Source organism: Lichenostomus cassidix, chromosome 4 (assembly GCF_008360975.1).
Source record: "Lichenostomus cassidix isolate B80296 chromosome 4, HeHo_3.0, whole genome shotgun sequence".
In the NCBI taxonomy this organism is placed as follows: domain Eukaryota; kingdom Metazoa; phylum Chordata; class Aves; order Passeriformes; family Meliphagidae; genus Lichenostomus; species Lichenostomus cassidix.
Window position 1 is genome coordinate 40,916,449 of NC_139484.1, and position 72,089 is coordinate 40,988,537.

At 36.2% G+C, this 72,089-nt stretch overlaps 2 long non-coding RNA genes across 3 annotated transcripts; both read right to left on the bottom strand.

The window, feature by feature from the left end:
• Positions 1 to 13,596: 13,596 nt before the first annotated feature.
• On the bottom strand, positions 13,597 to 37,896 carry LOC146438319 (uncharacterized). 2 transcript variants are annotated; one of them, XR_014852057.1, is made up of 4 exons: positions 37,722 to 37,896; positions 37,140 to 37,195; positions 18,126 to 18,265; positions 13,597 to 13,683 (listed from the first exon to the last, which is right to left on the bottom strand). It is a non-coding gene; the product is annotated as an uncharacterized LOC146438319 (long non-coding RNA). The 2 variants fall into 2 exon arrangements; XR_014852058.1 differs by lacking the exon at positions 37,140 to 37,195.
• A 6,623-nt stretch (positions 37,897 to 44,519) lies between these two features.
• Positions 44,520 to 49,864, bottom strand: LOC146438320 (uncharacterized). The gene is made up of 2 exons (XR_014852059.1): positions 49,693 to 49,864; positions 44,520 to 44,569 (listed from the first exon to the last, which is right to left on the bottom strand). It is a non-coding gene; the product is annotated as an uncharacterized LOC146438320 (long non-coding RNA).
• Between the last annotated feature and the right edge of the window lie 22,225 nt (positions 49,865 to 72,089).

Sequence of the window (72,089 nt, forward strand, 5' to 3'; positions counted from 1 at the left end):
CACTGAGCCCAACACTGAGCCCTTGGGAACCCCATTTGTGTTGAGCTGCCAGCTGGACATAACTCCATTCACCCACACTCTGGGGCTGGCCATCCAGTCTTTTACCCAGTCAAGTTTCACACCATTCCACACAGCACAGAAAGTCAGTTTCTAGGATGTTGTGGAAAAATGTGTGAAAGGCTTTTCTAAAGTCTTGGCTGATGACATACACAGCCTTTCCCTCATCCACTAAGCAAGTAATTTTTTCATAGAAGGAGATCAGTTGTTTTTGGGTTTTTGTTTGCTCACTGGGCTTTTCCCCAATGTTTTATTACTTACTTATATTTTGTAGAAATCTGGTAAATTTTTATGTTAGAGAAAATTAGGTTGTACATTGCCATTGGATCCAGATATCTCTGGTGATCCTTACTTCCTATGGGAATTCACTGTGCTTTATTGTGCTAATCACTGGGAAATTGCCTCTATCATCAGGAGTTATAGTATAGTATGGTTATAAAATATGATGTTCTTCCTGTACTGAAGTTTAAGTTGTTTTATGTCAGGGCTGTCACTGAGAGTGAATGCAAGCAATTATGACCAACACTATGTATGATAAGGGTTAAGTTTCCTTTTTTTTTTTACTTTATGTTTTTAAGGTAGAGGTATAATATTCTATAAGATAGTTAAAAGACCATATTGTGAGAAGACAGACTAGGTCAACTATATCAAAAAGATGTCCATATTTTGTCAGAAGGACTGGCAAAATTTGTTTCAAAAAGCTATCAAAGAGCAACATATAGATGTTTACTTTGTACATCACAGTCTCTTTCCACCTTCACTGTAGGAGTATTTTTTAAGAGAAAAGCCTTTTGATGAAGAGGATAACAGTTAAAATTACAGCTGTTACAGGCCCACATGATAATTCATAAGGTGTGTCAAACCTTCAAAGCATTCTAAAAATACAAAACAGAAATTATACACTATTAGGCTTGTTTAAAACTAAGATGTTTGTTTCCAAAATGTGTAATAGAAGGCAAATTCTCCCACTCTTGTTGAAAATATTTCCTTGTTTCCTAATTTGCAACTATAAAGTTATCCAAAGTTATTTCAGACAGTTAGCTGCATCTCTGTAACATCCTAAGTAATCCTTTACAATTCCTTCAATGTACAAAATTCACATCAAGTCATATTTTGTTCAGACTCATATTCCACAAATCACTTTAACTTCTTGCCATGTATTAAAAGAATTAACTTTCATTTGGATAGGTAAAGAGTATTCTGTATATGTGAATACTTTAAACTTTAGAAGAAAAAGGAAATTGAACTGATGTCATGCTGCTCCTGTCAAAATCCCATATGGTCTCTGCATGTTGAGGAGTTTGGTAGTGGGGGCTTTATGCCAGCACATTCCCAAAGTTGCAGGATGGAAAACCTCTGAGCTCAATCCAGCTAATACTCAGAGCACATCTCTTTTTTCAGTATATATCTTTTCTTTAGAATCTGTTCTCCTCTCCTTCATACAGTCCAATTTATAAGGCTGGAGACAAGAGGCTTTCAGACCTTGTCTTGGGAAAATATGTAAGAGCTTATTGCAAAACATTTTTACTTTTACTATTTGATTTGATACTATTTTATCAATCAAAGATTGTTAGCTACAGTGTATGAATAAAAAAATAATACCTTTTGTTATGATAGGACTGTGTTTGACTCAAAACCATCTATTTACCTTTTTAAAAAAATGTTCTCTTCTAAAGATAAAGAAATGAATAAACCAGCCTCTCTTGTATGACATAATGCAAAATACACGCAAAATATTCTCAGCGTTTCAATATCTGATGTTAAGAACCTCTTCAAAATTAGATTTTGGATTTTTAAGACATAATTTTCAGTGTAATTTTTCATCAGCAGATATTTATCAATAAAACTATCCCTAGTTTTCTTCCAGCTTTGCCAGCATCCACAAAAAGGATGATTTTTAGTCAATTTCTATCCACGCAATACAAACATGCAGGAACAGTAGTAAATTAAGATCACTCTTCTCACCAAGAATTTGAGCTGACTTGTAGTGATACTATCTATAGCACAGATCTTTGTCCTTTAAACTAAGCTTAAGCCTTATATGTTCAGCTGTGTTATGCTGAAAAAGCAATTACTGATGAAAAATTTCTCTGTTGGTTAAACTGCTGATATTTCACCCTAGTTTTTTGCCCAATTCCTTCTTTTGTTACTTTCTTGGATTTGGTGGGGTTTTTACTATTTTTGGGGTTCAATTCCCCATTTTTAAATTTAATTATCATTGAAGCTGATTGAAAAATGCATGTTAAATGGGGGTAGAGGAGAAAGCTCATTTGAGTTTTGTTTATCTCACAACTTCCAGGAAAAAAAGTATTCCTATCTGAACCACTTCTTAAACCTTCCTAGGGGTCTGTTTCTTTCAACAGAAAGAAAATGAAAGCCTTGCTTCTTTGTATGTCTATTTGAAATCATGCTTTTAACTTTATCTTTCTCTAGGCATAAAAATGTAATTGAAAAGAACCGTACAGAGAGGAAACCATCATTCTGACTTTTATGAAGTAGAAAAAGAGAGAAAACATCTTAATCGCTCTTTTCCCTCTACCAATTCTGGCTCTCTGAAGTAACACAAGATGAAATTGTCTGCCACTCCATGCTAACCTGTTCACAGACACATGACATAAGTTAGGCTGGGTGTGGCTAGCACAGGTCTTTCCCATGAGAACTGTCTCCTGTGTTTTATAAACAAAGATAAAGTTTGGATGTTTTTAAAACAGTGTGTCGAGATTTGGACAGTTCAGGCCTGGCCAATCAGGCCTAGAGAGAAGTTTCTAACTGACCAATCTGGGTGACCTCTGAAAAGTCTATATAAGTTGAAATAAAAATAATAAAGCTCTCTTTTCTATGCCATGCTGAGAATATGGGTCTTTTTCTCTCCTAGCAGCTCAACAGCAACAGCTGGGTATGTCTTGAAGCCACCTAAGCAGCCTCTTATTTTTTTCAGCAGAGTTGCTTCGCCAACTTCGTTGAGTCCCCAGCTTGCACCGTTGCATTAGCTTGTTTGATCCCACATGCAAGGTTTTGCATTTGACTTTTTTGAAATGTCTGAAGTTCCTTGTAGCCAATTGCTACAGCTTGGGGTCTCTCTGACATATCCCTTGTAAGGTAGGAGTAGACCATTTCACATCCACACCATTGAAGGAAATGTTCCATAGCACTGAATGCTGAGGAGTATAATGTACAGCTGATCCAATGTTACTCATTAGACAAGGGATTCATTCTGAAATTCTTCCTAAGGTCAATATTAACAAGATTCATTGCTCTTCTCTTGCTCGCAGGACTTTTCATTTCTTCATAGAAGGCAATGAGTGTAGTCAAGAACCATTTACCTTTGGTAAGGCCAAAATGGTTGCTCCCAATAACCTTCCTCTTCTGGTTTCCAAAATGTTTCAGGAAGACTTGCTTCACAGTTTTCCTGAGTACTGACATTAGGCCTACCAATTTGCAGTTTCCTAAATCTTCCTCCTTTCTTTTTTTGAAGATGTGTTCAGGTAATATTTTCTTTTTTTCATTTATTTTTTCATGACACTTTAAAGACATTAATGAGCAGCATCTCAATATAACCCAACTCCTTCAGGATTCACAGAGGATTTCCAGCTGCTTGCTTATGTCCACTTCACTTAAGCAATGTCTAACTCAACTCACCTCTGCTGTGGGTAGTGCTTTCCCAGAACCTGTCACTAGGTCCAAAGAGCTGGGATTCCTGAGAGCAGACCTTGCCAGATCAAGGGCCAGGAGGCAAAAATTTTCTTAATCTTTGCCTTGCTTCTTTTGTATTGCCTATAATTTCCTTGAATGAGCAAAAATGCATTATTGTTAGAACTTAAGGACTTGATTGCAGTCGTGTGTTTTCTCACTTTGCCCAGGATCTTAAACTGTACCGCTTCAATGTCAGTCAGATTAGGGTTGGCAATCACTGTCACATCCTTGATTAGGTCTTTCCTATTTATGTGTAGCAGCAGAGTCCCTCTTATGATTGTTCCATCCAGTCTTTGTGGCAAATAATTTTCCCCAATGCTGTGGGATTGCTTGTACCCACTGCATTGCCCATCCAGCAGCAAGTATTAAAACTACTTCTTGAGTCTGCTAAAGGAAGAGAAAGAAGAAATTTAAGTCAGCAATGTTCATCTTAACATTAGCATACCATTCAAAGGAAGAGACCAAGAAAATTTGGTGTTTGTCCAATGCACACTTTGAATATTCTTATCAGTGAGAAGCCCAGTGTATACAAAACATGAGAGCTGAAATGTCCTCTGTGTAGCTTCACATTCTCTCCTTTAATGTAACTGTTAGCAGCAGCAGCAGGAGAAACTCAGACAGCTGTGTTTAAAATTTTGTGTGAGAGTACTATGCAGAGTACTCTGAGCGTTCAGTCCTCAAAGTTTATAAAAGGGAAACTTAAAGCAGGGAGTGTCTGTGTTTTTCCCTGCCTCCAAGTTTTCACTGGAAATACTCTCTAGAAGGGATAGCAGCCTGACCTTCCTCACATTACTGCAATTAAGCCATGATTGGGGCAGATACAAAGAAAAGGGATGTCAGCTTACAGTATATCTTACAGTATAGCTTTGGTATTCTTGACAGTGTACTATGAAAGTATGAAAGAAGCAGCCATCCTTCAAAAGCAGTGTAAATTGCAGGGGAAAGCAAACACAGACACAGATACCCCTCTTAAAGGGGGGAAAAAAAAATCCCAAACTAAAAAAAACCCACCTAAAAACAAAGAACCCCTAACCAAACAAACAACCCCCCCCAAAACCGAAAACAAACAAAAAAAAAAAAAAAAGAAAGAAAGAAAGCAGAAAATAACTTGATTTCCCACTTCAGAGAGATGGAATGGTGAAAAAAACTCATTCAGTACTGCACTGTCTTTTCCAGAGAGAAAAACTATCACAGGACTAAATGTCTTCCAGTTTGAGGTTTGCTTTAAATTCAGTTAAAAAAAAAGTCAATCCTTTTCAATAAAAAATAGTAGATTATATTAATATCAATAAATTAAAGTTGTGTTTTATTATTAAAATATTTAAATAAGATATATAAAAATTATATTTAACCCTTTACAAATATAAATCAGAAAGTTTAGCAAGTATTTTTGTTTTTCCCAAGAGGCTTCTCAGAGCATCAATACCAGCAAAGTTGAACTGAGAAAATATCTTTTCTTTTTGAAATTTGTAAGAAAAATAAATTATTCACTGGTTTAAACTATATGTTAAAATTTAATTTTCCTTTTAATTGCTTCTTATTTTCACCATTTGCACCATTTGTATATGTCTCTTTTGGATTTTTTTATATTGTTTCATTGTATATAAATAATTTATTTTTGTAATTAATTTTTTTTCAAAAGGAGTAAAAGCAATTCTTGAAGAAAGAGAAATTTCCACCAGAGGAAATCATCAGTAGACATTCCATTCAGGCAACTGCCAAAATATGAAGTTCAAACTCCATATAGATGTAAAATTACCATATATTAATATATCTCCTTTGGAATAGAAGATATTTTCTTTTCATGGTGACTCTTTACTGAATAATAGTAATAGTTATTCCATTCTTTGGAAGGCAAGAAGAAATCCTAAACCAACCAAGTTAATTTTTCTCATCTGCACTTGTATCAAGTGACATAAATGTCAAGGAATAAATATGCATGAAAATGCTTCGATAAAGGATATTTGTGGGTGTGTTTGACTTTATTTATATAGTGGAACTAACAAAACAGCCCTATTGAATGGACCAGCTATTGAGTCTGGTCTGATAGAAAAGTTCTGTGAAGCAAAGTTATGATGATTTACCCGTGAATAAAAAAAGTTACCAATTCACTGTCCTTTTAAACAATGAAGAGTTCATTTCTCAGGCAAAAATCTACAACAAAAGAATATCAGAGTTTTAAGGTAGGAATTCCAGTGGTGGCAGTTAATATACTCATTTATGTACAATCTCATGACACCCAGAGCTGGTATTACGCTTGTACTGATCTAATATATCTAATATTAAGTTGTGGAAATTCAAAGATGAAGTATTCAAAGAATTGCACCACTACAGTTCAGTGATATGCAGTAACAGTATTCTTCTGGTTAGAAGAAAAGCAAGTAATTGCCTTTTGTCCAGATCACATTGATTTTAAAGAAAAATCCCTACTTTGCCTGTCTATAATACAGTTCCAGAGGTGACAGAGTTCAGTTTGCCTTAAAAAGTAAAGCTATTTTATTCAAGAGGAAATCTCAGATAGAAGACCATGCTTAAGACCATGCTTAGGGACTTGCAGTGATCAAATAGCTAACAAAATATTTTGGGGTATTTTCTGGGGTTTAGGGGTTTTTTTGGTTGGTTGATTGGTTGGTCTTGGTTTTGGTTTTGCTTTGGTTTTGTTCAGCATTCCAGCTACAGCATTTTTAAAATAACTTTACTGCAGTTTTTCTATCTTGGAGGCAAAGACTTTTCAATCACACCTGTGTCTCTTGGCAGAGATCAGCAGAGTAATTTTCCCTAACTATGAAGATGAGCAAGCTTTAAGTTCTTTAATTTTTTAATAGAAAGCTAGACAGAACATTTTGATAGAAAATTGAAATGAGCAGTTTGAGAGAGAAGGTTTACTTTGGTATTTAAGATAACAAGTTTTTCCTGGTTCAGTATTTAAATACAAGCATTTCTGTTTTTAACACAAAATTTACAACATTATGTAGAGTAAAATCTCTATTTATTAACACTAGTTTATAAATTTCTACCTTAAAACTCCTTATTCCAGCCTTTTCTGCTGAAATTAAGATTGTTCTTTGTGGCCAGCAGTGTAACAGCAAAATAACCAAGTGGCTTACAAACAAAGAAAATAAGCAAATCCTTTTGAATTTTGGATCCCTTGGTTGAGTCTGTGCTTGCAGTCATTCCCTCTGACTAGAATAGGTGGATGCTATGACTTGCTTAGTTAAAAAAAAATCAAACAGCATAGATATTGTTGAACACCTTTCTTCTTTTTTGCAATGACTGGTCCCATTCCATTTTCAATGCTGTCTGTATCCAGTGCATTTGTACAGTTACTTTAATCTGCTTTGATTAAACTGACATACACTAAGGCATTGCCGGTTGGAAATAAGCATGCCCATGTGTGTGGTCAACATAAACTCATAAGTGAAAGGATTCAAAAGTGCAATTGATTAAAATCAGTGATAAAATTCAGAAAAAAATATAACCAACGGAATACAAAACCACACAGGAACAAACACTTCTGGCCCTCCTCTGTAGCAATGTGGATTTTCAGATCTCCATGTGGCTTTCCTTTGTTCCTCTGCTCTGTATGTTGGTTCTTTTTGAAATATGCACCCTGCTGTGTCCAAAACCTATTGGTGTGTACCCCTTGCCTGTCTTCCCTTCAGACCTCTTGGGACTGGCTCTGGGAGAGCTAGTCCTGCCCCAGTCCTTTCCCTTATATGCCGATGCCTGTGTCACTTTGGGGTCTCCATCTTCGAGCTGCCAGTCCCTCTGACCTATCCCCGCTTTCCTTCCCCTCTTTCCTCCCCTGCAACCCTCACCTAAGGACCCCAGATAAACTTCCCTGGCAGAACGGAGATGGGTCCAGTTCGTTCTTTCGTCTTACTTAATTTCCTGCTGAGTTTGTGTGGCTGGAGACTCACACCATGCTGAGCGCACCCCGGGAGCCGCCCACCCCGAACTCGGTGGAGATACGCGCCCCAGGGACCTCGATTCGGGGGGCTGCCGGGTCCTGCTGTCCCCCCGCAGGGAGAAACATCACTCCTCCCCTCACACAATTCCCTTTTAAGGTGTTCTAAAAGCAGCCATTTCTTAAACAAAAACTGATCCTCTCCTGGCAATTTGACTTCTCCTAAGTTCTTCAGCAATCAGCATCAAAAATACTGTAACATTGTTTTCCAACATAGAAAAATTTCTGATTTTAGAATCCTCCCCTTATTATCCTGCAGTAGTTATTTGACTTCACCATATAGATGTGCTCTTACTTGAAGAAATGGAGATGTGCTCCTCAGCCACTGCAAACATCAGATACATCAAGGTTCTTCATAAAAGCAAATGTAAGAAGAAAGGTTTAGCAACTGTTGTCCTCAAAAGTACATGCACTTAGGAGAGCTACTCCAGCACACACGTGTACTGTGTAGGAAGCTTGAGTAAATTGCCAGAGAGTAAAATTGAGATAACATCAGCATGAAAAGAGCTCTAACAACATAGAGTCCATTTTGCTCAGGCTCAGAGTATATACATGGGCAGATGCTCTAGATTGTCTAATGAATTACTATGCATTTGTGCTTCAGAGCCCAGCAAAAATTAGAAACCTTATGAACACTCTTCAAAATGGCTATTGAGTTTATTCAAGCAAAATTAGTCTGAATTTTCAAAGCAGCAAAGCACAAAAATTATTCTATATAGTTTCATTGTAAACAGCTTGATTGCTTACTTTATGCCATATGTCAGTGTACCAAATAGATTTTACCATAATTATTTAATCATATATTTTCCATTCAGATCACAAAGATAAATCACTTCCTCCTTTGCACAACTATTAGTTTTATTTTTTCATTATAGTGCTCATTTGTCCCTTATTTATGACTGCGTGGTATCCCTGTAGCAAAAGGTAATATTGCTTACGTGGAAAAATAATAACAGAAATGTATTTAAAATATCTAGCTAAAGTTAGCTGTTGGCCCCTAGAGTCAAGCAGCTGGAAATAAAAAATAGACTCTCTTATTTTCAATCTGAGCCAAGGTCTTTGAATCAAACATACGGATTCTCATTAACTTTAGTTGGCTTTTTAGGTCTGTGCTCCATATGTATGCCAGTTTGAAAACTAAAAGTATTCCGTGAACATATCTTATATTTGCTTAGTTTAACTTGCATTACAATTTTATGCACATATTCTGAAATTTCATATATAAATGTGTATGAAGTATATGTTTTCATTGTAGACTGAATTAGAAATTTAGAAACAAAATAAGTCATGATACAGGTCATGAAGTGTTCCAGTAGGATGCATATAAAGATTACAAAAAGATCCAAATACTATTGATGAAAGCTGAGAGAGACTAGATATTAATGAAGCAGATAGTGCATATGTTAGATACAGATGTAGAATGTGTCTGGTATATACTTGCCTGTTTGACACTGAAGTGATAGTATATATATTATATATATACTATATCTAGTATATGTATATATATTATATATATACACGATATATACACATATACACATATACATACAGTTTTTTCTTAAACACCTCCAGGGATGGTGCATACACCACCTCCCTGGGCAGCTTCTTCCAACACTTAGCAACCCTTCCTGTGAAGACATTTCCCCATAATGTCCAGCCTGAACCTCCCCTGATTCATCTTGAAGCTCTGTCCTCTTGTCCTGTCACTTGTTGCCTGTGAGAAGAGACAGACCTCACCTGGCTACAACCTCCTTTTCAGGGAGTTGTAGAGAGTTATAAGGTCTCCCCTGAGCCTTCTTTTCTCCAGGCTAAACAACTCCAGCTCCCTCAACAGCTCCTCACAGGACTTACTCTCTAGACCCTTCAACAGCTTTGTTTTCTTCCTCTGGACTTGCTCCAGCACCTCAATGTCCTTCCTGAATTAAGTGGCCCAGATCTGGACACAGAACTCGAGGGGTGGACTCACCAGAGATGACTACAGGGGAAAAATTGATTCCCTGGTCCTGCTGGCCACACTGTTCCTGACACTAGCCAAGATGCCATTGGCCACCTTGATTGCCTGGGCACACTGCTAGCTCCTGCTCAGGCCCTCTGCCCCAAGCCTGCAGCATTAAATGGGGTTGTTGGGAACCACCATCCTCATTATTGTTTGATTTCACTTGCAGAGCTTTGTAGCTCACATGCAAGGGCACCTGGGAAGGTGAAATAATCAAAGAGATGTGCTGGCTGACCAGCAGGTGCTTGTCATTATTGCCACCTGTCCCTTAAGTCACTATGTTTAGCCAGCCAGAGAGAGGATTTGGAATCCTCAATACCATGCATGTGAGCAAGGTGTTGGGCCTGTCCCAAGAAAGGCAGACTGTGATTCCAGTTTTCTGTATGTCTCTCATACTAGCTGATACTCCTCAACCTACCTACTGTCTCCCAGAGCTCTGTCACAGGGCACAGGCGCTGCTGTACCTGGGCAGAGCTCCCCCAGGGTGCTCACTGCTGCAGTCCCGTGCTGACCTGAGAGCAGGGCAGCCTGAAGCTCACACCAGGGCAGCAGCGTCCCCACTGGAGCTCTCTCTGGGCACTGTGTCAGCTGTGGTGGGGGCAGAGCTCACAGGGACCATGGCTTTCTGCTGGGTGGATACCATTTCTGCCTGGCTGGGCTGGCAGGGCAGCAGCACCCTTCCTGTGGGAATTGCCAAACAAAGTGCTGGAAAACAGTCCAGCGGGAAAGGACCTTGGAGGGCTAGTTGACAGCAGGCTGAGCGTGAGCCAGCTGTGTGTCCACGTGTCCAAGAGAGCCAATGGCAACCTGGCCTGTGCAAAAAGTGGCGTGGACAGCAGGACTAGGGAAATTATTTTCTCTCTGCACTTGGTGCTGATGAGGATACACCTCAAATAATTTTGGGCCCCGCACTGCAAGAAAGACATTGAGGTGCTGGAGTGGATCCAGGGAAGGGCAATGGATTTGGTGAAGGGGCAGGAGCACAAGCCTTTTGAGGAGCAGCTGAAGGAATGAGTGTTTAGCCTGGAGAAAAGGAGGCCCAAGCAAACTTTATAAATCTGCGTCTACCTAGAAAGAGGTTGTAGTGAGGTGGGGGTGAGTCTCATTTCCAAGGCAAGAAGCAATAGGACAAAAACCCTCAAGTTGTGCTAGAGGAGATTTGGATAGTATATTAGGAAAAATCTCCTCACAGAAAGTGTTGCCAAGCACTGGAACAGGCTGCCCAGGGGAGAGGTCAAGTCAACAACCCTGATAGTATTTAAAAGATCTATAGGTGTGGTACTAGAGGTATGGTTTAGTGGTAGACTCAGCACTGCTGGGTTAACATTAGGTTAGCAGTTGGACTTGATGATCCTAAAGTTGTTTTCCAAACTAAATGATTCTTTGATTCTAATAGTACTTATATTTAAAAAATGCTGTGGGTGAAATAACATATATTGTTCCATTAACAATTTAATATTTTCATGCATGATTTTAGTATTTGAATTCCTTTTAAAATTATTAAAAAAAAAACCAAAGAGAAATGTGCATTAGTGGGTTAAGAGAATTAAAAACACCATATGGGTAAAGGAAGAGGGGCAAAACTAACATCCTTTTCAAGGTCTTCAGTTCAGTTGCGTAACAAATCTGCCACCTCATACAGAATTGTTTTCTTTTTCAAGGTTTCACAATTTACATAGTCTACTTGAACACATTATAGCTGATACTGAATATGGAGAAGCTATATTCGCAGTGTAATTGAATTTGCAGATTTATCTGGTACCATGTTTCATGGCCAAAGCAGTATTTTTAGTCAAAAATCTTCAATCCACTCTGTAGCTCTTTTTCATCACCAATTAATTTGCTCAGTGCAATATGGAGAATATGTCATGCTGACAAATACTCACAGCACTTTAGAGCTGTGTGGTATCATCAAGACAGTTCTATCATTTTGGAGAATTGCACAACTGGTAGAATTATAACATCCTGAGTACAAGATGTAAAAGTAGAAACAGCAAGGAGCATAAATTCTCACAAGCAATGTAAGAAACAAGAAACTTTGAAAAGAAAAAAATGTGTGTAAACCCTTGTACCAGTTGATCAGAAGGGATTTTCTTTGTGATTCAAATCATCTAGTAAACGTAACTTCAGTTTTATAGCCTTATCAACTCCCAGTGTTATAACCAACCACTTTACAGTGTCCAGACTGGGAGTTAACTTCTTTATGGCAAAAAACATCAGAAAATGGGCTGCCATTGAGTAAGTTCATAAGTAGCCTTCTCTGAACTGTTAATCAAAGTGATTGGCACCTGGATTTGACCCCTCCAGGTTAATCCAGCTCACTAAGCCACTATGTTATCAATATTTCTCCAGAGTCCTGTATATTTATTGTACTTTTAATAGAAGTGCATTACCTTATATATCTGTTATAATCTCTGTAATTTAAAGGTATAGAACAGTGTGGTTATTCCTGCATTATCAATGTTAGATATTCCTTACATATTTGTGTTCAAACAACAGAGCTGGCTTCAGACACAAGCACAGTAGTTCTCTAGGATGTCACATTCATGAGAGACTTGCAGTCATGGCTTAATCTGCAGGGAAAGGAAGAATCCTCCAGGTTTCATGGCAGCAGCCCCTGCATTTTGCTCAGCTTGTGGAGGTTTACTTAAGTAGCAAAATATCTTTTCCAAATATTCATCTTAGGGTGATGAGGAGAGGCAAACTGTTTTCTGTCAGGAGGAAAGCCATGGCTCTGCTACTGACAACTACTTCCCTTTGGTATCTGTTTCTTCTCTTGGACCGCTTCTGCTAAGAGAGCCAGCACAAGCAGTACTGCACAAGTACTGGCAATGGGATTATACTGAGGAGCAAAATGTTTTGAAGCTGGCTGGTCTTCACTGTTTTCTCTGACACTCAGTAGAAAGATCTGGTGGGGGGGATATGTTCTTTTCAATCCTTGAAACGGGAATCACGGCAATGGAGCCTGGTGAGGTGTGCTGTCAGAAAGGCTGTGCAGCAATGCCAGACCGAAAACATCTGGATTTGCTCTCTATTTTTCAAACTCTGGCACAAAATGTATTTCTTCAGGAGATGTTCAGTCACATCCATATCTTGTTGACAAAGATACCTGAGGTAATTTTTCAAGCATTTTATGTGAGGTATGAAAGGCCTGATTTTACCATTCTTTCTCAGATGTGTTACTGAATTGTCTCTTCACTTTTGGCATGTTGAAAAATGAAGTCTAGAAAACTCCTTAGGAAAATATATTTTTAACCTTTTCAGTGGTGTCTTATCTGACATGCAGCTTATCCATAGCAAATAATTCACTTTGTTAATATAACATTTTTTAATTTTTTAGGTAAACTTGAAACTTTAAACTCATACAACTATTTCCAGTGATATTTCCTCAACGAAATAAATGTCTGTGTTCATTAAATGGTCTTGGTTGTATTTATAACAAAAGAAAATACTCTAATATATGTTGCTTTCTATACAGGTACTGATAAATTATCTTTTTTCTTCTTTGTTAGACTTTACTCTTTAAGATGAGTAACTTTATTAAGTAAAAAACACTTTTCCTTGTTTTTGTAGTGAATTAGGGTTATTACTTACATGAATTTATCATCTATGTATTTGCTCCCTTTTATTTGCTATGTTTTAAAACTATGTCCTAAAATACAGTTTAAGTTTGTCATTCTTTATGCCACAACTAAAAATCAGTCAAAATATTGTAATGATGACAAAATTTTTATTATCTGTAATAAATATTAGTACACCTCAATTTATTTAGAACAAGAGTTCCTGATTCATGGGAAAAAAACCAACTCTTTCTGATATATTTTGAAAGAATCTTTTCATTAATTTTCTAAATTTTTATGTAAGAGAATTAATTTCTTCAATTCTTTACTTCTTTACTTTCCTCCAGGATGCAGTCTTGATGAAAAACAGATTGTCCTAAACATATATGACTACTTTGCATCTTTCCTTCCTATCAATAAAAGTAAAAAAAAGAAAAAAAAGTTTTAATTGGTTTAACAATAGGTAATGTTGTTCTTTTACATTATGAAAATGTTTATTGCAATAGTGTCATGCATAATTGAATTCCAAGGAAATAGGTGTGAAAGGCCTTAATTAGTTGAATTAGTTGTCATTTCAGCTGCATGTATTAGCAGTCCAAAAATGTCCTTTTTTCTGCAGGAACATCAAGCATTATTCTACGTAGATTAATCAAAAAAGGAAAGTAAACTAAAATGCAATTCAGACATCAAAGAAATAAACTTCAGTGAAGAATGTTATATGGCTCACAGATAAAATGTATTAAGAGAACTGATAATTTCACTTGAAGTAACGTAATTTTACTCCTCTAGAGCAAATAATTTGTTCTAGAATTGAAGCTTTACCTCTTTGATTCAACTCAGAAAGCTTCTACTCTCTGATTATTGCAAGCTACTAAATTTTTTAATTTGATGAGGACATTTGGAGAACAGTTACCTAGCTCTCATCTCCAGGGTTATTTCATGCTGAATTCCCCTATTTGGATATTGCTTTCATCTATTTGCAATGAAAATAAAATTATATAAGAGAAAAAGGTATCTTCCTTAGGACTATGAAAGAAGCACATATTATCTTTTTTTTTCCCAAAAATAGTATTGAAAGCACGTTTGTTCAACGGGAAAAAAAGTCTTGTGCTGCAATTTCTGAAATGAATGGTCAGCTTTCCAAGACTGAAAACTCTTGTATTTCTACTTTACTTTGAATTAGAGACATTTTTTAGTATCACTGCCGACTGTGATGAAGTGAAACGAACACTGTTCAACATGCCTTGAAAATGAAAAGCTTGCAATTTACACAAATACTATCTGTCATCTATTTTACTTATTAGACCTTTCAGCTATCCATATTTCTTCAAAATGTGACCTTTCTTTTACCCCAGCTCTCTGCAACTGTTTGGAAAATCAATGGCAAGTTTACAATAACCAGCATGAAGCTTTACACACTGTGGAGAAGAAAACATTTTGATAAGCAAATGGATTTCAATGTCAGCCTTCTAAGCAGTTGCTACAGACAAATGATTTGAAAGATTATTGAAAATATACTGTCTTTTTGGAAAGATACTTTTCTTCCCATGCAAGGCACAGGAAATTGAATCAGCTGCAGTACTGAATCGACTTTGCTGTCATTGCAATGTGTGACCCTGTAGTAAAATAAAATCAGTGTCCAGCTGTCCAACATGTCTAGACCTTGGTGAACTTCTCAACCAAAACAATTATATTTCTCTTTTTCTATTCTATTCTTTGTTTTGCAGCATAAAACTTTGTGACCTTTTCTGTCTGAGCAATGCATTGGAAATGGCAGTATGAAAAGTGCTTGGGCAATACAGAACCTTCAGACCAAAACTATAATAAATCTTGTCCTTTTCTTCTTATTTCCTAAGTTAAATCTCTGCTTTTTTTTTTTTTTTTTTTTTTTTTTTTTTTTGCCTGGTGAAACAAAGATTCATCAATGATCAACAGCTGTGCCACTGTGCATAGAGAGAAATGTTAGGATGGCATAAATATATTTTTCCTCAGCTTAATAATTTTGGATTCTGTTTGAAGGTTACATGACAATTCAAAATCTATCATTGTATGTTATGATTACACCACTTTTGGGTTCTCCTGGTGGCACAGGATATATTAGGTAGAAGCAATTGCAGGGAGTAAAGTCAGTAATTAACCACATAAATTTTAAAGCATTAGTGTTTAGCTGTATTAATTTCAAAAGCTGTAGGGGCTGCTGAGGTGGGTTTCATAAGAAACAGCAAATACATATCTGAAATCCCTTTGATCAAGTGTTGTAATCTAACTATTAAACATACAGGCACAAATATCTTACTACTGGATGCAACAATGGATGCAAATGCTAAATATATAGGTCCATAGTTTGCTTACTGGAGAAGGTAATAACCACTTGGTAAATTTATGGAATATCAATCCCACTTATAATGCAAGGGCCCTTTTCTTACAGGACAGTTTTGTTTGATGGAGATCTCTGATAACACAAACCAAAATTCTCAGGCTCCTTCTTCTTGCCTTTTGCTCTTCCATCATGCTTGAGTCTCATTACCAACCTTCTCCAGCTACTCCAATTGTTTATATAGTATGAATTTCCCCTTTGTCTTGGCATTCAGGGATTTTTTCATGTTACATTCTCATAAGAAAATGATTCAGGGAAGAGAAGAACACAGACTTGGACAAGAAATATATTACTTACAGAGAGACTGCAGTGTTTAGAAAATCCTTCTGTGGGTCTATGTTGTTCATTCAAAATCCTCAGGAAAGAATTTTCAAGCATTTCCACAGATTTTTGTTTTACATGTTCATCTTTTTGCAGAATTAATGCCCAGTTAATTTGTGAAGGTGGAAGACTGAAAGTTTTGTTAGTTCATTATCTTCTGATTTCTAACACTGAAGAAGACTCCTTTGATTATCGTCAAAGAGGTTCTCCTGTTGTTCATATTTACATTTACATTATAAATTTGTAAATGTCTGATTTGCATACAGGAGGCCAGGAGAAATCAGCCTAAAAAAAAACACCATGCTGTATAAAAGTTTTATGGCAGCTTTATTTTCCTAGACCTTGTTTTGCTTCCCAGTAAGAATGTGAACATTGCAAACAAACAAAAGTTAAGTTAAAGTTGAAATGACTGCAAGGCAAATTTGACAGAAGCTTTTCATCTGAGCTGGAAAACTGTGAAATTTAGATGTGAGAAGGTATTGTCAATTGTACCAAACAACATTACTAACACCCCGTGAATTTCTAAGAAACTCCTAATCTTAGTAGAACACATCAAGTGTTTTACAACTAATTTGTTGCCATTGGAATTGGAATAGTTTAAATAACAAAAAGTGGGTGTTTTTAGCAGAAACAATTTGCTGATGAAATGTCAAATGACTTTTTAGGAAATGGCAAAAGATTAAATTTAATAAATAATCTAAAAATGGAGTTTGCACAGCCCTGAGTCAAAAAAATTCATTGTGAGTCTTCTGGGCATTACATTATGTTTTGGTAGGACCAATTGAACCATATAAATATTTTCCCTGAGAATGTGTTTTTCACAAGCCGAGGCTTCGACTTGTGCTTTATGGTGATGATTTTGACTCTACACAATTAAAACTATTTTTGTGTCAAAGTTAACAAGCATTTTCAAAAAAGCACGTCAAAATGGTCATCTCACATCTGCTGACTAGAAGCAGCTATTTATACAGTGAATGAATTATTGCTTCATTTTGCTTGCCTTGGTATAAATGCATGTTTTGCACATTATTTTTCCATTTAGTAATGAAAATGTTTTATTCAGATCATTGCAAAATCTAAAAAATGGGTGAATTATAAGAATCTAAATAAATTGTAGCATTTTTCCTGGGTATTTAAGAAATCATAAATATTTTTCATATTTTATGGATTCTATTGAGATTTGGGCCAAATGGCATCAAAACTGAATCACTTTCCCTAAACTCATTTAAAGTTGATATCAACAGCAATGCCAATTTCTTCCAGATGACATTCTGTTTCCCAACTGGATCCCGAGTAATCCGAGTTCTGGAAAAGGTGCATAAAGAGTGATGCAGATTGATCTGAGTTAAGCAAAACTGTAACTTTGTCTTGCTTCTTATGCCTGCTTCTCCTCTAATGGCAATATTGCATTTAGTTTTGGTGGGGATTTGGAGTGAAGTGCTCAAGACAGAAATTTGACAATTACAGCATAATACCTATTTTCAGAACTGTAATTGATAAGTAAGATCTCTCTAGGAGACAGCTACACTCCATCAACAGATCTGGGCACGAGGTTTACACCACCTCAGGCTAAACAGGCAACAGAAAACTCTGAAGAAAGGTACTCAGGAAATTTTCCTTCTCTCTTGGACTTAAGCACCTAAAACTAGGTCTGAATGAGGTGCTTTGTGAAACTGGAATGCATAACCCTTAGCTGCTTTTGAAGCAGAGCAGAAAGCAAAAAAAGTCTTATTTGACTAATCCTTACAGGCCTGGGGCTTATAAACATTCCATGTTGATAGTTTCACATATGCTCAAGAAAGTTAAACAAAGCTTATATTAGTTGGAGAAATAGCTCTTCAGACCTGTTAAACTCTACGAGAAGAAAAAGACCATTGGAACAGAGTCCTTTGCCTAGGGCCTGGAGCAATGAACTTGAAAGTTGCATTACTGAAAATATAGGTGGTTTCCAAAACTCCAGAATACTGGAGTTATTCAGTTAATTTTCTTATTCTGAAAAAATGAAGTAAAAATTAAATATATAACAAGAAAAAAGGTCACAAATTACCAACAGCAAATTCAGTGCAAAATATAAATTTCCAGTTGCCAAAAACTTGGATGTCTAAAAGTTCATACTTATTTTTGTCACATGTCAAAAAAGCTGAAGTAACTTACATTCATGTTTCCCTCTTTAATTGTCTGCAGTAATTTTATTCCTTGTCTATTTTTGGGTTACCATGGATATAGGAGTATTTTCCACAGGTTCTATTTATAAATTTTGAACACAAGGTAGATGTAACTGCGATGTAGAAAAACTGGAAAAGAAAAGCACAAAAAAGAAAAGGTTTTATACCAATGAGGACTGTGTTATATCTCAAATATATAAGTTGTCTCCTTCTGTGCTGCCCATTGTATCAGGACTGATCACCATTTGGAATTAATCTAATCTAAATTCCAAATTTTAGTACTACTGTCTGAAAAATAACCCTTAGACTGCCAAAAATTGGTCAAGGATAGCAAACTTGAGACCTGAATTTTCAGAGCAGAGTTATGATATCTGATAAGAAGAGAAAAGGCATTGTCAATCTATCTGGTTCACTTTTTTTCATAAATTATGTGTACACGTTGAGATATTAATACATATAGATACATTCATATTTAGAAATATCCATAAGTATACTTTTAATAATATAAATGCAGATTAAGTAACAGATTCTATTATTAATATAGTAATATGGGTACACATATACAATCTACATTCTATTTTGTCATCACAAGAAACTTCTTGACTAATCTATGCATGTAATATCCATCACATTTAGGCATATATATTTGTGCCTTACTTAATGCAAAGAAAATCTGTGTGATGTGGATGAAACAGCTGAAGTTTTCTGTTCTTATAGTGTGCAGCATATTATGCTCTTTTTATTGTGTGGATGTTTTCTCTCAGGTGAAACTTTGACATTTGTACCTTCATAAAGTCACCAGGACAGGTGATAATTGCTGCTCTGAAATAGCTCAGAGAAGCTGTTTGGAAGGTTCTCAAGAAAAAATGCTTCATGTGGTGGCCAAATGAGCATTTTGACATCAGTTATTGTTTCTCTTTGGAAATGGCTTAGAAGAAGCCAAAGACTTGGCTAGATTGTGATCTTTCCAGCATGAGCTGAAGGATGATGCAAAGCAAATGTGGACCTTCCTTTGAAAAGCAATCCTGATCTCTTAAAGGAAAGCATGTTTTGCTACACAGCTTAATATAGCAGTTTATTGGTGTATATTTTTGTTCTGTAAAATCTGGTTTTAAAAGACTGTTACGTACAGTACATAATATAAAGCACTTAATATTACGGAACAGTAAAAAGAATAGGGTAGAGAAACTTGAAAGACTCCAGTATGAACCTGAGTTTAGTTTTGCCTAAACATAGTCCTAAGTGTCAGCTCTTTGTTGAAAGTGTCACTGCTTCCTTTAGTGCAGCACTGCAAGGATTGCTGCAATTCTTGACTTGAAGATTTCATACCATCAAGATAACCTCCACTGCCATGAAGCAACATGCGTTCTGCTTTTAAAATAAAACACCAACCCTGGAAAAGTTGCCAAATTAAAACAAAAGGATGGAAAATGAGCTGGATTAAAGGCTGAAGGATGAAGTTTAAATCTTTATGTTTCCAAATGTCTGGTTTTAATACTTTTAAGAACAACTAAGATAAAATTTTTAATAATGTTGATATTTTAAGAAAATGAAGATATTAAAGAAAAGTGATGAAACTGAGGAAAACTGGACTCTCTTGGGGTTTTGCTCTCCTTTTTGGCAGAAAGCACTTTTAGAAGTTTTTGCTGCAAATAATCAAAAAGACTGTTTTGAATGTGTCTCCTATGGCATCCAAGCAGGTCACACTGACATTAATCTTTAGTGAGGACAGTTTTAGATTTTTTTCAATCATCTGGATATTCTTTATAATTAGATTCATGTGCAAAGTATAACGTAGAAAATCATGCACAGAACATAGTAATAGAAATAACTTGTTGATATTCATAGACTCATTGAATGGTTTGGTTTGGTTTGGTTTGGCTTGGCTTGGCTTGGCTTGGCTTGGCTTGGCTTGGCTTGGCACGGACCTTGAAGATTATCTACTTCCAACCTCCCTTGGCATGAGCAGGGACACCTTCCACTAGACCATTCACTGATCTCCAGTGAATGGAAGAGAAATACAATACATAAATCCTACAGGGAGAAAGAGAATACAAAAAGAATTTTATTATCTTTATTTCTGAAAATTGTTTTTAATCCTCTGAAATATCAACTACTTTGGGAAATTATGGAATCTTAAAATTTATATAGGATTTTTTGAAGGTATGTTGGGGAATATAATCAAAGAAAATTCAATATTTATAAAATTCTAGGCCTAAAATAAATAATAGAATTTTAAAGCAAAACAGTTTTCCTTTTGTATTTACATAGATGATGGCACTCAGGGCAGAAACATGACCAAATTACACTGTCATCTTGATACTTTGCCCTGCAAATGTTATTTACCCAAACAGACACTAATATCTAGTTTTCGAGATGATCATTGATGATTTATACACTTAAGCTGTAAAATCATACTAAACCACAGGTGTTCACAAAACACCCTTCTAATATGGCTGAATTTTTGCATAGATAATTGCACAAAAATGTTCATAATAACAAGCATGATTAAAGATATATTTTCCCCAAATTAGGTTTTTAAATTCCCCTTTCTATTACCTGTTATGGTGAAGATGTTTTCATTTTTTTTTTGGGGGGGGGGAGAGGTTTATAAAGGAAATAATTTAGAGCTGGCAGAATTTTGGAAAGTGGCTAGCGTAAAAAATCTTTTAAACTGAAAGTCAGATCCATCACATATTATGTATCTCCTATTTGTTATCACTGTTTTCTCCTGGTCTGTGTGATGAAATCTATTTGCTTTTCACAGCACTTGAGTCAGAAATGTTGCTGGGTAAAAGCTAAAGAGAGACAAAATCTGCTACAAAAGCTGATAGAAATCGCAGTAGCTAGAGATCAAATTGATCTGAATAAGATAAGAAAAATGCATATCTTTCTCAATTTAAACAGTGATCTTCCATCTTCATCTTCCACAAGGGGGTTCAACTCTTATCTTTGGCTTAGAGGTGAATGAGATATGCTGCAATTCAGAATTCCAAACTCTGAGGTCAAGATGCTTAAACTTGAGCTCCCTGAGAGGATAATCAGGTACTTCTGATGAGGCTGGCAGAGCTGACACATGCCTGTGCTAAGCAGATGAAAGTTGGGGAGAACTGTATCTCAGAAGGAGTTATAAAACAACAGGAGAATAAATGGTCCTGCAAGTGAGATGTTACACCAGCATAATAGCAGAAAATGTATTGAGATACGAATGAGGATCAACTTAAACCAGTCAGATGCTTCTGAGGAAGCCATAGCCAGGAAAAAAAATAAAAACCACTCAAACCACAAAGCAAAAGAGAGAGAGATGTATTTATTCTTGTGTAGGAAAAGGTGACAGACAGTCCCAGTATGTGAGGTAGGCAATTAATCTTAGATTTCTGTTAAGCACCACCATTGCTGGCAGGCTATGAAGTACAGAAAGAAGGTCACAACTCCCCTTGAGAAGGAGTTCTGCCTAGGTTTAATCACACCGATACTTCCAGAACTCCACATGATTGCAGGAACATAACAGGTGAAGAAAAGGGGACATAGGGCAAATTAGTAATTGAAAAAAATGTTTGCTATGAATTCAACCCTTTCTTTCTCTTCTCTTCTTGGCTTATGTTTGTTCCTTTGACTATTTACTTGGTAGTGCATGTAAAAAGAGAAAAAGAGAATTTCTCTTTAAAAATTTCTGTGCAACATGAAGGTGATTTTTTTCTCCAGCAGAAACAAGGTTCAACCAATAATAAATGAAGACTGATAAAGTTTGGGGAATTAAACATCGTCTCCAGAAACAATTTTATTTACTGTCAGCTACTCTATACCCAGTCAAGAGACAGTTCTGAGAGTCTGGGAGTTTTTTAGATCTACTCTTACTGGACAAAATAAAGGCACATTTCTCTTTCTTGTTATTTCCCCATTTCTCAGACCAAGAACTAAATTAGCACCAGTGACATGGTGGTAATTGTGCGACAAATGCAAAATTCCTGTGTTCATAGTACAGCAAAATTCATCAGCACATTGGCACTGCAGATCTAAAGATATTGTTGCTTATGTTGTGTTCAGAGAACATTTGACATAAAATAGAAGATAGTCAGATTTTTTTTCCTGAGCATTTTTGTTCAATGTCTCATTAAACTTACACTTTTCTGCTAAATTGAGTAATCAGTTTGAATACAGAAAGTCTATTCATCACATAAGAAGTTACATTATGTTTTGTGGAAACAAACTGTATTCCATTTAGAAGTAAGCTTTCTCATCCAAAGTATAAATCAGTTTCAGGTTTCTATCATCTGAAAAGGTAAAATTTTCCAAGCATACTGAATTTTAATAATAATCTCAGATATCAGAATGCAAAAATAAGTCTTAAATTCACTTTTATTTTGAATAAATAAATAAAAATATTTTTCATTATCAAAACCTGGACATTTAGTAATGGGAAATGAAGTGTTCTTTTCAGGACAAACTACTAATTTCTTATTTAGAGCATATTTTCCTTAGCATGAAATCTTCCAAAATAAAATAGGGTCAGGTGACTGGCACATGATTTAAAGGGACATTGCTTTATTTTATGAATATATATCCGCTTTAGTACTTTCTATAAAAATAGGAAAAGCCCTTTACACACTACATATTTTTCTTCATTAAATATATATATTTTATAAATATTTATCCTTAATGATATTTTTTTTCTGTTCAGATTAGGATAAAAATCTCTAACAGGATCAAAGACTTAGTCAATACTTAATTCAGTCCTACTTATGTACTGAATTAATCAATGCAACTCTCTTAGTCTTGCTTAAGAAAGGACCAGGCAGGATTGTGTTATGGAAGATTAGGAGGAGAATATAATCACATGTTGTGAAGACATTGTCAGTGCTTTATAAAGGCAGTTTATAGTGACCAGAGACATCTTTAATGGATATAAAATACACATATGAAAACAGAGCTCTTCCTGTATGATAATAAACTTAGTATGAGAAATTAGAATTAAACTAAACATTATAAAGAATAGGAAAAGAGCCCTTTCACATGAGCAAAAAAAAAAAAAAAAGCATTTCCAGTTAATCAAATGCTGACTACTGTGGAAAAAATTTATAATCCAGGGAAAATGGATTTTTACACAAGGGCCAGTTTGGCATACATGCATTCCACTGATATTAATAAATTTGTATAGAATACATTGTAAATGCAGAACTTTGTTATAGAAAATAACAAATTGTCTATCTGCAAGTATTAGCTGAGTTTTGAAATAAAATGCTCTTCTCCATGTCTGTGTCCTTAAAATGATTGCTTTCTACTGACACCCAGTAACAAGTTTTCTTCCACAAGAATAATCACAGAACATGAGTTAGCTTTTACATAGCCCCCTTCACAAGAATATCCCAAAGCTCTGCATGACTCCTTTGGATGTCAGAACAGTATTTAATTCCCAGTTTATAGCAACAAAAATGGAACCTAAGGAGTGAAATGACTTGTGTGGCTTACTTAACAAGTTTGTAATTACTCCTATAATAATAAAAAAACAGAGCTTACAAAGAATTTTTTTTTCAACTCCACAACAACAAAAAAAGTCTAGCTTCCTTTCCTTCCATCTTATCAAATGGATAAGGTTTGCATGGATATATAATTTAAAAACTAAAAATCCCAAAAGCAAAATAAAACAATTTTTTTTTTTTTTCACGAGGAAGTAAATATATGGTGAATGAAATATTCTGTCTAATATTTTGCGAGACTTGCAAAAAAAACCCAAAACAACCCAAGATCTGTAATCTCTAAAAATTAAGGTTGTCACAAAACACGATCATGTTCATTTCAAAATCAAACCCTACTACAAGGGATTGAAATGTCCTCAGCTCACCTAGTAACATGATACCTTAGCCCACATACTAGGATATTCTGGATAAGAGCCTTTCCTCATCTTCATGTGACACTGCTTCACTGGATAAAGATCATTAAACCTTCACTGGGCAGATACATGAGATATATTGTCCAGCTTAACATAGAAAATTAATTCAATTCTTATTATTCTTGGAAGAGGTGGGGGAAATACAAACAGTCTCTGTTTCAATACAGATCAAAAGCAAAGTCGGAAACTTCAATTGTTATTTTTCAAATTACAATCTCAGTGCTCAGGTGGCTCTTGGAATAGATGTGCCATTATCTTCTTAAAGCAAACTGCACCTCAGCTTGAGTTTGGGATTGACCATTACTGTTTTGAAGGTTAGGTACTGAAACTCTATCACTTCATTCCAATTTTGCTTAGTGGTGTGATTAGTGAATTCTCTGTGAGCAGTTCTCGGTCAGCTGGGAGGTGCAAGCCCTTTGCTTGGTGTATAGATGTGCTTGCAAGGGAGATTACAAACCCAGGCGTGCTCCATGGGCACATACTGTGGGTCTCAGCATCGTCCTTGACTAGGATCTCTTCCTTTATGGATGTTGGAGAAAGCCAAGCATGCAAGTGAAGTCACAGAAGGCAGCAGATTGCTCTGACTCTGACTCTTTTGTATGACCTGCCATTACCTGTTTCAGCATGCATGTTCCTCTGAACTTCTGTTATCCTACATGGCCAGTGACTAATTTTATGGCTTGTTTATGAAATCTGTCCATGAGTTAAAGATTTTACTAGGCCTTTCCCAGTCTTTTTTTTTTGTTGTTGATTCTTTTATTAATTGTTAATGTCCAGTGTACTAAAAATAACAATCAAGGAATTAACAATATCATAAGGTTAACCATTTAATTTGCATAAGCAACTTTTGCTATTTTCAATGGCAATTAGAACTGTAATGTTAGGCACTAATAACACATGACAAAGAACTTGAGACTAAGGGAAAATAAGCATGAGGTAAAATATTAAATTGTAGAAGTTTTTGTTATTCATCCTAGAAGTAGTCTTATGAAAGGAAGTTCTCTAATATAAATTATATTAAATTATTTGATCTCGTTTTTCTCTTCAGTTCAATGGTTTATGTATTTGCAGACAAAAACCATTGGCCTAATTATGTGTTATACTGGAGAACAATGTGTTTAAAGAGGAACATAAAAATGACAGTTATGGAAGAGAAAATGTATTCCCATGCATCTTTAGAATCCCTATAAAATCTCATAAAACTTTAATTAAAAAGCAATTTTAGAACAGTAGCTGGGAAAACAAGGATTTAGACAAAAGCTGTTATACCCTAAACTCTGGCAATTTACTCTCAATATTGGTGGAGTCAGGCTGTTATTTAGTAGCAAAACACGATTTTTATATGTTCTTTTCCTCATGTGCTAGGCTTTTTTGTTGGTTCTTTCAAAAAATTCTATGTGTTGTGAGTGACATACATTCTGTGATTGTACACAACAAAATGAAAAGTCATGTTTCTCTGAAACACATCTGAATTGTTATGTAGTTAATTTGCAGTCTATCCTGAGGCTTATGTGTACTGCTTGAATATGTACACACAGGCAGCTCTCTTAAAAATTGGTTGAAGACTGTAAATATAAAAGGAAGCAGTACATGAATAATAGCAGGGAGTTAAAAATGCTTTATGGACTTGCAAAGGGCATTTGTTCTTTGTTGTACTGCTGAAATGGAACACTCTATCCCTAAGAATGTGGGCTTTCAAACTCCTAGCTTGAATGTATTACAGTAAATTGTGAAAAGACATAATGTTTTGAGTGATTAAAAACTGGGAACCAATTACAGAATGTAAACTGACTGTTATCTTAAAAAGAAAAGCCTCCAAACCCTGGGATTAGGGTAAGAAGGGAGAGCTCAAGGCCGTGGCACATACTTAAGACCATATTGGAAAATTCACTTACTGCTAAATATTATCTCTCCTTATCTCTGTCAGAGAAGGTGCAGTTGGGTATATCCTTGGCAAACTCCAGTATTAACATTCCTCCAGTAGCCTGTAGTACCAGCACAAAGGAGGGAAGGTTAAAGCAGGCTCTGAAAATGCTTTTTTCTGTGCGAAACCATGAATCTCTAGGCCATATGTTCACATAGAAAATGGCACAGACAAGCTGGTGGCAATAATCAGGAACATACTTAGAACAACATAATAAATGAGGCAAGAAAATAAGGGCAGATGAGAAGGGCTGATCTTGTAAAGCACATGTCTGTTTGACATGTCAATAAATACTACATCAGTTGTTCTTCCTGGGCTTTACAGTGTAGGTGATATATGTTATCAACACCTTTGTTAAATTATGTATTTGTGTACACTGTGATTCATTCCTTGGGCCAATCTCACTCCTTGGCTGAGATATACCATCTATTGTAGGTACCATTCCAGCTTGCAGACTATGCATACACTATTTAAGACCATTTTCTTATACTGACATTTTCTTACACTTTCTCATATTTGGAAAATACATAATGATGGATGCAATTTAACACAGATGTAATCACAGGCATGATTATACAAAGGAACTGAGTGTGCTCAAGACTGTGGTTAATGATCACATCAGTTGATTAAAAAAGAAAAAAGAAAATCATTTCTGAAAGAAAGAAAAGGTAAGGAAAAATAGCTCAGACCGGATGAACTTTAGAAAAGGAGAAACTCCTTTTGTCTTAAAATGAAAATGAGGCTAATATACTCACATATTTGAGTCTACCTTGAAAGGCATTTATCTTAATATATTAATATATAAAGATTTATTTACATTTCTGATATTTACAGTCACACATTTGTGAGTACTGCTTGGGATGCCTTCTGAGGCACTTGTATTAATAAAATTTCTCTAGGGGTGATCAAGTGACTTTGTTGGCAGATCAGGACATAGGACTCTCCTTTTTAGTTTCATTATTGAAGATATTTTTTTTCTTTCCCATCTATCTAAATGACTCGTTAAGATTTTATGATGTGAATAGCTTTTTTCTCCTCCTTGACATCTCAGCCCTACAGAATCCTATTCTCTACTATTTCCACTTCTGACAACATGAATGTATAGTTGGCAATACATAGATTTTCACTGCTTCAAACAACAAAATTTGTAGATGCCAGACCATCATTCATCATTTATATATTCAGAATTTTCAATTTGGTAAAGGTCATCTTGTTTTTATCTTCTGCTTTAAGGATCTCAAGCTTCAATAAGTGAGATATTATAGTAAAAAAAAAAAAACAAAAACAAAAACAAAAACAAAAAAAAGAAAAACTATCCCTAAAAAGTATGATTTGAACATGTAACCAAGTTATGTGTTAAGTTCTTTAAAATTAGGTTTCCTCCATCAGCCCAAAGTCATTAGCAGTATCCTTATGCAATGACCTCTATGATGTCATTGGAAAAAAGGGGCAAGAAGAATTAGGACTCCTTTCCTACACACCATGTAACATAAATGGGACAGGTAAGGCCTGTGGCTTATTCTATGATTTCAGTGTGAGAACAGGTGACCCATCTGATGTGAAACCTGCTGGTGCCTCTGTCTTTTCAGAATTTGCTCTAACAACTGGGCTGCAATATAAACAGTTTGCAGGGGATTACTTCATCATTCAGTTAATCTTTCCTTTGTCTGTTCTTCAGAAAACCTGATGCTATCATTTTAACAAATGAAATTTCTTTTTTTGTACTAATTGCCAAAAGCCATGAGAATAAATTCTTGATTACAGTCACATGTAATATCTATTCCTAAAGGTTTTTACTACAATTCTTCATCCCTATTCATTAGTATTCTCCTTAGCTCATTTTTGGCCAGACCAACTGCTTTTTTTTGTTTGTGTTATTTTTTTGTGGTTTTTCCTTTTTTTTTTGGTTTAGCAATTTAACAATTTAACACAGCTAACCAATTCAACACAGAACACTGTCAAATTCAAGGAATCTCTTGCTATTCACTAGCTGTAGAGGTTTGCAAAAACTAACACAGACTACATTTACTACCTCTATGAAGAACCAAACAAGGACAGAATTTGAAAAGATACTTACGTATTTCTTGATCCTCAAAGTTAAATTGATCATGAACTAAAACTAGTCATACATAAGGAAAGTAATAAAATACAAGAGAATTTCAGCAGTTTGCAGCACCAGTTATAAGTGGACAAAATACACAAAACTCACAGAAGAGAGGGAGAAATGGCAACATCAGCAGATATAAATTTTTCTGTTTAGAATGAGTTCAGAATTATTTCTGAAATGAAGTGCTACTCAACAAGAGGAAGCATTTCAGACTTAGTTCTTTAGTGTTTTGTGAAAAGAGTGACATTAATAACGCTGTCGTCATGGGCTTCCTGACTTCATTCACAAAGGGCTGCACTGAAGTCTCAAAGTAAGCAGTTAGGAATGGAGTTGGAAGCAGGCAGGCTTTTTCTCCTGTGAGGGTTCCTAGAGCATCTGGACAGACATGCAAGACAAGTTACTGCTACTCAAGAGAAAGTTTAAAGTAACTTATACCTCCCATGGGGGAGGAGAAAACAGTGATGAGTCTCTGCTTCTCAGGTGGCTCCGCTATGTTCCACTCCTCATGACAGGCATATCACAAATTCACAGTTTTGCTCACACAAATGCATCATTGCAAAGGCCTTCAAGCTGTTTAGTGTAGTCTTCTTTTAAAGGAATCAAACTCTGCTACAATGGTTCATCTTGTCTTGATAAATCCATCTTTGGCTTCCCTACTGAAACTGCCATAATTATTATCAGCTGTGATATCAGTGATTGTTATATAGCCATTTCTTACCAAGGACTCAACCAATACTATCAGCTCCCTTTAGACAAGGCTTGGAGTAGATAGAAGAGAATATATCTCATCACCTTCAGGATATATTTAAAAGAAATCTATTTATTTTAATCAATAGATCTTTTAAAATCAATATATGTAAAATTGCATTTGATAGTTAACTTCCTTCTGAGTTCTTTAGAACCCTTCCCAGTCCTGGTAAGAGATGAAACTATTTTGAAAATGAGTCCTTCACACGTCTGTAAAGAATTTTACTATTTGACGCAAAGATTTCTAGGAGTTTAGGTCAACCGCTGTTTTAACAGTTCTGTAATTGTCTGTGGTTATGAAGAGTGCACATAAATCTTACAATCATCTGGCACAGAGACTGAGTGAAGAACAGGAGAAATAAAGAAGGTATGTAGAAAAGCATTTTATTGGACAGATTTTAATAGCAATACAGTAAGAGGGTCAGAGAAGCATTATTACTAGAGAGAGTTAATGTACATGAAATCATATGATAGTTAATCAAGAGACATTTAAGGTGACAAATCCATTTAATCTGCTGGGAGGCATTTTTGTTATTAATAACTGGATGATTCTTCTCCGTTTTTTAAAATGATGCTATTATGCTGAATATTTTGTAGGAATTTTGCACATTGTGCATGCACATGCAAATCTGGGCAGCTCATTACAAGAAAGACACTGAGGCACTGGTGCATATCCAGAGAAGGACAATGATCCTGGTGAAGTGTCCTATGAGATATGGCTGAGGAAATGGAGGTTGTTTAGCCTGGAGAAGAAAAGGCTTAGGTGATTTCATAATTTTACAACTACCTCAAAGAAGGTTGTAGTGAGGTGGGGGTTGGCCTTTTTCCCAGGCAACTGGTGATAGGACAAATGAAAATGGCCTCAAGCTGCACCATGTGAAGTTTTGATTGGATATGGAAGAATTTCTCCATGAACAGGGTTGTCAAACATTGGAGAAGGCTTCCCAGGGCAGTGGTTGAGCCACCACCAGTCAAAAAATTCTAGAAGGATTTAAAAGACATGTAGGTGTGGCACCCAGGTACATGGTTTTGTACGGTTTTGTAATGGGCTTTACAGGCTGGGTTAATGGTTCACAGAATCACAGAATGTGCTGAGTTGGAAGGGGTCCACAAGGACCATTGGGTCCAACTCCTGGCCCTGCACAGGACCATCTCCAAGAGTCACACCATGTGCCTGAGAGCATTGTCCAAATGCTTGAACTCTGTCAGGTTTGGTGCTGTGACCCCTTGGGAGCCTGTTCCTGTTCCCCAACACCTTCTGGGTGAACAATATTTTCCTAAATTTAACCTAAACCTCCCCTGACACATCTTCAGGCCATTCCCTGGGGTTCTGCCACTGTTCACCACAGAGAAGAGATCAGTTCCTGCCCCTCCTCTTCCCCTCACAAGGAAGCTGTAATTGCACTGAGGTCTCCCCTCAGTCTCCTCCAGGCTGAACAGACCAAGTGATCTCAGCTGCTCCTCACACAGCTTCCCCTCAAGGCCCTTCACCATCCTTGTGGCCCTCCTCTGGACACCCTTTAATAATTTCTTATCTTTGTTATATTACTTCACCCAAAACTGCCCCTAGGACTCAAGGTGAGGCTGCCCCAGTGCAGAGCAGAGCAGAACAATCCCCTCCCTTGCCTGGCTGGTGATGCTGTGCCTGGTGCCCCCGAGGATAGGGTTGGCCCTCCTGGCTGCCAGGGCACTGCTGACTAATTTTATATAAACTGACTTATGGTTGGACTCTGTTATCTTAAAAGTATTTTCCAACTGATATGATTACTTGTTTCTATGATTGTTTTCTCTCCCTTTCTCTTTTGCTGTGTAATACTATCAAATTAGAAATGCAAATATTTCAAATCTCTTATATTATTCTAGTTTTCACTTCTTATACTATGGACATGTAGCACTCAGAAAGCTCTGTCTCCAAACAATGTTTTCACACAATGTTTTTCCCTGGGTCTGGAAAACTTTGTGAGTGTATTCATCCCTTTGGGCTAAAACCTAAATCCGTAGGGGGAGATTGAAGAGTTGTGAACATATTTTCCTATTTTTATGTTCATATCCATAAATAAGGGCTGGATTTTATGTATACAAATAGATAATGATTATAAATTATAGAGATTCTAAAAGTCTGACCTAAGAGACTTCAGAAAAAAGTTTTTAAATTTAGTTCAGTGGGAATAAGATTATTTAATGCAAATTCTTTCTTTCATTCATGAGGGATGCAAAAATATAGCTATGCCTGTTTTGAGTGTTTAAAGGGGACAGATATTACGTTGTAGTTCTTTTTAAAGCAAAATGACTGGGGGGTCATAGAAGAAACTTAGAAAAAAATTTAAACACTGGATTTTAAACACTGTGAAATGCATCAACATTAATTTCTGAAGGTATAATCTCTGAAGATGACTTCTTAACTTCAGTTAAGAATTTTGCAAAACAATTTTAGGCCAGTAATTTCAAAGGGAAGTTTTAGTCTAGCTCTGTAATTCAAGTAGTTTCATACTACTGTGACTTATAACAGTAAGATAAGTAAATAAGTGATATTGCCCATGTTAATTTCCTTTTTGATTGATATATACTGAAATATAAAGCATTATAAAAAAAATCTTGGATTATTATTATGAATTACAAAACTGTGGTTTGTTCATTAAAAGTCTCCATCTAGGACATTCTTTCTTTTACCATGTCTCAATGTCTCCAAGCAGTATTTTTTACTTACTTCTTGCTTTTGGATTACATTACCAATGAGTGAGGAAAATGAAGCAGAATTTAGGTTCTGCATTGGACTATCTCATCCTATTTTGGCCTTTTCAATGACCATGTGCAAGTCATTCATGTTCCCCACACCACTTTTTTGAAATAATGTACATGGGATAATTATATTTTTTCCTCAGTACTCATGAGATTTTAGGTATAGTGTATAAAGATCCTTTTGTTCCATTAATGAATGTTCACCCATATATCTTGGCCCATAAAATGAAGCTTGGATTTTAACTCATTTCAGAGAGAGAGTTTAACTACACTAATAAAACTGGATTCTTGGTTCCCCTTTTTAATGGTCACACATATAAAAGCCTGCTCATTCACCTAGGCTGTCCTGAGCAGCTTTTTGCCTGAGACAACGGGAATTGCCTGTTGAGCAACTTAATTTTAAATTTCTTGGTCATAGAGAAACTCATTATATTTTAAATGTTATCATGGAAATAAGATGGTATAAAGTGGTCTTCACAGCCTTGGAAATGTCTTCAGTGTCCGAAGTTTTGCACCTCAAAGATGTCAGCATGAGCTGCTGTACAGCACTGCAATGGGTTCCAAGGGTTCTGTCAGATACAGCTCACCTTGCTATCCTTCCGTAATTAAAAAAAACATTTGATAATGATGTTTGATCTCCCATGTCTTGTGTCATATCACACCAATATTGAGCTCTCAAGGGCCTATTGTTAGGTGCAAACACATAACAGAGGATTGTTTTCCTTCTAATTGTAAAGGAAGAAATAGAGTGGCTAAAACGCTAAAAATTGATACCAAAGAGTAAAAATAACTTCATTATGATGAAAGTTTACAAAGTGATAAACATTTTGAAACAAATCTGTCATTTTTGCCATGTACATGACTTTGCTTCAGACATGAAATTTTGTGAAGTGCTGACCTTTAAAATCTATCTCAATAATTTCAGTTTCTTTGATTGCAGACCATAGTGCTAAAATATCATGACAGATAGAAGCATAGCATGAGTTCTCAAAAAATAATGTTAGACAAACAAAGACTGCAAAAACTCCTTTGATGGACTTTGCTAATGAGTGTGGGATTAATTCAGCAGCTGAAGATACTCTCCTGATACAGGTAAAAGTATGATAAACAGTGAATGTTTTCCACTACGTACAGAAGACATATGTAGGGGATGGGCTTAGAAGTGAAGGAATGTGTTGCTAATATTGTTCTTAACTTCATATGACACCTCCAGGAGCTTTGCCTCATGATAATCACACTCAGTTCACCCTTGTAACTGCTGTATCAGCACTTCTATGATAAACCCCTACTTCAGTAGTTTATAAATCATACCCATAAATTCATTCCAGCTCTACACTGGACCCATAGTCTCACTTTATGTGTTAATGATCTCTTTATAATTTTGAAAAAAGTCCTCAGAGAAATCTATTTTTTCTCTGATTTCTCTGTCTGTGCAAATAGTGAAAAGTTCCTTTTGATCACTTGAATATAAAAGGTGCTTAACTGAACCTGTTTCATAATGTATTCACATAAAATAATGAAACAATTTTGAAAGGCACCACTGTCCTTTCTTCTTTGGAGGAGAAACTACACTGCAGCTGCTGGGGTATCTTCAGTTCATGTAGACTTATCTGAACTATTTAAAATTCCCCAGGGTAGTTCTCTGCTAACAGCAAAACCGTGTCAGCGCTGAACACAGTATAGGCTGAAAAAGTTACTGATGTCCTAAATGCTGTTCTATTCCAGTGTGGTTATTGTCCTAGCAGCCCCTGATTTGGGAGGTTAACAACTCTTGGGAGATAGCTTGCAGGCACTCTACTCTACTCAACAACACATATGCAGAAACTTTAGTCACCTGTCTGAAGTTCATGTGACTTTAGGGATTTGTTTCCTTCACTAAGGGCTAAAATAAAATAACAACATGAGGAAGTAATATCAAAACTGACTTAAATATTACTTTATTAAGTCAAGGCTAATGCTAGCTTGTAATGCATATTTCTCTAGTGAAAATTACAGTATATACTCTAGTGAAAATTACAGTATATAATGGAAACATTGCAAATTGATTTGTGCCTTGACTCTATTGGACTCTGGACTGGACTTGAAAACCTTGGTTGCTATTTGGTTTCCCTTGAACAAATCTTTCAAAGATTATATACAACTAACAAAGCCTGTGTGGGGAGGGGAATTAAAACAAGCACACACTACCAGAAAAAACCTTACAAGTGGTTATGCTGAATAATGCTGAGGGATGAAACACTTACTGTACAACTATTTGACCATTCATGAAAAAGTACAAATAAAAGAAATTTTTATACAAGAATTATTTAACTAGTTTTATTGAAAGCTGAGGTACCCACAACAGAGCAATGCAATATGTTTAAAATTAGCTGAAATTTGCTAACTCACAAGTAAAACATATATATATATATATTTATATTTTTTTTCTGTAACTATGAGCTACTACAGATAAAATCTGGAAGCTAAACATCAGGGCAAACCACTAGTCTTCTGGAATAAGATCCAGCTGTATGAATTTTGACAACAAAACTTAGTTTTCAGAGTCATGAATAAACCATGAAAGATTCTGGCTTATTTTGTGCAAGTGTTGCCTTTGTATAGTAGAAGCAGTAAAAACTGGTTGTATAGTAGAAGCAGTAAAAATATTTTGGTTGTATTTGTGGAACTTCTCAACCTTTTGAATAGAAAGGGATAAGTTTGGCCACTTTATTAGTGACTAGTAAAATTACTACATTGCAATTCGCAGTGCTGGAATAATGTACTACTACAAATGTAAGCTTGAATAGAAACCTAGCACTATGGAGTACAGTGTGATCTGCTTTGTCTTACAGAAAAGCTGTAAGCTAAATCAGACTTTCAAAGTTTTAGGATAACACACATATGATGGTTTCATAAGCTAAGCTATGATGCTTAATGAGAATCTGCGTAGATTTGCAACACACAAGGGCTCTATATAAATACTCTAAAATCAACTTTCATTTCAATTCTGTTTTCTTTAAAATGTTATTATTAACTTTTAATCAACCTGACTTATAATAACATGTTAGTTTGGATATAAACATCCCTCCTTCACCAATCCCAGATGCACACTTGGGCTAATATGTGATAGTGACTTATTCTTTGAAATCTGAAAGCATTTTCCTATTTACATTTCCTGGTTCAAATAATTGACAGCTCACAGACTGACCAGTTATTTCTGCATGCTTTCTATTCGTTTGCTGAAAGCTAGACTAGCTCTTTTTTGAACTGTGCTTTAATTAATGAAGCAACAAAACCATGTGTGAGACAGGATGCAGTTGCTTCTCCTCACTGAGAGTAAACATAGAGGCAAATACTCTAATTATTTTCCTGCTACAACTGTAAGAAACATACAAATATCAGGTTCAAGATGGGGATAACACAGATTTGCTTATCTTCATGCACAGTCAGAGAAGAAATATTCCATGCCTGTGTTTAGTTAATGCTCTATTTATAGCCAGTCCTATGCACATTCTGGCTGCTGTAAAAAATTGTATAGTAGACAGACCATTTGGCATTAACTTGGTCCCTGGTGAAGCAGCAATATATGGATAAATGAAGTCCTAATACTCTTGGGATGCTATTGATATTAGGGCCAGAGTATTGCCCTTTTCTCTAGCTGTTTTTACCCACAGCAGGTACAGGATTAGCAATCAGTCATTACAACGATTTGTGAGCACATTAGGTTGGTATGCTGAAACAAACAACTCCAAAGCGAATGCATATGTTTTACACAATTTTGTTATGATATAATCAAATAGAAAAAAAAAATGAAGGCGTTTTTATAAAAGTGTCACAGAACTATCATAAGTCTCAGAAGACAGAAGGGCATGCTGGCCCCTTGGGTTCCTGAGCTTTTGAAGTGAAAACTAACACTCCCATTGCTGCTGGCCTTAGTTCCCTAGTCCAAAGAGTAGTTCCTCATTAATATCTCTCTATATGCAAAGATCTTAAAGGTATAGTATAAAAATCAGTGAACAATTCTTAACAAGAATACTCTTAACAAGGATAGAGGTTCTTCCCACCAGCAGAGTGAGAGAGCTTAAGTTTATATGTCATGCTGAGAAATGTTACCTCTTCTCTCTCTCTGTGTAGCAGTGCCATACAAAAACTTTCCAGTAATTTTTCACCCACTGGAAGTCCCACTCCACATTAACCTAAAAGACCTGGAGTGGGCAGTGACTTGGCATCCAAATTGCTGCTTGATGGAAATTAGGATTACAGTAAAGGATTACAGAAAACACTAGTCTGGCAACCTAACCAGGGGAAGGAAGAAAACTTTCATATTGTTACCCTTCTCTCCACAGAAAAAATAAAGAGTAAAGTTAGAAATACTTTGAAATAACTGTCCAGTGTTCTGGGTTTTGAGAAAAAATTCTGTCTCTATTCTAATCAATCTGGAACTTGGATGAAGAGGAGGAGGAAATAGGCACAGATTTGAAATCAAATTGTCCTGAATAAAAAGATAATCTTCTCGGTTTGGGAAAGCACCTCTACAGTTGTCACTTCTTTGATTTTTCCTCAAAATGAGGATATATTTCTGTTAAAAGCAATTCCTTAATTTTTTTTTCAAAGAAAATGAAGTATTTTTAGGGCATCCAGCAACACCGGAATCTTGTCTTTGTATAACCCCCTTCTGTGAGTTGCACTTTTGTTTTGTGTTGCAGTTTGCTTGCCACAGTTCTTTGCAAAACAAATATCTGCTTTTGAACAACTGTGGTTTCATACACAAAACTCAGTAGTAATAATTATAGTTAAACTTTGGTATCACAGTTTATATTTTTACTGTGCACAGCTGTACATTGAACTGTCAGGCTGATAATTTATCAAGGTACAAATTGTGTAGCATCATTGCCTCTATGTGTTCATTTTCTCTTTCATACTAGGTTAAAATATGGGTAAATGAACTCCAAAAAACTCAGCAAGGATGTAGTTTCAAAAAAGTCTCAGTCAGAGACACATGCTTTTCTTAAGGGCAGGTTTGCTGTTGTATTTGGTGGGCAAAAGAATTTAATCTGAAAAAATACAGGGAGGAGATCTAAGAAATATTTTAACATGTTTTCAAAAATTACAAAGTCATTCTGCCTAAAATAGCATTTCAGATTCTGAAAAATAAGTCACCTGAAGGGGAAATAAATTTAGCTTAAGTGATTTAAAACTTAACTTTGTAAAGAGACTACTCCAGAAACTATGGAAAATTTGGCCATTTTAACTGGCAAATGCAAGCAGATAACAATCATAACTAAGCAAGGAATTTTATGGATCAGGAGTGTTGATTTTCTGTTAATCTTGGAAGACAATAGAACAGGGGTAAAGTTAATGTTTGACAGGGTTAAAAAATATGTGATTTTGACAGTAGCAATCTTTGTAGATTCTCAGCTGCTTTCATTGCACTGTTGATTAAGCAAAATTGTAGGGATCTGTCACATACTCTTCATTCCTTCATCTTCTCCCCATTGAACAAAGTATGCAGTTTAGAGTATCTTTGTCTTACTGTAAGAAGTTTTTGAGTTTATTCTTTCTATATTTGTTTTATAAATGTAAATGTGGGAGCGGGTAATATACAGAAAAATCTCACCTTTTAGATCCTAGGCATATTGTAGTAATGAGAAAGCTCTGGTTTCTAGAGGCCTTCTGGGAAGGGAATATTATCATAGATTATACATCTGCTCATGTGATACCAATTCTCACTGATGTTAGAAATTGGTGATAACAGGCTTGAGGCCATAGAATCCAAGCCAATTGGCATTAGTTTGAGGAAAAGTAGAACTTGTTAAAATCAACTTGAAATTAGAGGTATTTTTGATAAAGATAATAGTGTTTTAATGCACTTGGATTTTTGTGCAGCTTCATATCACATAGTATTTTAATTAAGTGTGTATTAAAAGATTTAAAATTATAAGTTAGATCTGAGAATATCTCATGATTTAACCCCAGATGGCAACCACACAGCTGCTCGCTCACTCCCTGCCCCACCTCAGTGAGGATGAGAATAGGAAAAAAAAAGAAAACCAAAGTGAATCTTGAGATAAGAACGGCTTAATAATTTAAAAAACATATAATAATATATTGCTATCACTATTGATAATAGTAATGAAAGGGAGAGAGAGAGGGGAATAAACCCCAAGAGAAACAAGTGATGCACAACACAGTTGCTCACCAGTTGCTGATCAAGGTCCAGCTCACCCTTGGGCGGGCACCAGTGGCTCCTGTCCAACTGCCCTCCCTGTATGTTCTGGGTATGCCATTCTGTGATATGGAATGTGGCACTGAGTATCCCTGTGGCCAGCTCGGGTCAGCTGTCCTGGCCATGCTCCCTCAGAGCTTCTTGTGCATTTTCTCACTGGCAGAGCATGGAACACCATGGAACACCATGGAATATCATGGAATACCATGGAACACAAAGAAAAGTCCTTGACTTGTGGTAAGCACTACTTAGCAACATCTAAAACGCCAGTGTGTTATCAACATTATTCTCATACTGAATCGAAAAACACAGCACTGCACCAGCCAGTAAGCAGAAAACTAACTCTGAAACCCAGCTGAAACCAGGACAAAAATGGGAAATTTTAATCAAATGAAATATGGTGCCTCTAGTATGTCTCTGAGATCAGATCTTCACTGTGTGCTATTCAATATTTCTATCAAAAAGTGGTCTGAAGACAGAAAAAGAAAATAAAACCACAAAATCATTATTGAATGTATCCACAGATGACAAAAAGAGAAAGTAGAAAATGAAGAAGCAAATAACCCCTAATAAAGAATTATTAGAATATTTTGGGATACAAGAAGGCAAGCATCCATCTTTTTAAAGGGAGATGTGAAGTCTTGTGCATAACATGCTGATAAATTAATTGCTGGATAAATTCAAATGATAATATCATATAGCAGATGGTATGCATTTGGCACTGCTTTTTATTGCTGGATCTTGGTGTTCAGATTCCTGCATCTAAGAAGGGCATCTAAATAATTTTCTAATTCAAAGAAGAACCATGAAAGTGATCAAAGGATTGCAAATTATGCTTAGTTAAATATGCCTTTAGTGAACAATGCAGGCTTCTCAGAGGAATAAATGGGGGTTGGGTAATTTTGTCACAGATTGGGAGTACTGGCACAGAGAACAGAAACAGGTCTTTGCCTGTGTAACAAATTTTAATAAGGTTGACAGGATCAAAAAGTTTGTTTCAAAATAAGGCTTTCTTCTCTTCTTTCATTTTTTTTCCCTTCTTTTTCTTTGAAAAAGAAGAAAAAAATTAGAAAGGACTTCAAGTACTCCTTCAAATCTTTGTTTCAAGGCAAAGTGGGTTTTTTTCCAAAAGTTGTTTTATTTCTGACTGGATTTGTTTCAGGAAAGTCTCCTGGTATTTTTAATCTAAGTAACTTGTTATCATTAATGTTATACATCAATGCATTCTATCCCATGGCCAGTTCTGTTTTACTTAAGGGCAGATAAATCTTGACTATACAAATTTATCTATATCTAGAATTATTATAATAATCTCACACAGCTGCACGGAAGAAATGTGCATGAATCAGCTAAATAAAATAATAATTAAATCAATTTAATATTAGATAAAAATAAAAAAACCCAACACTAAAAACTTAATTAAAAGTCTACATTTTAAGAAATATAGTACAAATCTTTTAATTTCCTTTCTGCTTTTCTTCCCTTAAAACTCATAGGATCAAGTTCCTTCATAAATTGAAGCTTAGAATTTTTCTCTTACAGAGGAGAAATATTAAAATTCTGATATACTAGTATGATTTAATACATTAGGTTTTCCTTTGATGCAAGGACCAAAAGGCAAAATATTCTGTTATTAAAGAATATTGGCTACAGAAGACTCAGTTCCAGTGTCACATCATAAGAATTCCATGCCCAGATAATTCCTGGAACAGTTTAAACAGACAAATGAAAAAGCAGTATAACAAAGAAAAGGCAATTATCTGGATTTATATTCCTGAGTGAATTCACTACACTATCCCTTACTGCTTTTTGAATCTGGTCCTCTGACATACACATTCAAATTGTACAAGTATACATGATTTTTCTGTGTGTACTAATGTCGCAAGAACTACCATAGATGTCTTTAGGAGGTTAAATGCAGCAAACTACGAAATTGCAAATTTCAGTTTAATTCTAAAAACCATCCTTTGAAAAACATGCATTCTTCTTAATCTTTTTCTCTTTTCAATATTTGCAATTTCTTCATTGCTACAACTTTCTATAACATTCTGAAATATTTAAAATATTAAAAGATACATTCTTTGTCATCATCAGTCACAAAGCCAAATGTTCTTGGGGAAGCTAATTAGCTATAAATCCACATACACATACTTCTGTGTTTTAATTGTATTATGTTTTACGTTTAAGTAGTTTTGGTTTTGTTTGGTTTAGATTTTTTTTTACATATGTTACATTGTTATGTTCATATACTGCATATTTAGCTGTTATACCAACTAGCCTGAAAAAGTTCAGTTCTAGAGTGTCACTGAACTGTGAATGAAGCACCCTACACAAATAAAAATTCTTAATTTCTGTTTCTTAATAGCAGCTCCACGATCCCTCTTTTTTCCAAAATGTTTTACGCAAAATAGAAGCTGAGAAAGACTAATATAGAAAGGTTCAAATAAATACTGACTATGAAAAAAAACTAGCTTCAAGCACTGCAGTTATCTATGCACTAAGATATGAATGTCTTATATGCAATCTCTAACTTGTGAAATTTATTTACTAATCTAATACAATTAAAAAGAAATATTGCAAATCAACTTTGTACACATGTGATTACTGGTCAGGTGAGACAATGAGTGAGATGTGCTCCCCGCATTTTCTGTATGGGCAGTGTTTCTGAGCACTAAGGATGTAGTCTGCACAATATTTGGACCCTGGCAACAGTTTCAGCTACTGGGTTTTATTCTAATGGGAAGTATTTTCCTGCTTCTCTGGCAGAAAAGGTGAACATCTTACTCTGCATGTAAAGTAGGATGCTGTGCATGAAAATGGTGTTAATAAAGGACAGTGGAAAGATGTACTTGAGTAAAAAAATTGTTTCCTAGTTCTTTCAAGATTTTTTGCTTAGTTATTTTTCAGCAGAGTAGGTTACAAATTCAGTCTTTCTTTGTCATCAATTGGTACATTCTATTTCTCTACAGTGATGGATTTGAGATGGGGTTTGGGGTGGTTTGTTGTTTTTTTGTTTTCATTTTGTTTTGATTTTTTTGTCTTTTTTTGTTGGGTTTTTTGGTTTTTTGTTGTATTGTTTTGGGTTTTTTTTTTGGTTGGTTGCATTTTTTTGTTTGGGTAATTTTTGTTTTGTTTTGTTTTTTTTTCCTGGTACATGTATATATAAATATATATATAATTGTATTGTTTTTCTTCATTGGGTGTTTGGTCTTGCTGTCAGAATGTGAAGAACTTGACTAAATGACAGAAACAAAATAGCAGTTCTACAACATATTAAATGCTTAAACCACTTATTTTAAGTTGCAAGAAAAGCTGTTAAATCAGACTGCAGCTTTATAGCTGAAAGGCTTGGAGGGAGGAAAGGATGAGAACACTTGCAATAAAAGGATATTTTATCTGCTCCTCACAGGACAGACACAAACCCTTACTGAGCCTTAGTCTTCATACTTCACTGCACTGTCTGGGAATGTCATTTTTGCAATCAAATAATGCTCAGCATATGCACATTTTAAATTATGTTACTAAATGTTAAACCAAAAAGTAGTTCTAGGTAAGGACATTGACTTTAAATTCTTTACTTAAGACAAAACCAAGAATTAATATGAAGACCACAACATTTTTAAGGCCATTCCTCTGCCCCCTCCCCAGCTGCTTTCTCCAGTGTATAATTCAATGATTTAGGTACAAATCCTGCTCCATTATTTATGGATCAAAAAGACATTTTTCAGTCAAAGAAGCCCAGCTGCTGTTCAAATGTGATGTCTCCTACAGCACTAGACACATGTAGAGGAGGTAAAAGCAACAACCGCATGGAGAAGTTCTGAACAAAACAGGTGTATTCTAAGAAGACTGCTGAATGTAGATTTTCATGTAATCATCTTTATCATGACTTCCAAGCACAGAATTGTAGTGAAGGGGGGTGTGCCAGCCTCAGACATGCAGTAGAAGATCTAGCTCCTCTAAAATGGGTTAGGTCCTTTGGCAGTATTTAAGCAGGATTGAGGTCTATATGATTAAAACTTCAGGCTTTAAAACAGCGCTAGGCACTTAGCTTGTGAGTAAAAATATCATATGTACCTGATTTTTATACATTAAACCTGCTACTGAGCAGGCTACAGAAATCTCAGATTGGACATCAAGGTAAAGCAGACTGGTACCCAGCTGGAATGGGAAATAATGGAGAAGGGGGAGCCTTCGGTCTAGTCCCTTGTGTAATGAAAAAGCACAAAGACACCTTCACCCCTTCCATCTGGATGAGAACCCTAATCACTGCACTTTGATGTCATGCTCCTCTCCCTGCCTCTTGGAAGAAGCTCTTGCTTATCCGTTTGGTTGGGTATTGAACTGTGGAACTTCAAAAGGGAGAGTCATGAGGCCAGCACAGCTCAAAATACCTACATGCAATTATGGCAGTACACAAGTAAAAGACAACAGACTGAGCTGTCCTGATGCAGAAGAAGGAGCTAAACATAAACCTTGCAATCCCAGGTAGAGGCCAGCACTAAATAACTTGCTACATAATTTCTAGAACACTGCCACCCTAAAAGAAAAGATCAAGATACTTTTCTAGATATGCTTTTTTTTTTCCTTAAAATTTTGCAGGCTAAAAATTGAGAACCACATGATGAATTTCTTCTTCAAGTAGGTGGAGACTTACATGTATACTGTAAGATCATTACCTGTCGCTGTTGAGCAGCTAGCAGAGTAATGAATGCATCGGTTCTCAGTGGCAAGAAGGAATGACCTTTATTGTTTTGATTTCATCACATATATAGAGTTCTCAAAAGTCACCCAGATTGGTCAGTCAGAAGCCTTCCCCCAGGCCTGATTGGCCAGGCCTGCACTGCCCAAGTTCTGGGACACTGTTCCAAAAACATCCAAACTTTATCTTTATTTACAAAACACAAGAAAACTTCTCATGGGAAAAACCTGTGCTAGCCACAATTACCTGCAATTCTTGACAATGTATGAAAATGTTTGTAGTATTAAGGTGGAAGATATGAAATTTTGCCATCTTTTCATTTCCTTACTGGGTGAATAATGTCTGTCTGTCTGTATGGAGTCTGTCAAAATAACACATTGCAATTCTAGGCACTTAACTGGGGTTTTTAATTCAGAGCTGGGAAACAGATGACCTAACCCTCTTTTGTAGTTTAGATCTTAATGGCTTTCCAGGGCCACAAAACAAAACAAAAAATTGTCTTGGAGCTTCAGCCTGAGAAGTTATTTTCATTTACCACTGCCAAATAGAGTTATTTAGCACTACCACAGTCATGAAGCTGAGAAATTCCACTCAAGATATGAGTGGATTTTTATTTTTATTTTCCTGAATTCACAGATGTTTTCTCGTTTCCACGGTCTTTGCCACCCAGACATTTATGCTAAAATGAATTAATGATTATCTTGCCTTCAAGTGCGTTGCAAGCACCTCATTGGGTAAATCTGCCTGTTTGTACGCCATCTCTCTCAGGAATAGCTGAGAAATAGGATTTCCATTTACTCCTTTTTTTTTCCCCTGAAAATGAAAGATCAGTTATTGGGTTAAATGGATTTAAAAATAGCTAGTACATGCTACTCTTGCATGTTAAAAGAAAGATGGAAGTTTTGAAAAAAGTTCAAGATGTGATTTTGTAAAATTATTCAGTGATTTATACTTAAAAATGCAAGCATGTGAAAAAGTATAAAATAATCAGGGAAATTAAAAAATAATATTTTCAATTTTTGCTTTTAAACACTAAAATTTGAATTACTAAACTTTTTATTAATTATTGAGATTCCTCGTTCTGCACTTTCATGCTTTGCTGACCACCTTGTGTTATGTAAGGCATTTAGCTGGTAATGTAGTTTTTTTCATTTTGTACCTAGTAAGACTATTTTGCTGCAGATACATATTATACTAACACAGCCTGACATGTCAGCTGAATGTATAGACACATTACATGAAATGTGGATATCAAATTCTGCATCAAGAAATATATTTATAATGTACAAATACAGAATGTTTTGTTGTATTTTTAATTAAGAAGACTATTGCATAACGTAAAAATCTATGGTCTTAGGAATTATACTGATGTTTGAATAATTCCTGATTAATTAAAAATCATTGATAAATTAGTATACAGCCATAACTATCTGTGTGTCCAGAGAAGAAAGATCAAGAAAAACACTTATGTCCTCAGGATTTACACCTTAAAAAAATAAAGAATGAGAGTGTCGATGGCAATGTGTGCAAATGTGAGAGCACACCTGTTCAGACAACAACAAAAGAGAAGAAGGGTATGGACAGCAGGTGCAGTCCAGGTATGAACATGGAGCTGGAATTTTGAAAATGCTCACACATCTTAGCTTTCATAGCCTGTAATGATTTCTGTCCATCAGAACTGATGAGCCTAAAGCCACAAAGATATTATCAGAAGAGTAATAGTAATAAATAGACTAATAGAAATAAATAGTTCTCAACAAGTGAGACATACACCAAGCGTTTGCCAAACACTGTTTCTGTATTCTGCCTTTTTCAATTTTTTTTTTCACACCTTCTGTCTTCCTACCCCTCTGGCAAAAAACATTATCAGAAATAATGGTTCTAAGAGAACTACCCTGGTTCTCTTAGACTCCCTGGACTCCTTATCAGGACTTCATGGAAGAAAGTTAGAAGAGACAGTAAGTGAAGGAGCAGCAGAAACCATTCGGTATTTGCTTTCTTGAGAGTATTAAACACTCTAAAACTTTGGCATAGGTATGTTGCATTCAATAAACTGACACATATGTCTCTTACTTCATGTGATCAGGTCATGGCAAACAGCTTGCAATGTTATTTCTTCCTGTCAAAACAAAAGTATTTTCTTTGTGTTTCTTGGGGTGAATGTATTATTCTTATGAGTTCAGAATTATTTTGAAAAACTATGGAGAACTTAAGAAAATATTAATGTCATCTTATATTCATCTCATTCTTTGTCATATGTAGTTTGTACTTATTTCTCTAGCTTTCTACAGAGTATAAAGCAAACAAAAGCATGAAAGGATGAATAGCAGTTTTCACTTTTTAAAAAATAATTACAATGATTTTTAATTATTAAAAAAAAAACATTTTTAAAGGATTTAAAAACATTTAGATGCTTTGCCTTGCATCCAGAAACAGCAAACATTTGTATTCTTGTATATTTCTATAAAATTCTTATTTAATCTCAGAATTACTCAACCCTGTAAGATCTCTCTGCAGCAGTGGGTTATTTTGGTCTTTAAAGATATGCAGAAATTATTTCTTCTCTTCGGATTATTTTTTTATTTTTCTAGTCTCCACATTTTCTTGTGTTCAAACCATCACTCAACAAAATATCAGCCTGAACTATCTCAAGCTAGCTAGCCACAGCTTGCCACACAATGCAAAAATGACAGTTTTCCCTTGCAGAACCACAGAATGGCCAAGTTTTAGTCACAAGAGTTGAATAAAAATAAAACAACCAAAATTATACGTTCTATGAAAAAAACCCTGAGATCATATATGTTGCTGTTTACACGCATATAAATAGTTCTGCAAGGAGCTCACTTGTGCTGATAAATTGTTTGAGCTTCTTAGCTCATCCTGTTTGACTGCGTACATTATTTGTGGATATCAATGTAGTGTTTTCATATAAAAAGCAATTTACTTGTATCTGTTACCTCAATAATTCATCTATGATAATCACCTCAGTAACAGTGTTACTTGCTCTTTCTAGATGACTGCAATATTGACAACAAAATAAAGTAGGGTATTTTAGCTATATTTATACAACTGAGTATTCTGAGACTGTTGACATTTTCATAAATATTCAGTGTAAAATATAATTGTTCTCAACAGCATTGACAGAGAAACACATAGCCAAAATCTAATCACACATTTCCATCTCTAATTGACAAAGTCAAAAAGTATGTACATCAATTTAAGTAAAAAACCAAAGTTTGTAAAGTGCTACTTATTAGTAAAAACTTTTTGTAAGTTTTTGTTTAAGTTATGTGCTTCACTGGAACAGTCTTTACATTAAACCAATGTTCCCTCTTTCAGTCTCCAGACTGAAAGGCCAAGAGATTTGTTATAATTTTTTTCAATGCTGACACTGATTCTGCCACTATAAATCCAACCATGGCTTCAGTTCCCCAGAACTACAACTATCTATCAGTATTTTCTAGTTTTGTTTGCTGTTTCTTTGTGGTTCTTTGTATTGATTTTTTTTTTGTGGGGTTTGTGGGTTGTTTTGTTTGATTTGGGGTTTTTTAATTGTTTTTGTTTTTAAGGGAGTGGCTATATTTCTCTTAAATATAATGCAATAAATAATGATGAATGGTGGGCAGAAATGGTGGAAAACCTTACTGACATTTTAATGTGCTGAACATAGTACTCAAACTCTGTACTCTAACAGCCTTCCCTGGTTTGCTTTGCATATGTAGCTAGTTTCAGAATGTTGAAATTCAAACAGCAGGCAATTAGAAAATGTAAATTTCTTATGTCACAGTCTGATAACATTGCCTTTTATTCCTGAATTTGTTAAAGGTTGGGAAAATGGTATATTACCTTCTGTGTTCTTGTGAATCATAATTTAGCTGAAGTTTATAGTGTACATAGTACATGCATGTCAAGAGGCTATATAATGACAACCCATATTTTTTTCTAATATCTGGATCAAATATAAGCACAGCATTAAGTCCTATATTTAAATGTAAATTTCTTACAGTCTTTGCTCTTCTAGCCATCCTTGTCAAGTGGCATAACAAGTTATGCTTAAAATCAAATACTCTATCCCTTTTTCTATTGGCGGAGTTTGGTGCTTAGACATTTATGTATGGAAGATTTGAGAGTAAGAATGATGACTTCTAATGTACTCCTTTGGCAATGAATTAAGGACAATTTAATAAAAGTCTCTGTTCCATTTGTCTACCTGTCATGTTGAACTACTATTTTCTCTTGAGGACTACAAACTTGAGAATTCTGAAGAACTCTCTTCAGCTTAGCAATTTTATCAAACAAGCAAAAAAAAAAAATCCAATCTCCTATTTGTTGGATGAAATTTATAGGTTGCTTTCTGTCCTTAATACATTAGATATTTTAGAATTTCTAGGGTTTTTTTCCTGCTAGCATGACTTCATGGAAGTTGCAAATATGAAAATCTTATGTCACAAATATTATGGGGTTCTTTAATGTAACAAAGACACCTGGAAGGAAACCCATATCAATAGGTGTTTGTAATTGAACAATCAGGTAACTTGCTCTTTTCCCTTATTTAATGTATACTGATTAGTCAAAACATTCCCTTCAGAAACACATAGTACAGTAATGCTTTAGTATATTTTCATTTTCAACACATTCAATGAGAAATAGAAGCACAGAATATGCAAGAACTGCAGGTCTAATATTCTGAAATCAAGTTACAATGAAATTAAGAGGACCTATGTCAGTTGGAAAACTAGCAAAATTTTACATCACAGAAATAGCAAAAAAAGACCAGGCTATATAATTACCAAAGTTTTAGATGGTTAGCATGGTGTATTTCTCTGTCACATGCTATTATTTATATCATACTCATATAACAAGATGTATTATGTAGCATAGTGAAATGACTTTCACACCTATCAGTAAACTAAGAAATGAAGTCTGTAGCAACAGTCTAGTATCTTCCATGTATGTTACTTCTTTCAAATAAGTGTTCAAAAGATTATTAATATCAATAATATATATTGATTTCAATGGTAACAGTAGACCAATGGTGAGCTCTTCTGAAAAGGTCATGTATTTTCATCACTGCTTACACATTCAGTGGTGGATTACAGTATATTCATTCAGTATGAATGAATTCACAAGTCTGATTTACAAACTTCTAAATATATTGGGTGACAAGAGATGTGTATGGAAGCCTTTTTGTCATCTAAATTAAAAACATTTTTATCAAATAGTAAATTAATACCCTATTAGTTTGTGCTAGTTAGTATTTATAAGCAAGGTATACCCATGTAAGATTATTATACTTGTAGATGTATGACTGACGATGAAAATATCTGCTAGTCTCTCACGCTGATCAAAGGGATTGGTTTAATGTGCATCTGCTCTATAAAATCTGAAATATTTGTAGACTACATATGTAGAAACATGAAGATTAATCTGTGGATAAACAGGAAAGACTAGAATTACTTATTACAATTTCAATCTGCTTCTACAGAAATCATATATCCTGTATATTCCATAAAGCAGATTTTAATAAGTGGCTGGGAAAAATACATTCCAAGGTATTCCACTTTGATTTATTGTCTTTAATGCTCGTTTATGTAACACATAAATTCTCAAGAAGATAAAAATTGATAAAACCTGTATTCAGGAAACAGCTATGAAGTTTAAGCATTAAACAGATTCTTAGATTAGCAGAAATATACAGTCCTATGCCCTTAACAAATATTTTACATACTGAAGAAAACTTATAAAACATAAACCAACAGGAATTTGATGAATTTTCTTGAAATGAATTATATTTATTGTTAGTGAAGTGTCATTACTTTTACTATCATACATTCCCCAATTCCTCATGCATGATTCTTTCCCTAAGAAAACAGGAAAATATACAATAAATTCTGATATGGAGCTGCTTGTTTCTATGCTCAATCAAATTAAAAGAGAAAATTTCTGCAAGATGGTTTTATCAGACTAGTTGTAAAAGAAATGCTCATGTGTTTATGAGATCACATAGTATTTTTGAATCTTAGGAAACATATTGATATTCTTGATTATTTGTGTTACTCTGTCCCCTTACATAAGACTTTGCTTTGCCTGTTGTCAGTTTCAATAAGCAAAATATAATGTTCAGAACGGCAACACAATTCTTAGGAGAAAATTGATAGTTGAATGAACTGAATTTAGCTTTCATAATAGGATACTATATGAAAAATTTTGATTTTATTCACAAGTTCCACCTTCTGAAATAGATCTGTTTGTCTTTACAGAGGGAAAATAGAAAACTTTCAAATGGCCTTTACACTGTGTAGAAAATCATTCCAGCAGCAGTTCAGTGGGCAGATTTAAAAGCATTTCTATTATAAATTTCTGTTCTCCAGGATTTATAACCTAGCTGTAAAATTCACTCCAGACTGGAACTAGGCATGAAAATTCTCACAATCAAATGTTGTATTTTAGTATACTTACATAGACTTCTTCACAAAGTTAACTCAAGGCCAGTTTAACAGGGCAGAAATCCCATCCCAAAACATAAAAATACTTGAAAATGAAATTAAAACCAATATTTACAGAAGGGAAGATATAAAAACTCTAAACCTTCTTTTTGTACTGCAATTTTGTAACAGTACAAGTAAGAACAAATTTTTTAATATGTTGTGTTGATGTCCTGTAACTCGAAAATGACAGCATCTAACATTCACTTTAGCAGTGGTTAGGAATGCGAATCTGAGAGAGGGGATTGAAGAGTGAAAGAAGGGAAGACAGAGAAGAAGCCTTGTTTAAAAAGGATCCTTCAGGATTTGTTCAAAGAGCATCTTCTCTGACAAGATCAGTCCTCATGAATGTTGGACCCAAGATAGCAGGATAAAAGAATTTTGGAAGGAAGACTTTCCCTGGCTCAAGGAGCATTGGGTTAGAGAACACCTAGAGGGACTTGACATGCACAAGACCATGGGTCTCTGATGTAATTCTTCCAAGAGTGCCAAGAGAGCTGGTGGACACCATAGCGAGGCGGTTCGCAATCCTCTTTGGAAGGCTGTCAGTATCAGTAGAGTTTGGATGATTGAAGACAGCAAATGTCACCCTCAAGACAAGAAGGAGGCCCCAAGGAACTACCGGCCAGTCATTCTTACCTCAATCCCTGAAAAGGTGATAGAGCATCTCATTCTGGAGGCCATGACAAACTTGGTGGTCTTCCATGATGAAACAACTACCCAGATGGATGAGTGGAGAAAAGTGGATATTGTCTACCTGGACTTCAGCAAGGCTATCAATACTGTCTTGTGCAACATTCAACAAAGTCAGAAAGTGTGGTCTGGATGAGTGGACAGTGAGATGAATTGAAACTGGCTGAACAGCAGATCCCAGAGGGTCACAATCAGTGACACAGGGTCTAGTTGGAGGCCTGTCACTAAAGGTGTCCCCCAAGCCCATTGTTCATCAATGACTTGGATAAAGGGGCAGATGCATCCTCAGCACATTCCATGATGACATAGAGCTGGGAGGAGAAGCCAATACCCCAGGATGCTGTGCTGTCCTTCAGAAGGATCTCAACAGGTTGGAGAGTTGGGCATAGAGGAATGTTCTGAAATTCAACAAAGGAAAATGCAGGGTCCTGCACCTGGGGAGGAATAAGCCCAGGAACCAGCCCAGGCTGGGGGCTCAGCTGCTGGAAAGCAGCTCTGTTGAGAAGGACCTGGGTTCCTGGTGGACAACAAGCTGTCCATGAGCCAGCACAGTGTCCTTGTGGCCAAGGAGGCCAATGGTATCCTGGGGAACATTAGGAAGAGCATTGCCAGCTGGCCAAGGGAGGTGATCCTGCTCCTCTACCCGGCCCTGGTGAGGCACATCTGGAGTGCTGTGTCCAGTTCTGGGCTCCTCTGGACAAGAGAGACATGGAGCTCCTGGAGCAGGTCCTGGGGCAGGGGCAACAAAGATGATTGTCTTTATGAAGGAAGGCAGGATCACAGGGAGGAGGATCTGTTCAGCCTGGAGAAGAGATGACTGAGAGGTGACCTCATGAATAAGTATCTGAAAAGAGGGTGTCAGGAGGATGGAGCCAGGCTTTTCTTGGTGATGCTGAGCAATGATGTGAAGCAAAGGAGAAGTGGCAATGAGCAGAAATTGATGCACAGAAAATTCCACTGGAACACGAGGAAGAACTTTACTGTGTGGATATCCAAGAACGGGAACAAGTTCCTCAGAGATGTTGTGGAGTCTCTCCTACGGGAACCGTCTGGACACAATCCTGTGCCATGTGCTCTAGGATGACTCTGCTTGAGCAGGGAGCTTGGACCAAATGACCCAATGTGGTCCCTTCCAACCTGGCCCATTCTGTGATTCTGTAATATTGTCCTGGCTTGTTTCACGTGGTCACAGCAGAAGTTGGAACAATGTCCACCTTTGCATGACTGTAACTACATCCTTTTGATGATGACTCTTGCGTTGTATGGTGAGGCACCAAGAATCCAAGATTCTTGAAGCTTGCATATTAGGTTAGAAACCTTAACTTAAACCCAAGTTTAAATAAGAATTAAATGTCATAGTCGAGGTACATTTATAATAATAGGGACTATGATTTTCATGGGTTTTTTTAATTTATGGCCTTTTTTTGTCTTCATAAGTAGTACTCCTCTCTCATAAGGTAAAAAATCTTTATCACTCTCCTGACTTATTTTGAGTCCTGTTACATTTATGGGTTTGCCACCTCTCAGTCACAGACAGTAGGTCATTATTTGACCTATTGACTTTATCTTAACTTTGTTCTACATATCTTTATCCTTTAGGGACACTGAACCAAAACAATTACCAGCTTATTAAAATAACTTATTTTGAATACTGGACTTTTGAAATTTGAAGAGAAGTGGTAATTGTTTCTTCTAATAACAAATAAAATTTCTTCTTATTTTATAGTAACATCTGATAGATAAATTAATTCTCACAACAAGCCACCTGGATAAGTAATTTCATTATAAAATTGCACTGGTATCACGTTAATGTCTATACTAGCTTAAAATCAAATACTAATGAAAAAATTAGAATCAGTTGCACAAACTTGCAATAATTTTCCTATCAAATAATTAGAGGAGGAAGTAGTGAAAGTGTTGCTGAAGTTAACGGAAAAGTAAGACTTTATTATGAAAGATTCTCATTATTTAGGGAGAGAAGAAAAAAGAAAACTAACAATGAAGAGAAACAACATAAATCATCTCTAGTGCTTTATTCACCTAAAACTGAGCAGATGTTAGCTCATTTTAGAGTTAAGCTAGCATTGAGTATTTATAGAACTATTCATATTTCACAAATTACAGGAAATTAAATTCTTTTTAATATGGCAGCATTAATTGCACCACCACTACTTTGCTTGTTGGTGAGTTCCTCAAATTTTAAATTAAAAAAAGCTTCAATCTATTGTTTAAATTCAATAATGTCATGAGTCGTAGTGTTTCTAATCATGCCGTATAATGTGTACTGCAGCACATTCATGATGAGGAATAACAGGAAGGTGTAGTTGTCTTGTGTGAAACCAAAGGAAAATTGTTTTTTCCATGTGCTTTGAAGATTGCAGGAACAAAGGAAATTGCTATTAAATATAAATACCATTGAATTGGTTTATATGGAGACGTTGCTTGTTTACTCATTTCAAATCATGAGAAGAACCGGGGAATAAAAAGTGACTACCACATAGTATCTGTTAGAAAATTATTTATGATGCCGAAGCATGTATTATTAAATGTAAGACCTTCAAGATAAGCCAAATTGTCAAATGAGCAAACAAGTATCTTGCCGTTCTGAAGAACACATTTGTTGTATTTGTCTAAATATGTTTTCATCTCATCATCAATGGCTGATATTGTGAAGAATAGTAGGTTCTGATAAATCACATTTGCAGCCCAAAATCATTATGTAGACCTACTAAGACATCCACCTGAACCTTGGAGAATGAATAGGAACCAAACCTAAATGTTTTCGATTCTCAAAGTGTTTTCCTCCTTTACAGAAGTTTATGGGAAAAGAATGTTTGTCTTTTAATAGTTCATTTTCTAGTTTATATACTTCACTAATATTAAAATGGTTTTCCTTGTAGACAGAAATCAGCTAAAACTTAAGGCATAAACTTAGTGTAAAAGATACTGCATGGTATAGTAAAATAAGAAGTTCCAATTTCAGTAAATTAAAGGCAAAATATTAAATTTTTTACATCCTATGACTAAATATTAGTTTCTAAATTACTGTAATAGTCTAAGGAGTAGTACAGCTTATAATTTATTTGATTTAGGGGTGCATTTTATTCATGCTGTAATGAGACCCTAATGAATCTTGAATGCACTGCCAGATATTCACGGTCAGTGGCATTTTGACCCTTTTATACAACTTTGCATCATATTTTCTGTAGCAAGTAGCTGATGCTACTCGTGGAAGATTTAATCAATGTCATCAAAAGAGAGGTTGAACAATTACTACATCACTAATGCAAAAAGATACCTACGTAAAAAGAAAAGCAAAAAGCAAGTCTTTTAAAAAAAAAGCAAGAAACTCATTTTAGGATCTTAAGTTATCTCTGAAAACAAAGATAAAAATACTAATACTATGACAACACAGATAAGTTCTCTGCTTTGCAGATTTATTTTTCAGGTGGTATGAATCAAATCTACACTGAGAAAGCAACTTCAATAAACAGAGGAAGAGTTGGCAACAAGAGTTTTTCACCAACTTGGCTGAAGTGAACCTTTCCACAATATTTCATCGTAGCTGAGCACGTAACTTCAAAACTTTTTCAAACTGTGGGTGTCCTTAGCTTTTACAAAAAGGGATTGCGAGCTGCAGCCAGTGTTGCAGGAAATGTCACCTGCCTTCCTGAAAGACTAGCAATCAATCAAAAAGGACATTTTGTTCAGCTAAAGAACCCCAAAACATGACTTTACCATAGCTCTTATTCTTTATTTAAGAAAAATAAATAATGCATAATTTTAATGTAAAAATTTACTTGCATTTCTGCTGGTTACCTTGCAAGAAAAGGGAATGTAATGAAATGCCTTTCTCTTTGTGCTCACAAAGGGGCAAGAAAGCTAGCTAGACGAAACTAAGTGATAAGTGATGAGATTGTGTGCAGTTTGCTGCAGCAGGGATTGTAGCTCAGTGTAGGAGTTTTTAAAAGATATTGAGGTTCTGGTTATTTCTTTGGTCATTTTTTCTCCAAAACAATGATAAAACCCAGTAAGGAAGCAGAGGGAGGAAAAATTATCATTCTCAGGTCCCATATCAATACACTGTGTTTTAAACAAGTAGAAGCAAGCCTATGAAATGAGCATAGTGGGGATGCTTTGTGTCTGCTTATTTGCTCTTCTCCTGTTTTAATCATCTCTCACGAGACACAGGCAATAAATACTGTCTGTGATGAGAACATTTTATCACACCATTGAAAGAAAGTTATCTCCCCTGGGGCAGTCCTTGCCTTGTGGGTATTTATGAGTATGGTGATAATGTCACTTCTAGCAAAATTACAATTAATTATGTATCATTGTTTGTTTTTCTAAAAAGACCAAGGAGACTAAGATTTACACAATTATATATTTGCATTGACAGTTTTCTCTTTCTCCTCTAACACTGACATTTAGGGAATGTTATGATGTCATAAACCATAAAGGCAATAAAATTTACAGGTCAGAAAAAATTCACTTTATAATTTATTCTTTACTACTAATGTAAAATCTGTAGCTGAAATTTTCTACTCAGAAAAGCATCCTTATTTAGAAAAGCTAGTCCAGGAAGCGCCTTAGTTTTGCAGAACACCATGTGGCAAACGCTCATGCTAACAGGCTTGCCCGAGCTGGAGATTGATCAGCTTCAGTGTAGCAGGCCAGATGCACCTCATACTGACTTGGCCCTTCTTTTAATAGGTTTATTACAAAGACTGGTAGGATTGGAAAGCAGTATTTGCCTGAAAATTTTCTCCTTTATTCTTCCATTCAGTGTTTTAAAGACTTTATTTAAAACTTGTGAAAGTCAATGGGAGCATACAGCAGATAAGTTATACAAGCAAGGTTTGCAAACGTTAAATACCTTTGACTCTTACAGTGTTTGGTCATCATTACTGTCTCTGAAAAGTACTCAGATTGATCTGGGCATGGTCTGTGAACATTATCAGAGCCACTGTTTGTAAGCATAAGTGCAAGCACCTACTAACACCCCCTGGCTTATGTACAAACACTCCAGCGTACATCAAATGCGCCTCTGTTAGTTGCACGCACAGGGATAGCTCCTCTAACCGTGAGCTGCAGCAGCCCAGTTTGGGTAATGGCCAAGTCGGGAGCCCTGCTCACGGGCTGGGAGCATTCCCAGCGTGCCTCACAAGCCTCTGCACTCCCCAGCAAGCTTTCATCTTCCTCCACCTCAGGCTCCAGATGTGGGAGGCAGCACGGTGATGGGAGTTCAAAGCAGCAGCCCATGAAACAGGCTCGCCTAGCCTCTTCCGACAGGGAGGCTCCGCCTGGCAGGGCGGCCCCTTGGCTGCGTGCAGCAGCTCGGTGCTGGCCAGGTGCAGCTGGCAGCTGCCTGCAGCCCCTCCGACAAGCCGCGTCTGGTCCAGGAGACGGCGGAGAGCTGCGAGATCAAAGCATGCGAGGTGTGCCGGCAGCTCCTGGCGCTCAGCCTCGTCTGCTGCAGCTGCCTGTTGCCACAGGGCAAAACGGGCTGTGCAGATCAGAGCTGGGCTTGCTTTGGGGAAAATAGGAGCCTGCAGTGCCCCTGCACTTGGGATCCCGTAAACACCAGGGGTGAAGGACTGGGAATGGAAAGGAGGATGTCAGGACAAGGGTCGTGGGCTTGGAAGGTGGGCAGTGTCAGAGGAACATCCGAGGAGCTGCAGCCCTGCATATCTCCTTGCACAGTGGTGTGGGAAGTACACTGCAAGGTGGCATGAAACTCACCGGATTTGGATGTCCAGACAATCTGGGTATTAGAGATGGAAAATGCTCAAAAGAGTTTTAGAAATCTGAGCCAAATAGCTGATCACTACTTGAATGGCGCTTTATCATCCTGAGTGGAACACAAATTAGTCCTGTTGTTTCCTTGCCAGAGCACATTGCATTACTTTATTTAGCCTCTGTTTGCAGTAAGCATAAGATATTCTTGTGTTAAAAGTAAGGTAAATCTCAGAAAGTTTGTTTTTGTTTTTTCTCAGGTAAGAAATTTCAATATTTTCTGTTGACAGAAGAAATGGATTTTGTAATCTTTTGAAACTCCAGTACCTCCAAAGCACACAGCTTGCAAAGAACAATAATGAATGTACTGGAAGATTCAAAATGTGGAATTAAAGTTTTTTCCCAGCAAAGATGGCTTGAGTTGAAATTTTTTGCTTTATTTTTACGTTTTCAGTCTGTCTGAATGTAGAAAGCCTGTTTATATTATTTCCTAACAACAGTGAGCTTTTGAAAAAGAAATGAGATTTTGGTCAAAGAACTAAAAAAGATAACACTGAACTATGGAAAAATATTTAAGCATTTCAGAGATTTCCATTAAAAATAATATCAAATGTACACAAGACAAAGTGTGTCTTCTCTGGATGTAAAATTTCTAAGCAATTAAAAAAAAAACAAGCTAAAAAACGTCTCATAGAGCTTTCAAAAGCATAAAAAACACCCCAGGACTCATTAAAAAAACCCACAAAAAAACAACCAAAAAAAAACCCCAGAACTTTTGCAATGTTAAAGCAGACAGAAGGTTTATATATCAGGATGAAAAGGTGAAGATATTTAAAAGTGGGCCTTTTCTCAGGCAATGCTTTTTTCTTGTTCTCTGTCTTGCTCTTTTTTTTTTTTTAATAAATGCTATTACTTTGAAACTCTCCTGGCATTTTGCAAGCAATAAAAAAGGCAAACAGTGTTCTTTTCTGTAAATTGCTCCTGTCTAGCCCTCTGTGTTCTAGCCTAAATGGAATATGTAACTACTTCTATTCTGCTTCTTTTGAGTTTGATAATTGTTACATTTGCAGGCAAATAAAGTCACAGAAATTTCCATAAAGGCAAAGGACTAGTGCTACACAAATAATGCTTCAGACATTTTCCTTTCATATCATACTTTATCCTTTTTCCTTTTGGAAAACATTAAGCTCTCACACTGAATAAAAAGCTATATGAACTTTCCTCTGATTTTGATTAGTAACGTGTTTTTATTTATTTAATCACAGCAATCTCTTACTATTGAGGCAACAGGTTTTTTCTTTAGACAGTATCCTGACCTATTTTACAAATTACTATCTAAGTTACGAACCAACCCCATTGGTAATAATCCTTCCTTCTTTTAAGAACAAAAAGTAGACTGACCCAAAGATAACCATACTCATTATTTTTCAAGAAAAGTGTTTGAAAGTGTTCTTTATGATTTGAAATAGTCAGTATAAATGCTTAGTTTCTTCAGGCAATGTGGTAATAATAGTTTTCCAAAGGAGTCCTTTTAAGTTCCAGGACAATTTATCTCAGGAGAAACCCTTCAGTTCTCTGAGATCACAAATTTCTTAGCTAACTTAGTTCACATAGTTAACTGGAGATAACTCCAAAGAATTTATCTTACTTTCTTTCCACTGAATGGGCTCTTAAGCAAGCAACTTATCTAGGCTGATCACTTGTGCCTTGCACCAGGTTGCCTTTCACCAACTCTGTGTTACTGGTGGTAACACACAGAGCCAGCTTTTTTGGCATCCCTGCCTCCCCTCCTAGAAATGTGAACTATTTTCATTTTATTCCCCTGAAAAAAACTTCATTAAAAATGTGCATGCAATAGTACTTTCTGCATTTTCATCTTTTGTCTGTCTGCAAACACCAGTTACAAGTAAAAGAGGAAATAGAAATTTTGTGCAGTGTGTTCCCAGTTTTTGCAGAGCTCTAGTAAATATGCTGCTGTCACCTAGTAATTTTATTTTTTCCACTTTTCCTATTAGAATGTCAATAAATGGAAAATGCTATACTATCAGCCAGCTATCCTTGAAATAAATCTTCAAGAAATCTGTCATGAAACTGGCTTAATTCTGTCTCCTTGAAAATAACTCAAAAAAGAAGTTTGCTCCACTAAGGTACTGATTTTCAGCCAGTGTTTCAGGTGTGCTTGTGGGTCTGACCTCTCTGCTCCTGAAGGGGTTTTTCAGAGCATAGGGTTCATTTGAGCTCAGCTTCAGGAAAACATTTAAGGAGTGGTGAAGCACATCAGTAAGTGACAAGCATCTAAATACAGAAGTAAATGTGAAGACATTAAATATATTTTTCAAATGAAATGTGTTGTACTTAACTGTAAGGGGTTTACAGCTACTACTGTAAGGATCTTAGAGGATTCAGTAATTCACTTTCGAGCTTGCTTCTGAATTTGATCAGTTGCTGAATCAAAAACTCCACACCTTGTCAAATCAAATGAATCTGTGGCTATGTCTGTACTTTATCAAAGAAAATGACTAGAAATTTAATATTTCAAGGAACTTCTGAAAAACTGTTATTGCTTACCTTGGTAATCTCTTGCAAGAACAAGGAACGTTCTTATTCCACAAATAAATCATTCTAAGATAATAATTTCTCATATTGTTTCTATATTTGCTTGCTTTTACTTTTCAGTCACAGGAAATACGTATTTTAATACACAATTATAATAAAATAGGATACTCCAGTACTTTGCAGCTAGATGTAATACATACAAGCAAGGATGCAGTCTGAAAGGATGTAGAACTACGTGGAAAGCAGGGGAGGAGAAAAATCATCTAATGAGACAACTATGTTTGGTGATGGAAAAAATGTAGCTTAGATTATTTTAAACTCTTTTAGTTGTACAATGTGAACTTACACCTGCAAGCCTCAATATATTCTGTAATCTAAATTAACATACATGTATGTATAAGCACTTAAAATACAATTAAAAATATAATTTAAATAATTGTTGTAATTCATAATGCTTCCTAAATTAAGATCTCTGCTCCTGCTCTTCCTTTCAAGTACAAGTAGTCTGTCAAGATCTGGTTTTGTGAGCAAACCCCCATCATTATAGAATGATTGCTTGGTTACTTTAAATGCTTCATTACATTCTAAGTATTTTAGACCTTATTATCTTTCTACTAATTTAAAAGGTAAGACCTGACTCCAATGACATTGACATTAAATTCCCAGGAGTGGTTATTTCAAATGAGTTTGAGTTTTAGTTCCTATAAATTACTTTTTATATTTTAATATCTTTTGTTTGGGACTCTTTAATGTCAGTGCTACTGATAGAGTTGGCCTCTAAAATGACAAAATATTTATAACTGTTTTGGAAAGAGAAATAATTCCAAGAGATTTTCCGTGTCTTACATCCATTTACACCATCCCTTCTTACAGCCCAACTCTGTAATTGCAAAGGTTTCATTTGTTAATTCTTCAGCATATACTAATGCTTGTGTGAGTTCAAGACAGCCCAAAATGTACAAACACAGGAAAATATGACATTTCCTGCCTGAAGGAGTGTATGGTTTGAACACAAGATTTTAAGAGAGCAGACGATCAAGAATGAGGGAAATAATTTAAGAATATTGTTTACATGATTAGCAGAAGAGGCACTGCTGTCAAATTTATTAAATATGTCTTTTAAGAAGAGAGTTGAGAGAAGTGAAGGAGATAAAGATTTGCACATATTTATATACTGTATGTCTATGTTGGAATCAGGAAAACAAACCAAAGAATTTCTTCGAAAATCTGTGAAAAGTTTGAGAGTGGTTGAAATCTCAAGTCAGTCAGAAACAAGTCAGCCTTTACAAGCTGAAAAAGAGGAAATAGTTAAGATAGCTATGAGAATCACTGAGAGTGAAATTGAGTAGTTTTATGCTCAGCATGATTAAAGAGCAGGAGCCGGTGGAGGGATGTTCACACACTAATAAAATGGTCAAAGCAATAAGTTATGAAAATAATTGCAGCAGATTCCTGCAAAACCATCAGAGCCCTCCCATTCATGGGGGACAATCTGCACAGGCCAGAGAGACTATGTTATATCACAGGCATTTGAATTAATCTAGCCTTAAGAACTGATTAATACATCCGACCTAAGAGAGTGACAATACTTTGGTGAGTGTATGATATCTAATTAAACAGTATGTGTGAGAACAGCACTTCTGTCATCCTAGTGTTGGAAGTTAATTTCTGTGCATGCTGTTTCTTTCAGGTATCACTTAATAAGACATGACCTGCTTGGCACAGTATGGATCTGTTTTATAAATGTATTGAAGTGAGGAGACCTTAATCCCATTATCATACAATATTGTCCAGAAAAGGTACCTTACACCTTTCAACTTCAGCTGTTTCATCCTTACCAGAAGTGTATGATCAGGATTTAACTTCAATGATGGGTTAACATAGAACAAAGTCTTACCTAAATGTGTTTCTCACTCCCAGACTTTTTAACAGTTCCTTAATCTGAGCTTCTGCAAACTTTTTAAAAGGTTTTTTTGGGACAGAAGGTGACTTTGAAGTGGAATATGAAGGCCTGAAATGTGTTCCTATAGTTTATATCAAATTGGTCCTATGAAATAAATGTTCTAAAATTATGTGCTGAATATGTCCTTTGGCTGATGGTGAAGCATGCATCTGAAAACACTTCTCGCCTCCACAATCTCATTTTGTGAGAGCCCTTGTATATCTATAGACTTGTGACATTCAGTCCTGTTCTGAACATGGGTATATGTTTTGAATTTTTTAGTTTACATTTCAAGAAACAACAGTCAGATCTTGAACATACTTGTTTCAATAAATATTTTTCTTTTAAGTGTTAATTATTACAGCTATTCAGTAGGGCTACATTCTTGGTGACTTAACAGACTAGTTTTCTGTCTCTTCCAGAAGGAAAAGATGTATTGCAAATTATCTGTGACTGATGCAGCTTTTCTCATTTTTATGGAAAAATAAATATTACATTACTACAATAATGTTCTGAATTTATATAATATTTTCTTAGACTATTTTAGTCAGACTTCCACTTACAATTAGTATTTGAAGAGCCTGATAACGTCCTGTACATAGTATTTAGCTTCAAGGTAAATTTTATCCTTTCTCAATGACTAATTTTTGTAATTTATGATAAAATAGACAGAACTTTTGATAATATTATTGCAGACATACTGAAAGATATAATTTAATTTCATGAGAAAAATGTGATTCTACTGCAATGTTCTTGCTTATTTGTTTTATTCTTTTGAATAAGTAGCTTTTGACTAGGTAGCTGCGTGGGGCTTGGCTGCTGGCTGAGGTTATACCATGACATTAGGACATTCACTTCAAGTGCATTACTGAGGCTGACAAGCAAATGGATGTAGTTTAGTTTCCAGAGATAAATGACAGAACATGCTGCCTACCTTATACTGAAGCAAAGGTGTGAGTGTTCACCAAAATGTCAGGAGTTCACTCCAAGTCTAATGTTCTGCCCTAGGTTACAATATAGATGCATTGAAGTATTCTATTACCACAAGCTGTGGGGCATTAGCTGTTATCTCCTGTAGCAACGTGGGGTTTTAGGATTCCATGTGCTCCTTTGTGCCTCTGCTCTGTATACCATTGGTTCATTTTGAAATATGTGCTGTTGTACCCCGAAATCTATTGGTGGGTTCCCTATGCCTGTCTTCCCTTCAGACTCCCCGGGACTGGCTCTGGGGGAGACAGTCCCTCCCCTTCCTTTCCCTTTATAAGGCAGAGCCTGGATCACCTCGAGGTCTTCCATCTCTGGGCTGCTAGCATCTCCTACCTGCCTTGTCTGCTTTCCCCCTTCTCCTTCCCTGTACCCCTTTTCCCCGTTACCCCAAAATAAACCTCTAGCAGAACAGAGATGGAGTCCAGTTCTTCCTTAGTCTCGCTATATTCCTGCTGAATTGACGTGGTTGGAAGACTGCCACCATGCCGCAGAACCTCGGGGGCCGCCCGCCCTGAAATCGGTAGGATTACAAGAACCAGAGACCCCGGACCGGGAGGGAGCCGGCCTGTGCCACCCTCCCGGACCCTGATACAACAATCTCCTGCTATGACTCACCCCTGATAACTGTTAATTGGCCATCAAGAACCCACCAGATGACTCATGGAATTATCTCATCCTATTGTGAGATGCTCCACCCAGGAGGGAGGAGCCAAGCATTCCCACCTGGATATAACCTGGCCTTGGAACTGCCCAAGTCAGCCCTGTCTGCTGGATTCCCAGAGGACAAGAGCTACCACTGGACCTTCAGCTGGAGACCAGACCTTCACAGGATCGCTGCTTGAAGTGAACTACTTCACTTGGACTGCTACCACCACCCTAACAGGGTGTCAGGTTGTATCTGACTTTGTCAGTGTTTTTCCTTATATTATTACACATATTTCCTTTAATTTTCCTATTAAATTTTAATCCTGACTTGCAATCTGCCACTGGTTTGTTTTCAAACTAATACATGTTCTGTTCTTTTCTTTCTAAACCAAGGGGATAAGAAAGAAGCTTGATCATTTCATTCTATCTCTGTTCTGTCAAGATCCTCTTCCATTTGCTTTTCTTTCTTGTGGGATCTTACTCAATTATTCAAGTCTCAAAGCTTTAGAATATAAAGAGAGACTTTATGGTTCCTTTCCTGGGTTTTTCCAGTAAATGACACATCTAGTAAATATGATTAAGTGTAGCATATTCTTCATTGTGCAAGGCTATATAATGATAAAAAGAGAATTAGAACAATTAACCAAACCATTTATGTTATATGAGCTTTTCAAGCATGTTGTGTGTGCTCTACACAGTAATGCCCCAAAAGGCCCAGTAGACCTTTCACTGTAATTAACACAAAGTGTGGAAACATGTCAGACAGGAGTCAAGGGAATTCTCTAAAAAGCTAAAGCATTGTTCAGGAGAACAATGTGCCTTGGTAAAATGAAGGTACTAAGGATGCAACAATAAGTGTGGGAAGTGACTCTTGCAGCTTCTGCAGTTATGTATGGTAGTAAAATATAGCATACCCATAGCATTACACATAGTAACACAAGCAATTGGAAAAAATGGAATATAGAACAAGTCTCTAGAGCAAACTCCTTCACGATGAAAAGATAAACAGTTAGCTGGTTCTGTATTTTGCATATCTGGTTGCCCCAAGTTTCAGTCAGCTACCTACAGTTGAGAGATTATTTCAAAAGATTGCAAGATACTTCTAGGGACTTCTAGTACTGATTGTGTGTTTTCAAACAGTGAGATTTTGAAAATTCCTTAGGATCATATTCACTAAAACATCTTGAGTAGATTTAGAGTAAACTAGAAACAAGTGAAAAGAGCACCCTTACATGGAAAAAGAGTTACATTTCTATTTCTATACTAGTCTACTAAATAAACAAGAAAATAGAGATGATTCACTAGGGGGAGAAAGAAAGCTTGAAATATATCTAAAGGGAAAAAAAACTTAATTTGATATTATTATTTGAAGAAATTTTTTAGAAATCTAGAACTGCATCGTGCAATTAATAGAAATTTGGAAGAATCAAAGCCCATGGAAAAAATGAAAACAAGCTTGGATAAGGACTTATTTTTCATGATCAGTTAAAGATTGGTGATATTAATATATACAGCCTGTATAAATGCCAAAGATGATTTTATCACGATTAAATACACCTGTACACAAAATCCAGGAAGACTTGTCTCTCACCATCTTGAAACTAATGAGAGTTTCAGTCTCAGGAAAAAAATCCAGCTGAATAATACCAGAACTCTTCAACAGAGCTCCTACTGGCTTTAGTGAAATAAACAAACAAAAATTAAGAAAACTCAAAACCAAACCAACCAATAACAAAAGAGCAAACCATTTAGAAGAATTTAAGAGAATTATTAATTAAGACCATGGTGGTATCAGACACCTAATACTCCCATGCAACAACTTCAAGAACATAGTTAGTCTTCCACATATTACCATCATCCATCTCTGCAGCAACTGCTTAGAAAAACAAGATGTTGTTTAATAGCTTTGTTTCAGGCTGTCATTTCTTAATTTTGTTAGTTCCTGAAAGAAATTGGGATACTGGGAAAAAGAAAGTTTATTCCATTTCTTTAGCTACACTTTAGAAGAGAAGAAGATACTGCATTTTATTAACCCCACTAGGTCGAAGAAAAAGTTACAAAAGCAAGAGGTTTTATTGGTCCTATATTAGCATTTCATTCATTACACTAAGAGTATGGATGAGCAAATCACAGTGGCCTCTGTTTAAAAGTGAAGTCTATAATTTATTTTTTAGCATGAAAAAATATCAAACTTTACTCAAAATATCAGAACAGGGAAAGAATACAATTTACAGCCCTGGTTATTAATGTCTTCATTCCAGCATAAGTCCTTATTGTTCTCCTAAGACCAAGATCTTAGGTGCTTTGATGTGAGTGGTTTGATAATGCACATCCTTCTGATCTCCCTTTCTTGTGCTGACCAAGCTTCCCTGACTTGTCCTTCCTTTCCCCAATGTCCTGCAATCTCTTCATCTTCCCAATATTCTTACTACTAAATCTAATTCCATATCTTTACCTATGCTTCCTTCAAGAGTACAATAAATTCATCTATTCATGCTTAAGATTTTTCCCTCAGTATCTGACTCACTAATACACTTCCCTTGTTACTTTCCCTTCTCCATTCTCTTCATGGTAATTGCTGTAGCTTTTATTTTCCTGAACATTTTTTTTCTCTTCCTTTTGTATATCTCTTATTGCTTGTTCTGTCTGTCACTCTTAAGAATGTAACAATAACTATTAATCATCAACTAGATGATGATTAAGATCCACTTAAATTAGTGCTGAACAGAGGACACTAAGTATATAGTGTTTGTTCCTATGACACTCCCAAATTCAGTGTATCTCACAGCTTGAGATGGGGTGGTTTTCTGCAAACCAGAAGCTGAGTCTTTTTTGCAGAAAGACTGCAGCATAAATGAAAAGTAGTCCAAAATCAAATAGGTTTTGATCTTTTTTTTTGGGGGGGGTGAAGGGGAAGATGTACTGAGAATATATTTTTCAGCCAGTTTTGACATTCAGTAAGGTAAACACAGAAGTGTGTCATGTTCAGTTAAAATTGCCCTAACCCATATATTAAAGCTATGGTATTATCTTCTCATAAACAAGTTGACATGCCATTTCTATTTCAAATAAGTGAAAAGTCCTTAGAATGGAATCAAAAAAAGGAAAGGTAGAAAATCTTGTGCATTTTCTCTACAATTGCTTAGATATAAGCATTAAATCTGGCAAGTGGTTTGAAATGCAAGTCCATGAATGTGAAAAGTTGTTTTATTATGTTTGCTGTTCAATGGAAGTGTTTTTTTTCCAAAGTTCTACCCCAGAGTTGTGCAGGTCAGATTTGCTTATAATTTTGGCAACCTTTTTCCAAATGGTGAGGTCAAATTAAAACACACCCACTACAAGCAAAAGAAAAACAACTAATAATAACAATTTACAGTCCAGAAACATAACTCTCTTATCGTCCCATTCAGGAAGTGATGAAGACTTCCTAAATTTCTGGTTGAAACATTTTATATTTGGCTGAATTTTATAGTGTTTTGGCAAAAGTCCTCAGACTTGTGTCATAACCACTATTAATAAATGTTTTTTACTTGGTAAAGCAAACCAAACAGTGGTGAATACACCTAGTGAATTGCCAAATGGTGCTGATGATATGATTTTGTTTGTGATTGTCCTGATTTCACCTGGGATAGAGTTGATTTTCCTCCTAGTAGATAGTATAGTTCAGTTTTGGATGTAGCATGAGGCTGTTGTTAATAACATGCTGGTATTTTACTTGCTGCTGAGTAGTGCTCGCCCTAAGTAACGGACTTTTCAGTGTCCCAGGCTCTGCCAGCCAGGAAGTGCACAAGAAGCTCTGAGGGAGAATGGATAGGTGACCCAAACTGGCCAAAGGGTTATTCCACACCACAGAACATCATGCCCAGTATATAAATGGTACCAGGGTAGTTTCTCAGCAAGAGATGAGCAAGTATCTTCGTATTTGTTACAATTAGTAATAGTAGTAGTTTACTTTATTTCAAATATTAAACAGTTTTTATCTCAACCCATGGATTTGACCTTTTTCTGATTCCCTTTCCCATCCCACATTTTTTGGGGGGTGAAGGGCCTGGGGAGGAAGTAGGCATGTAATACTTTATTGCTGGATGTTGTTAAACTATGACAGAGGTTTTCAACAGCTGAGAGTGCAGTTAATGTAATTTCTTAAAACCCAAATAAAAAATAAAATCAGAAACAATTTCTGCTCAAAACAGATCCAGGGCCCTGATTTATCAGTTAAATATCAAACTCAGCCATTAGGCCTCTATTTTCTGCTTTTCATGAACTTAGCCACTAGATTGAAGGCATTCACAGATCTCAAAGAAGCATCAAAGGGGCATAAGCAGATGAATGAGACAAGTTTCATTGCCAGCTTGTTTTACTCAACCTGCATGATAAATATGAGGATTCTTAGTTCTCTGTTATTACCTGGTCTGTTACCTGGAAGCATTTTATATTTATGTATGAGTAGGAGTATATACACAGAAGTGACAGTATCTGGCATGAGTTAATATCCACAGTGCTGCACTTTAGGGTAATTTGCCAGTCTACCTATTCCTTGATCATATCAGAAAAATGTCCTTGAGCTCATGAAGACATAGAACTAAGGCTATCTTTCAGTACTCCCAATTTTGTATTTTAGGATTACATACCAAACTGCTGAAGACACAGAATTTAAAAAAAAACGGAAAAAGTAATTTGTGCTTTTCATCAAGACCACTCAGATTCAACACACTGCTCTTTTCCTTATCACACTTGTAAGTCTGCTTGAGAAAGCAGGCTAACTGCTGCAGACAACACAGGATGTAACAAGTAGCACTGGGATTGAAAATACAAGATTACTATCACAGCTGTGTGATTCTTTATATATTGGTATCTGCTAGTGTAGTTAGATGAGCTCATCTCAAACTGATAGCTGTACCTGGTAATGAATCGTAGAAATATGACCGATGGTAAGGCAATATATACATAGCTATGCCTCTGAATACACTGCCAAACACACATGCAGAGTCATAAAAACAAATAACAGCACAGTGCTGTGCTGTTGGGAGCGAGGCTGGTTTTGTTTGACAGGATGATGATGGATACATAGTAGAATTTCTCCATAATCTGGAATAAAATTCAAAGCATCTCAGAGCTATTTCTGCTGATTTGGAGATTATTTACTCAAAGCTTAGTTCTCATCCAATTATGGGCTCACTGACAGTGAGGAGAGCAGGCCCTTGCCCAGATTCCTGCCACAGTAGGAGTTTTTACCACATCTCTGGCAGAGCATGTATTCTCAGCATAGTTTTATTTTCAACAGAGGTCAGAAAGAAAAAGCAAAATCCATTCTCTTTGTTATTAGGTGGAAGTTAGTAGTTTACTTGCAGAAGTTTTCAGCTCCTAAAAGTAACAGCATTTCATATTCCAGTGTAGACAGTTGCTGACTGACTTACAATGAAGGTTTGTGTCTCTGAAGGCAAAGTGAGCTGCACAGGGGTGTTCTAGACTTAAAGAACTGACAGCGGAAAGAGTACTCTGTGCCCTCATTAAAGAACTGGGCATCTACCCAATTAAGCTGAGGTAAACAAAGCCATTTCAAAGTCCTCTCTGCTCGAAAAGCATAAAAGGAGCGTAAAGTGAATAGCTATCATATTAGGATGATAAAATTTAATATTTTGAATTAAACATAGATGATTTATAATTTAAGTGTTTGTTTCCCTTCTTTTCATGTAATGTGTTTTCAGGTCTTATTCAGCGTCATGAATGACCATTTTTTTCAATATTTACTCTAAATAAATTATAGGGTATTAATAGTGAGCCTTATTTGAATCTGAGGTATTGCTTGTGTATGTTTAAGTAACCATTAGCCTTTACTATATAAGTAAGCACAAGAGGAAGAACTGAGGAGGAAATTGCATACTATTTCTACTCTATTACAAAACAATGAGCTATGCAGTTATATACTTTATCTCAGCTGAAAACGGCAGTATCAACCAATAACAAAATAAATGTTATGTCCCTCTCCATCTCTTTGTGCACAGTAGCCTATTCTCAGGTTGTTGGTGCCAGCAGTCAGCTTGAGGTTGGAGATCTGGAAGCGTGTCAGGGAGCAGATTCAAGTCCAGAGGCTCTGCCAGCTCAGCCCGGCCCAATGCCACCCTCAGGCTGGTGACAAGCATTTCTAAATCCAGACATTGGCTTCAGTTTACCCCTTCCATGTAATGCTAGCGCCACAAAAGGGAGCCAACATGTATCTCTCTGTTTCATATCGCAAAGGTGAAGAAGCAGAAGTATTAGCTTTGGTACAAATGTTCTAAATGGGAGGATTTTTCCAGGCTTAAAAGAACATCGAACTGTGCCTTTTTGTGTGCCTGCTTTCTTTTTAAAATGGGACTACTAAAGTATTTATGTAGCCTTATCTCTTTTCTCTATTGTAGAAGTTTTCTGGTGTGTTAAGGAAAAGAATTGGTTCAGCTTCTAACCAAATCATTACACTTATCTGGAGGTATATTCACTGCCTAAGGGCAGCTGTATTGGTTACCTGTGGTTCAAAAATCCTTCCAGTACATGTGCTGATCTCAAACACCGAATTAAACAGCAGTGCTGCCCTTTAAAGAACATTCAGTATTTCAGAACGTGCAGATGACTATATATACTTTTCAATAAAATTCTTCCTCTACTGGCAGCAAAAACCCTTTCTTACACTTAAACTTGATTTGTTTTATTGCTTGTTAGCTTAGTTTATAGAAGATTCTACAGCATTTTTATTGCCTCATGGGTTTATTGCACTTTTTAATTGTGATATAATGTGCCAAATCCCTTGGCAAGAAGGAACTATATTACAGTTTTATAATGCATTTATTTTGAGGAGCAAAGTCTAGGAGGAAAGAAAGTCTATGCCCTAGGGTAAAATCTGGTGGCCTATTTGATCCAGCAACATAAAATTGAGGAATCTGATCCCAACATTTCCATGTGAGCATCTCTTTTTTTCTTCTTCTGAATTGGGACAGTCTACAGTGAAAGCTTTATCTTTATAAACAAAAATTCCCCAGGTATTATGTGGAAGGGAAAGAGTCTTTGTTGTGAATCAGAAAACACTCCCACAAAAAGAGCTGTATGAATAGACAGAACGTCTTTGCAATATCCTTTGTAATTGCTGCAAATAGCTCAGATATGCTTTTCTGATTTTCCATGCTGCACTTTTAAAGCTAGGAGACACTATACAAAAAGATTGGGACTAAGATCTAGATAAAACCTTGAATTTCTAGAGTAAGCATAGCCTTTCTCTATGAATAATAGAATCACAGAATGATAGAATACGCTGAGTTGGAAGGGAGCCATAAGGAACATTGTGTCCAACTCCTGGCCCTGCAAAGGACAGTCTCAAGAGTCACACCATGTGCCTGAGAGTGTTGACAAAATGCTTCTTTTGAGCTCTGTCAGGCTGGTGCTGCGACAACATCCCTGGGGATCCTGTTCCAGTGCCCAACCAGCCTCCAGGTGAAAAACTTTCCAGACATCCAACATAAACCTCCCCTAATTCAGTTTCATGCCATCTCCTCAAGTCCTGACACTGGTCACCAAAGCAAAGACATCTGTACCTGCCCCTCTGCTTCCCCTCATGAGGATGTTGAAGTCTACAATGAGGTTTCTTCTCAGTCTCCTCCAGGCTGAACAGAACAAGTGATCTCAGCCACTCCTCCTTGAGCTTCCCCTCAAGGCCCTTTACCATCTTCCTTGCCCTTCTTTGGACACTCTGTGATAGCTTTACATCCTTATATTGTGGTCTCCAAAACTTCACACAATACTCAAGGTGAGGCTACCCCAGAGAAGAGCAGGACAATCTCCTCCCTTGCCCAGCTGGCAATGCTGTGCCTGATGCCCCCAGGACATGCTTGTCCCTCCTGGCTGCCAGGGCACTGCTGACTCATGTTCAGCTTGCCATCGACCAGGATCCGCAAGTCCCTTTCCGTGGCACTGCTTTCCAGCATCTCAATCCCCAGTTAACACACACAACCAGGTTTGTCCTGTCCCAGGTGCAGAATCTGGAACTTATCCTTGTTAAACTTCCTATGATTGGTGATTGCCCATCTCTCTAATTAGATGTGGTTTCTCAGCAGGCTCTCTCTGCCCTTGAGGAAGTTGATAGCTCCTCCCAGTTTAATATTGTCAACAAACAGTATTCTTTTGAGTCTTGTGTCCAAGTCATTAATGAAGATACTGAAGAGAACTGGGCCAAGGATGAAGCCTTGCAGTACCCCCTCAGTGGCTGAGCAGCAGCCTAATGTCCTGTGTCCAACCTGTGAGCCACTTGCTCACCTATCACATAGCACAGTTATTCAGCTGCATGCTGGACATTTTGTTCCAGAAGGACTCTGTGTGAGATCGTATCAAAATCACATATTCTTCACTTTGCTGAAGCATGAAAAAATGACATCAACTGGCTTCTCTTGATCAACTGTTGCATTACTTTGTCATAAAAGGAAATCAGGTTTGAAAAGCAGAACTCTCCCCTCAAGAAGTCATGCTGGCTGTGACTGATGACTGTGCTGTCCTTCAGGTGGTTTTCAATATTTCCTACAATAATAATCTTTCCATTATTTAAGTGAGACTACAGGACTGTATTTTCTGTGTTTCTCCGTCTTGCCCTTCTTGAAAACTGGGAAAATCTTCACCAGCTTCCAGTCAGCTCGGACCTCTAGGGATTCCCAAGATCATTCAAAAATCTTTGAAAGAGGTTTTGCAATGACGTCGGCCAGCTCCTTGAGGATTCTTGTATGAATCCCATCAGACCCCAAAGTTTCATTGGGATTCAGCTGGAGCAGCATATCACACACAATTTCAGGATTGACCAGGAGCTGATCATTCTCTCAGCCCTGATCCTGCGGCTCAAGACACTGAAACTCTCCTGATCCATCATCTGTGTTGAAGACAGAAAAACAATGTGCTAAATGCCTGTGCCTTGTCCCTGTTTGAGGTGACCAACCTCATATCAAAAATAACAGGTCAATGTTATTTTTCCACTCCCTTTTGCCATTAATACATTTGAAAAAAACTTATTTTATTGTCTCCCACATTTCTGAGCAATTGAAATTTGGCTGCACAAATTTTCTCCCTACAGTGGCAAGCAGAATCTCTGTGTTTTTGCCACGTCACCTGACCTTGCTTCCACTGGGCATAGACCTTCCTTTTTCATCTTACTTCCAAGACAAGATCCTTGTTCAGCCAAGACAGCCTCAGCTGCTTTACTTGTGATATTTAGGAATTGCCTGGTAATTAATGAAGTAAAGGAATAGATTCAAATCCAGAGATTGCATTGAATTAATTATAAACTCATTATTTTTATCTGTAATGATGATTAAATTCAACAAAACCACTCTTGGATGTCCATCAGTGCATAGACATCTGTGGTTGTATAACAATTCATTTTTCCTCAAATAATTTCCATGTCACATGCTTATTTTGCCATGTTAATAAAAGTAATAAAGTATAGTATGCAGTGCCCAATGCATTTACCTTTGCTTTATAGACTTATTTTTCTTAGCCACCTGAAAGAATTGGTGCTTAGCCTCAATAAATGGTGAATCTAATAACAAGTCTACTCATCTCCTGCAGTACCAGGAGTTTTCAGATACAAGGACACTGAGTCAGAAAAAATAGGTCAAAAGTCATTGCCATAACTATGATATTCCACAGTTTAATTTCTGTTGCTAATTTTGGATTTTTTTTAACCTAGTGGAAATTGGGTTTTGTCCAAAGCTGTACATATGATAAGTTATGTCCTGAATAAAATAATTCTATTATTATTTTGATTGTGTTCTTTCTTTTTTTCCAGCTTCTCTTCTCTTCTGGGTTTTGACTTTGTTTCACACTACAACTTGTGTTCTGAAGACTGTAAGGTATTTAGAGGAATAAACTGTCCTGTTCTGTAAAATTTTATTGGCTTGTTGTTGGAGTATCCAAGGATTACTGTTGCTGTAATTATTAAACAATATGATATATTAAACAATGTAAATGAAAATATGATTTCCAGATGAACTCTTTCTGTTTTGGACTGGAAGTTGAAATTAAATCTGTCTCTTCAAGTTTTACTTTCAATGCTTATAGAAGTTCATCTGCAGTCAATCAGTATGTCACCCTTGAGCTTCCCAGAGAGACCCTGAGCTTTGAGCAGTATCATCTCCATCAACGAGTATCGTGACATGTCAGAGATCCTAAATAAGGATCATGAAACTTTCATATATTTTTATTGATGCTTGAATGGATCATGCAGGAAAAGACATCTAAATGATATTCTGCTCTTAAGAACATAAACTGTCTGATTTGTTAAGCCATCACTACTGTACCATGACATTTTGCTTTGAAAAAAACCCAACATTTATCATGAAGAAAAGAAATACATAAAGGATATGTAAAGGGCAATTAAGACAATTAATAGGTACAGTGACTAAGTCATAAAAGAAATACAGTTTTACAGCTGAATTCCTTTTTGAGGCTACATGCCACATGCACAGGATGCTCCCAGCACTCACTGCCACCCAGTACTGCATTCTAATTTAAATGAGAAAATGTCATAAAATGTTAAACATGCAGTTTCTATAAAGTTTTACAAATGTGTTCTTATAATCATA